General features: G+C 39.8%; 5 protein-coding genes across 5 annotated transcripts; 2 read left to right on the top strand and 3 right to left on the bottom strand.

Annotated features, from left to right (window-relative positions):
* Window positions 1-21,627: 21,627 nt before the first annotated feature.
* On the top strand, window positions 21,628-22,740 carry LOC137255885 (uncharacterized). The gene is made up of 3 exons (XM_067793506.1): window positions 21,628-21,702; window positions 21,854-22,183; window positions 22,385-22,740. The coding sequence occupies exons 1-3, from the start codon at window positions 21,687-21,689 to the stop codon at window positions 22,738-22,740; spliced, it is 702 nt and encodes a 233-aa protein (XP_067649607.1). The 5' UTR covers window positions 21,628-21,686.
* Window positions 22,741-22,902: 162 nt separating this feature from the next.
* LOC137288109 (uncharacterized) lies at window positions 22,903-31,597 on the top strand. The gene is made up of 6 exons (XM_067820508.1): window positions 22,903-23,283; window positions 27,133-27,414; window positions 27,657-27,968; window positions 28,128-28,238; window positions 28,602-28,617; window positions 28,731-31,597. The coding sequence occupies exons 1-6, from the start codon at window positions 22,971-22,973 to the stop codon at window positions 29,383-29,385; spliced, it is 1,689 nt and encodes a 562-aa protein (XP_067676609.1). The 5' UTR covers window positions 22,903-22,970; the 3' UTR covers window positions 29,386-31,597.
* A 6,808-nt stretch (window positions 31,598-38,405) lies between these two features.
* Window positions 38,406-46,852, bottom strand: LOC137269504 (uncharacterized). Its single transcript, XM_067803596.1, has 12 exons — window positions 46,641-46,852; window positions 45,849-46,163; window positions 45,295-45,627; window positions 44,802-45,131; window positions 44,092-44,418; window positions 43,726-43,776; window positions 42,667-42,765; window positions 42,188-42,292; window positions 41,804-41,908; window positions 41,065-41,175; window positions 40,340-40,355; window positions 38,406-39,439 (listed from the first exon to the last, which is right to left on the bottom strand). The coding sequence occupies exons 1-12, from the start codon at window positions 46,711-46,713 to the stop codon at window positions 39,157-39,159; spliced, it is 2,148 nt and encodes a 715-aa protein (XP_067659697.1). The 5' UTR covers window positions 46,714-46,852; the 3' UTR covers window positions 38,406-39,156.
* Window positions 46,853-49,102: 2,250 nt separating this feature from the next.
* LOC137288103 (uncharacterized) lies at window positions 49,103-57,103 on the bottom strand. The gene is made up of 9 exons (XM_067820496.1): window positions 57,022-57,103; window positions 55,714-56,046; window positions 55,219-55,548; window positions 54,509-54,835; window positions 54,143-54,193; window positions 51,982-52,089; window positions 51,614-51,724; window positions 51,113-51,128; window positions 49,103-50,968 (listed from the first exon to the last, which is right to left on the bottom strand). Exons 1-9 carry the CDS (start codon window positions 57,092-57,094, stop codon window positions 50,899-50,901), a joined length of 1,419 nt encoding a protein of 472 aa, XP_067676597.1. The 5' UTR covers window positions 57,095-57,103; the 3' UTR covers window positions 49,103-50,898.
* A 7,910-nt stretch (window positions 57,104-65,013) lies between these two features.
* On the bottom strand, window positions 65,014-71,161 carry LOC137255803 (uncharacterized). The gene is made up of 6 exons (XM_067793387.1): window positions 71,089-71,161; window positions 68,533-68,847; window positions 68,121-68,297; window positions 67,701-68,030; window positions 66,873-67,199; window positions 65,014-65,129 (listed from the first exon to the last, which is right to left on the bottom strand). Exons 1-6 carry the CDS (start codon window positions 71,159-71,161, stop codon window positions 65,014-65,016), a joined length of 1,338 nt encoding a protein of 445 aa, XP_067649488.1.
* Window positions 71,162-72,089: the final 928 nt, after the last annotated feature.

Genomic DNA, 72,089 nt, shown 5'->3' with positions numbered 1-72,089 from the left:
TTGAGGTGTCTATCATTATATTTAAGAGCCGTTAATATTGCTTTTGCTTCTGCAGTAAAAAATAGAGCTATTATCCGGTAATCGGGAAGGTATTGTTGTGGATCCAATGACAGTGGCATAGGCTACTGCGCCACCATCCTTGGATCCATCTGTAAATAAGGATTTATATGTATTATATTTACTTTTTAGCTGATTAAATTCTTTTATTGCAATTCATTAGTTTCTGATTTTTATTGCTGTCAATGTCAGGTCAACTTGTGGCCTCACAAATTGCCTTGGAGGAGAAGACAGCAGGCGGAAAGGGGCTATATTATCTAGTCCAATGCCTGCAGCAGAAAGGAACTGTTTGACTCTTATGCCAAGAGATGGAACAGGGGAAGGTTTCAGAGGTACAAATCCTCGTGGAGAGTAGTAAAAACACATTTATAGTATTCCCAGAAATTATTGAGAATCATGTTGCGTCATGTAACTCATTACGTTTATTAACTACTGCCGTTTTACTTACATAAACATGTTAAAACATCATCCTTTTACAGTCTCAGTCTTGTTTTAGTACTTTGTTAGACCTCCTCGCTCAGCAATGCATGCCAGAATACGCCTAGGCACACTACCCATGAAATTTTGTAGGTAATCGTGTGACAGGGTATCCCAATATTGGACCACCTCGGCCTTCATATCTTCAATATTTCTCACTCCCTTTTGGTTTATTCTGTCCTTCATAACTCCCCACACATTCTCAATTGGATTTAGGTCTGGGCTGTAACTGGGCCAGTCTAAAACTTGAACATTTTCGCCCGACAACCACTGTTTTGTGTAGCGCACAGTGTGTTTTGGGTCATTATCATGCTGGAAAATCCAATCATCTTCATACAATGTTTGTGCTGTCGGAAGAAGGTGACCATTTAAAATGTCAACGTATCTTTCTTTTGTCAAGTTTCCCGTGAAAACACACAATGGCGTCACTCCGCGAGCCGATATGCCACCCCACATGTGAAACTTCGGGCTATGTTTTGGTCGCTGGTAGATAGGTTTGACAGTATCTTTGGTCCAAATGTTCACACAATTAGGGAAAAGCCAAACAGAACTTTCATCCGAAAAGAAAACATTATCCCAATCTTGATTTTCATGAGCCCGACAACAGTTTGAACGTTTTTCCTTTTGTGCATCTTTCATCAAAGGCGAGGGAATTCCACGTTTTTTCACCCAATTAAGTCTCTGTAATTCCTGCCTAACTGTTTCATTGCATACCTGAGGACTTCCTCTGCTAATCATTTCATTTCTGATGTTCTCAACACTTTTCAATTTGCCCCTACTCACAATCTGCCAAGTCTTCGGCGATCCACAACACTGAATTTCCTAGGCCGACCTGCCCCTGCTTTGTGCTCTATCCCGGTTCCTGTTTGAATATTCTTCAAAGTTCTGTATACTGTAGACAGAGGAATACCATGTCTACAAGCTAACACTTTAGCATCAGCCTCACCCCTTTCAAAATCATCTAGAATGAGCTTTCTTTTCTCTCTTGCTGTAAATTCTGCCATGTCAACACAGGAAGCCGTCTGCTCAGACAAGGGAGATAACTCTTGACGTAATAAGCTGCCTTCTAAGCCTTCGAGAGTTGTCTCCCTTATTTAGTATGCTTAGTGCATAGTGAAAGCCCTTTTTCCAATCTTAGCATCATTAGAAAAAAAACAAAGATTTTCTCAATAATTTCTGGGAACACTGTAAATGCAGGATTTGATACGTTAGCATAGAGTATTGTACATATTGTAAAGCTAATTTTACACGGCTGATCGGCTTCAACATAGAGACTGTCAACAGGAGAAGTTCTGAAAGACCCAAGAACACTTTACAGAGTCAGCTACATCAGCGAAAAGTTCAGGTGTAAGTTTCTCAGCACAGAGGGTTTCAAATACAGACCAGTTAGCTTTCTTGAAACAAAACTTGGAGGAACATCTGAAGGGGTTACAGATGTTAGAATTGTTGGAAAGTGATCACTTCCACAGAGGTCGTCATGGACGCACCAGTCAAATTCATTCAGGAGGTTTGAGTCAGTGCGTGATAAATCGAGATTAGAATATGTACCAGTACCAGGATGTAAATACGTGTGTGAACCATCGTTATAAATGCATAAGTCATTATTTGAAATAAATTCTTCAAGTAACTTTCCTTTCTTGTTTGTGTGGACACTGCCCCATTTAAATAGCCCATTATGATGCACGGTTTGGGAAGCTGATCGTAAAGTGCTTGAAGATCAGCTAGTTGAAGCATCAGTGTTGGAGGAATGTAGAGTGAGCACCAGGTAAAAACAATGTGCATAGTTATCCAAACTGCAATAGCCTGAAGACTGATATGAATTGAAACAGGGCTGTGGATCACACCCTGCTTTACTAAAACAGAAGAGTGTCTTTTAAAAATGACCCTAGTGGAGAGAATGAATGGTAAGTATTGTACTGGCGTAAAGCAAAGTTGTCAGTTTCTTTTAAATATGTCTCCTGGAGACATATTGCTGACGGCTTATAATCTTGTATTAGTAAGTGTAAATCATTAAAATTGGTCCTGAGACCTCTGCAATTACACTGAATTAATGAATTGGAAACGCTCATGTTACAGGTGGTTGCACAGGAGATCTATTTTTCCCTTTTCTAGGCGACTTACTTCTGTTGCACCGAGGGGGAAGATGAGAGACATCCATGCCCTCCAAAGCTTGAAACCTATTATGTATCCGTATAGGATCACGCTGACCCTTCGGTACACGATCTGATTTATCTAGTTTTATGTTAGTCGTCTTCACAACAGGAGATTGTTGTGATACCGATTTAGGAGCCAATGGCGATGTTGGTACCAGTGTAGATTGATCTTCAGTTTGTGATGAAGAAGAACATGATGATTTTTGGAGACGTTTATTCTGTATTGGAGTCGAGGACTCAAGCCACGTGTATTCGGTCTGGCAAGCAACCGAATGACATGAAACAGGTCTGGAAACATTTTGGACTGAGGCAGAAGCAGTGGCCGGATAAGATGGGCCTGGTTTTCCATGAGCCAGAACATATGTCTTCGCTTCTGAAAAAGTGATATTGTTGTCATGTCTCAGTTTTGAAATTTTGAATTGAAATGCCCACGTAGGACAGTCTCTGGAAGATGAGGGTTGATTCCCTGAGCAGTTGACACATGACGGAGTTTACTGTATTCACATTTGAAACCACATCGATGACAGGCAGCTGGGATATGGCATGATTTTGAGCCATGACCATACTTTTAACACCCGTAACACCTAAGGGGATTTGGGATGTAACAATACACCCTTAAATGACAGTATCCAGCTCAAGTGACTCTGGGCGTTTGGGAAGACCGAATGTAAATAAATACGTGTCTTAATAATTTCTTTGTTTCTTTTTGATGAAAAACGTTTAACAGCTGTAACTCCTTGAGAGCTTAATTCCGAAAGAATGTCATCTTCATCCATGTCTGAAAGACAACGGCTTACATTCGCTAGTGACCTTGTTGATAGTAGGATTTGTGATTGAATCTGCTTTTTGCATTCTATAAATAGACAGCCAGAACGCAGCTTTTTAATTTCTTTCACTTTGCCTGCCAGACCTTTAATGCATTTTGCAATAAGAAAAGGATTCAGTTTCAGCGGACCATCATTTGGTGAAGACATGACTAAAAACGAGACGAGATCATAATTAACAACAGTTGTAGAAGTCTCATCCTTAGACGATAATGAGTGCCATGGTTGTATTGAATATAGTTCACCCTCCTAGCTCCTCACCAACCATGGAGTGTCAACAAGGACGATGACTTATGTCTGTGGACCTCCAACAGACGGAACCAGGGATACCAGTGTATACTCAAGCAGGAGAATATCTTGAAAAGATATGTCCTACCAGATAGGCCCATGAGCCGTCGCAACCTGGGCATAAAACTCTCGGCATGTTCAGAACATCATATTCCGAAATCAAAAAAGTTTGAGATGAGCAATTTAGGCAAGACTCTAAATAACACAGTTCCAAATTAAATTTGTGCAATGACATATATAAATATAATCAATGCACAGGGCTTGGCATGACCAGCCGATTGGTTGAACTGAGCCCATTCAACCCATTCTAGGTGAAGTCAGTGCCGAAGTGGTGTATTAAGCAACAGGAACACGGTTGTAGGGCCCTATTGCCCTCAACCACCAGGATCCCTTCCTCCACCGACACAGGGCAGCAACCCACGGGTTGGTGGATCAATATCCCCCCGGGTCCATGACGGGGGTGAACGGCTCTTGGCGTTACCGCCAAGACCCACAACGAGGAGGTGGCTGTTCACGGGTGCCCCGTTATTGCTGTATTAAATTGAAATAATAAGAACTGTTAAAATACGTTTCCACTGTAGCTCAGTTTATATCAGCGTATGTCAGCTTATACCAGTGTACATCATCACTTATAGTACTGTATGTCAGCTAATACACTATGTCAACTTATATAACTGTGTGTCAACTTGTATAATTGTGAGTCAACTTGTATAACTGTGTGTCAACTTATGTCACTTGTTCCGAGAGTGGATTTTCTGAAATTTGTATTGTTATTGATTAAATGATAGTTACTGTTGGATCACAATGTTTAGAATTTCGAGTGATAGTTATAATGGGTCACATTTCGTATCATAGGTAATAGTGTTTTAGCAGCACACCTTTAAGGTAGCGCTTTAGAGTTGCCTTCCTTTAACCAACTTTCCGTTGGGTGCGTGTTTTGACTGTTGGTAAACAAGAGGTCGATGACCAAGGTTCCATACTTCGCTGGAATGCTCAAGAATCAGTGACTGTGTATATATAAGGTTGCTGGTTCTGCTGATGGCAAACACGGACCTACACAGGAGGTGTCATCATTCGGCCTATCTACATCTGTCTGCCTCTTTGTCAAGCTTGACCTACATTCAAGACGGCTCCCTGTGAAAGATTAAGTTTATCGATTTCTCACTGAAAATTAAGACTTTGGTGAGTTGATATAATATGCTCTCCCCCGTAAGTAACGCATGTAGGAATTTCAATAAAATTGTACTTTTAAGTTTATTTTGAAACATCTTGTAGGCTTTATGACTCAGTGAAATATACATTGCACACTGGGAATGCATACTCGTAAGGATGGGAAGGCCACATTAACTCGGTGCGCCTGGTAAGACTGCAAGAGTTGTATGATCCCCAGGGAGTTGAGATTGAAAATACGATGTGCCGTTGTTATGGACATCCAATGATCAAAGGGAAAAAAGGCGCCCTTGAGATGTTGAACTAACTGGATATAGGCGCTATACAAATATTTAGTTGTATCTAAATATCTAGTTGATCCGTCTTCGGCACCAACTTGAGGAAGTAAGTTTGAGTGTTACATGGAGACGTGTGGCGGCGCTGAAGTCAATACCTAGTGTGACCACCGGGGCCAGCCACAACTCCACGACATCACCTCGGCATCGAACGAATACGTCTCAGAATCTCGTGTTGCCCAATCGCAGGCCACTCTACCTGTTGTGCTTGTGAGAGTTGCTGAAGTGTACGGGGCTGAGGGTCACGGCGTCGCACCCGTCTGTCCAGAGCATCCCACAGATGTTCGATCAGGTTCAAGTCCGGTGATCTTGATAGCCAGGTGAGCACATTAAGGTTGTGGTTCCGGAGAAAGTCGCTAGTGTGACGTGTTGTGTGGGGCCTGGCATTGTCGTTTCAAAATAACCCCATCTGACGATCAGTGACTGGAAGGAGGTGTTGGGGTAGGATGGCCTCACAGTTCCGTTGAGCTGTCCGGTTGCCCTGGATCATCACAAAATCTCTTCTCCTACGGCATGTAATCGCTCCAAATCATAAGACTGCCTTAGCCGAAACTGTCCACCTGGGGAACGCAAGCGTCTGTAAAACGTTCACGTCGACGTCTGTACACCCGCATTCTTTCATCGCGTCGTTTCAGTAGAAACATTGATTCATCACTGAACCCAGATTCTGCACCAGTTCGTTAGGTTCCAGTCCTGAACGTTGGTGCACCATTGACCTGGATGTCGACGACGCTGTTGTTGAAGAACAGGACCAAAATAAATTCTTTTGGCATGTAAACTAACCTCTCTCAACCTGTTCCTGACGGTCTCTGCAGAAAGCCACCTCAATTCGGGTATTTGGTAAGCGGTACTGGATGCCGTGGCTGTTCGATGACGCAGGTGATGTACCCGGATGTAGCGATCCTGCGCCGCAGTGGTCACTACGAGGGGCATCTGCTTCCGACTTCTGCCTGTGAGATCTCTCCAAGATCCATGAAATGATCCTTTGGTGAACATTCATACTTTGGGCAACTACACGCTGAGGCTGGCCAGCTTCAAGGAGACCAATGGAGATATGAAGGTTGGCTTCACTTAAACGTGGCATATTGCGTTCGCCAGTAATATTCCAAATACACCGAATAATCGACAAACAGCGATCAACATTATATACCCATCATTGAGACTATCGGATCCCCAACTTTTTTGTGCATTGCATGTGAATTGTGTATTCTGTGATATTACAAGCCGAAATTAGAAATCATGCTGTGAAATACAGGTATTTTACGGATGGTGCGGTTTGTTGTGGTGTTTCAAGACATACACGCCATAGGACTCATAAACAGAGCAAAACATGTCTTAAAGTGAATCACGTTTTATTTCATTGTTACCATGAAATGACAATTTTCATTATGCGTTTCTTTTTGAACAATATGGTATGGTGATCTGCCTTTAGTTGTTGGCGATCTACAGCCTATGTTTTATAATGTATTGTCTTCTTTAATTACAATGTTTTAGTTTTTCATGCTAGTTTTATATTTAAATCCGTGATATTGTAGTATTTTTCCTGTCCATCATCGAGAGGTTTTTTTGGTGCTTCGTAACCACAGTTGCTTTAGTAGTATAGCCGAAATTGTCGATCGGGAGGGACGTTTTATGACAGTGGAAAGGGTTTCTCCCGCATTAATTCACAAATATTAATTACTCCACGTCACAGGAGAGCATTTAAAAAAAAACACCCGGAATGAAAAAGAAGCTAGCGTTTCATCAGTGACGTTGTAGGGTCTTGGTAGTGAAAAAATCAAAGTGGCGCATTTAGCAATCCTCGTCCCAGACATTGACCAGAGTTCCTTCGTTCTGGGTTCGAGTCTGGACCGGTCCTGATTATTGTCATATTTTGTGAGAACCATTCCCAGGTTTTATTTCCACGAAACGATGGTCCACTAGTTTCATATTCAGTAATTACTGTTATGTTGTGAGCCTAAACTTGAAAAAGACATTTCCCGTCACAAATTTTTAAACGTGTGAGTGCTGAATACTGTTGCGTTATTATTATTTCAATAACACGGTCTATATTTCCTGTTCAAAATTGTGTTCAAATGTGCTAATATGCTTCACTCACAGCCATCTTTGTACGATACCGAATTACATCCTTTTGATAATATGAGTTTCAGTTGTCAGTTGTGTTTAATAATAGGACAATCATAATTCTGGAATTCTGTCTCAAATCTACATGTCAGACGCACTGACTCCTCGTCACGCTTTTGTAAGTATTTTGACGTCAAACATTGCAATGCATTTCATTATACTAATTTGCTATTCTTACAGTTTAATAACGACCTGTCCATTCGTTTCACACACACATAGGAATTAATTTCGTACTTTGTCTAAAACTTATAAAAATATATTTTGCAAATCTACTGATTGACATCTTAAGCATCGATCTTCGTATTTGGGATACTTTGACATGTGTCTCCCGGGTAAGCAAGCTTGACTACGCGATCTTGTTCAACTCCACTTTTTACAAGCATGAGTTCTTGAAAACCAATTCTAATTCGGATCTTCACACTCCTGCAGTACATTGTACGGTGGACATTGTCCTTTTCCAGTAGTCATACAAAATGTATTTGGACTGTATGTTTAACATTGAGGGACATGAAACGCAAATGAAGAAAACAGATATACATATCTGCATTGCCTCTCTTCACACGAATGTATCATGAGTGTTCAGGGTCAAATGTTGTGTGTATGACTGAGATTTGAAAACGGTACAATGTGTATAGGTATTTGGAAGCATTAGCGTTTATATGCAGACTATGTGAGCGGTAGGTGCTCCGGATTGAGCAGGACGTGTGATCCCTTCACATGAACACTCGGTGTTCACTCGGTGAATCAAAGTATAATAATTATTTGTTTTGTAATGTAAACAATTTCTTTTCCAATCCCGTAGGCTAGCTGGTCCATTTGACCCATATGTACTTTGCAACCTCTACCATGTATCACACATGATTTGAAATAGTCGCCACTATTATAATAATCGCCTTTTGCTATCTTTGCAAATGATAATCGACAATGAATTGATTAAAGTATTTATATCTGGACTTATTCCCGAAAGAAAGGCTGTGTGTGTGTGTGTGTGCGCGCGCGCGTGTGTGCTGTGTTGTGTGCGCAGTGTGTTCGTGATGTGTAGACTGCCGATGTCTCCTCAAACAGGATAATATTTTTCATACCAGGAAACAAAAACAAGGTTAGTTTTATCGCACTGGTTCAGAGAGCGTTTCTGGTCCTTGTTTGTTGAATATCAAGTCATTTCCCGTTACACCACGACCGCCTGCACATGCAGATCTTGGATTTTGAAACGATGTTTACACAGATGATACTGAGTGGAGAATAATTAAAAAACACGATAAAACATTGATGCACATAGGGTTGAATTCATAAATTTAACACGAAACACGAAGTCATTGTGAAGATATTGCCGACATGGAACATATATAACGCATGTATAACGTATAGTCCCTATACCGGGTTTCAGTACTATACAAAAGAATCTCAATATAACAATAGACAACAGCATCAGCCGCTGCACGAATGCATCTATGTATGTGCGTGTGTATGTGTGTGTGTGTGTGTGTGAGAGAGAGAGAGAGAGAGAGAGAGAGAGTGAACATGAGTTTGTACGTGCGAGTTCACATACGTGTGTTAGTTCATATGCTGTAAAATCTGTATTTGTGCTGAGGAGAATGTATATGTGTGAATGGGAGTGGTTATGTGTGTTTATGTGTGTCCAGGCCGGTGGATGGTAATGCTGGTAGGTGGGCAAGGTGCACGTGTGAAATTGACACTTGTGTGAGTTGCTCGGCAAACCAGACATTCGTGATTGCAATACCTGAAACAATGAGATTATCACACGACGCTTGGTCAATTATTTGCAAAGTATTTAACTTTTTTTAAAAATTTAATCCCTCATGGCGTGAGGCTATAGTAGTACCAATACCTAAACCTGGACGTGATAATACGGATCCGTCAGTTTATCAACCTATTTCACTAACTAACTGTTGGTACAGTTGTTGGCGATCCATGATCAGTTTTTACTTGTACTGTCCAAATAGTGCAATTATTTTGAACTTTTTGTTGTAACTGTGATATTCTAGTTCCTTTACTGTCTTTTGACGATAGGTTTTCATATTATACACATACTTCATTTCAATGTCAAATATATTCTCGTCATGACAAGGCTGAAATATTGCCGATGTGACGTTAAATTTGAACTCACTCACTCGGTTGGGATATGATGACCTGGGTCAGCCAAGTCTGCGAGTCTGACCACCCTATCCCGGAATTCTCTTCTTGTGAAGAGCATCTGTGCATTTTATGCATTATGGAGTCTACATTGAGAGCAAATTCCGAAGTCTCATCTCAACAATTCTATTTATCAGCAACTGCAGATTGCTAGCAGCTCTTATGTTTCGATCCAAGCTTCAATATCCGCTTTGCTTTCTGCTTGAAAATGTATCATGATAATGATGATTATTGCATGCCAGTGATGAGTTTGATGATCCATTTAAGTTATGCTTTTTTGTGTTCACGAAAAGGAATAACCACCTTGACACTGTAATGATTTTCTATCTGAGGTGGTGATAACATACATGAACATGTCATGGAGACACAATATTGATGATCACAATCGGTGCCAAGGACAACGCCTACGTGTTGAACTGACGTCGTCACTGAGTGAACGGTTATTGACTTGGCTATTTACGTAAGCTCTCAATTGGCTTATTACGTAACATATGGATTACATGTTCACGGTAACGTACAGATCATTTCTGTTGGACTTCCTCGGGGATTTCAACCAACACACTCGGCACCCCATTGCCAGCACAAAGTCAGCGATCTAACCCACTCAGTCACCGTATCCTCTACTACAAAGGACGTCAGACGACTGGTAGTCCATATTGCGTGCAGTATATCCAAGTGTTAATTGGCACGCCTTGTCCGTCCGAAATCTACCATTACACAGTGCCATTTAGAAAGTGGTTCACTTCTGACAAAAGCAAATTCGAATCCTGGATGTGACTCAACCCAAAGAGTACTAGAATTCTGCACTTCAATTCGCGGCTTTGGAACATTTCTCCATCCTTTCGGTTTCATATACTGGGTAGAGGACGACTATTCAAAATACTGAAACTGTTTACAAAATAATTGTACAGGGATGTGTTTCTGACAGTTTGGCTTTTAAAAGGCCCATGCCCACAATTCATTTCACAGAGATGCTGAGATGGAGTTCGGAAGATGGTGGCTCAGTACTTGGATTGGGTGCATACATCTGCTGATAGTCTTTGGAGATACACAAGGCAAGTTTCAATGAGATGAACACTTACGTTCAATAGAAGTAATGTGAGGTGATATAGAGTTGAGTGTTGCTTTGAATAATTTACTCTATAAGGAAACGTGCCACACATCATGTTAATGCATTCAAAATAACTGGTTTCAACAATGACTCATTGTGTCAGTGTGCATACATGTATATCAAGATCTGTACTTACTGTAATGTAATGTAAGGTTCGGTGGTCAATCATATCGCAGTTCATGGTTTCGAACCCAAGATTTACCTCTGTTATGCAAGACTTTAGTGAGGATATACATGATAAAAAGCTGGTATGAGAGATGCTCTCAGATCGTCAAAGAAGGGACAATCAAGGCAAAAATGGTATTCAGATTTCATCGTAGGAATAACACATACGGGACACAAACGTTCCTTACGTGCAAGACTATGTTAGTAGTACACAGAATGGTGGTCCGGACCGCATCCCATATACTACTCGACAAAGCTATATTTTGCTACATGAACCCAACAGAACTTAACCTCTTCCATTTTACCCTACCACATTTGGAAAGCAATAACCATTCCAGACAGACGGCTGGCCAGATGGTTCAATAAATCATTTCTTTGAAGATTGTTCTATAAACTTTTCCCCCCTTCGCTAAAGAGGCTTTTACTAGACTTTGTTCAAATCTCTTCTTTGATTCTGCTGTATGTAGTGATTTCCGAGAGAACCAAACAAAACTCTTCATGAGATAAATATTTGTTATCAGTTAGTGTTGAGCTTTGATTTGGCTAGACTTGTGATTCCATTGTGTTTCAGTGCTTTACATTGTCTGCTAGCCACATAAACAAAGAGCATTGTCAAAATAGTATCTCATTTGATAATTACGATAACAATGTCTAAGTCACGAGAATTTCAAATGAAAAGTCAATCACAATCATGTCACGAGTCCACAAGCAGGACAGGGGTCAAAACGACCATGCCACAAGCTCAATAATGGGTATGTGCACCGTCAGCATTGAGAACAGCAGTGCATCAACAACGCATAGAGCCTGTCAAACGTGCAAGGAAGACTTGTGGGATGTTACGCCAGATTCTTCCAAGGTCTGGTAAATTTGCAGGGCAAGGCAGGAAGCCAACTTTGTGGTGTTGCAAGAAATCCACAACAGCCTTTGCCATAGGAGCGTGGTGGAGCGTGACTGTTGACAGCTGTTTTGAAGAAACAGCAAAAAGTTTTTGAACCCCGAAATCACGAAAGTGGAAGTGACAATTGAAAATGTGCCTAACCAATTGTTCATTGTGGACATGCAAGCACACCAACAGTGGAACAAAATGAAATAACTGCAAAAAGACCTGCATCCATATGTGGAGATTGGCGATTACTTGGCCACCAAGTACATGTTGTGTTTGGACACCATGGACAACAATACATTGCATGACAGCAGGGGCTGAATCATCAACAACAACAACAACAGTGAAGGGATAACCACCCAAATCACCAAGAAGACCCCAACAGAAGGCATATTAAATCATTTCTCAGCTTGTTCATCTGGTCTGTCAATGTGCGTTTATTGAGCACATGTTTGAAGAGGGTGTGTTTGATTTGACGTTTCACCACTTGTTTCTTGACACCTTCCTGATTTCGTCATTGGCTTTCTTGATGAACTACATTGTAGGCCTCTCATCCCTTATCTTGGGGAGTACTTTTAAACTGATTTGGCAGTGAATGAGCTGATCTTTGGGGTAGTCACTGGTACACATGCATACAGCTCCCCATATCCGAGTAAACTCCCTAAGTGTGGATTTGCATCAACAGGGAATCCCTGTCCGTGTACATCACTTTGCCCCGATCACCATACTGTTGCTTCAGCTGGTTGTAGTAAAGTCATATATCAAGTGTTTCGATAAGTCGAGAATGCTCATCTCCACATAAACTGGCCGGTTTAATTTGATGCAGGTGTTTTTCATGCGGAGCGTTGCCAAGTAGTTGTTGAATATCATGCTTCGAATGTATGCAGGGCTGGCTATCAGTTTCCTGAGTTTGTATTCCTCCATGGACCTGACCAGCTTGACGGTGAGGCATTTACTCATCATCTTGCTGAACACCGAGGTGTTCATGAGGCTTTTCTGAAAGTTGTTGGTGGCCAACTTTTACACCATTCTGATGTAGCGCGTGTTCATTCGAGTTGGTATTCAGACATCCAGTCCAGGTTAACCATCAACTGTTTGGGTGCCAGTAGATAACTGTTGTGGGTGGCATGCAATTCTCTTGAGCATGCCAAATTTGGAGGATGTAACCGGTGCCATGTGTTACAAGTATGTATATTCTGTGTATTTTTGTTATTAATTAAGTAGTGATTGTTATTGGGTCACAAAATTTAGTGTTTTGAATGTTAAATATGATGGGTCACATTTCGTTTTGATAGCTGGTCCACACTTTTGGCATTCTGGTTGTCCAGAATTTGTCTGCTCCTGATTTTCGATGTTTACTTCCGTGAGACTTATTCTATGGCATTCTACAGTGTTGGCGATGTTCGTTTGTGCCCGAACTTTCGGGAAATGACTTGGTATATATATATAAGGGCTCTTTGCCATGTTGAGGGCGACACTCACACTCATTCATATTTGCTGGAGTTACTGCCACGCTTCATCAACAATAACTCAACGTCTGGCCTACGTTATCTGCTGTCACACCAATTGCTGTGTTGACATTCTGCATAGTTGATTACCTCTCGTACCAAGACTTTGGTGAGTTTGCTAAATTGTATTTTGTGGCCCATTGACTTAGATTTTGTCTCTCTTGAATTGTACCTGAAATCTGCATTGTTATATTGAATATACATCGACATCAGAGACCATTGGAATCCCCCTTTTAGGGAGGTAGCGTCTCTTAGAACTTAACTCAATCGTCCATGTACGCATATCATCCGGCTGGTTGGCTTTGGCGAGGCTGTCTAGAGACAGCAAGAACTGCACGCTGTCTATGAATTTCAAACCATTTAATGAGAATTCTTTCACGTTGTTGGGGAGGCATGATATTTTGCCATTGACCTTCAAGATCCTGCACGATCAAGTGAGAGTCATAACCGTGAAGGTGGTGAAACACAACGGGGATTCAAATTAGTTTGGGGCTCATTTTAAGTTTTAAGTTGCCTTTACCATGAGCGGTGCCTTTGTAAAAGCCGGTGATGTGGCAGTGGTCTCAAATATTATCCCCATTCAGAGGGTCACCACACACATGACACTTCTTGGCCATCTTGTGGTCGGCCTGGGTCAAGCGCATTGGGATGACTATGAGCAGCTGCCTCCTGATCATTTTCTTGTCATGTTGCAAACACATGAGATATTTTTCAGCTGGATCGGGGCCTTGATAGACGATGTGGACGTTCGTTTGTCCATTTACACCATGATTTGAAGTTTGATGGTCCCAGGTCGTTCACTTCTTCTTTGATTTCAGTGGCGATCAGAAGTGTGAGGTCGCTGATGTCCATATTCACGTCTATAGCCATCCGCCAGCCGCTCAAATTATTTCCTACCGCGTGTTCAGTTAGCACGAACCCCAAACCTCCCACAGGCAACAACTCGATGAGCTCGGCTTTACGTAGGCGGGAATAAGCCCCTGCTCTTTCACTTGGAGTTTGAGTTGTTTCAAAGTGCTGGCAGTTTGTACATTGAGTGATCTCAGCAGCTGAGGCTTCCTCAGTCGGGAGAAACCAAATACACCAAGTTCTCCTGCAATCTGTTTCAGCTCTTGCTATACCAAAGTGCAATGGTTTTCAAAATAGTAACATTCAGATGTGCTGACAATCTCTAATTGGTTGTTATACGAAGATGCCTAAAAATATCGAATCTTTTCACAATGGCAAGACTACGTTCTTTATATGTTTAGTTATGTCTAGATAGACCTTATCAATTACGTCCTGACCCACCCAGAAAATGCACAGTTTATTAGGGTTTCTTGCGACGAGGCATCATCATTCATATTTATCTGCCCATGTTGATCCATATGTAATCGTCCACCACCGAAGGAATGTCAAGTGTATTCAAAGGTATTTTCCGGCCACAGTCCATCAAACCCTTCATTTGCTAATTGCAAATGAGAAGCATCCCTGGTCTTCAACTGTCTCAGGGAGTTTGTCAACAATCAGAGGTTTCAGAACCTTCATGTTTATACTTTTCCTACGTCCATCTGCGAGGTTCTCAAATAACTGAGTCCCTGGGGTTCAACGCACGAACTGTAGATTATTCATTGTTATTATACCTAGGTGAGTTATCTCTAAACAGATAATCTTTTTTCCCAGGCTATGTCTATGTTCTTGGTGAATACACCATTTCTGATATTGTTCTTGGTATATACACCACCAAGAGATGGGCACCATTCTATGTATTCTCAAACTTTTTGCAACGAGAAGATTGATGGCTGCATCTGCCATCCCGGGTTTAGTCCCAACTACTTGGCCCCCTCTGAATTAGAGCAATTACATGCACAAGGTCCCCATTCGCCTGCTTTGTAACAAGTGACATTTCCACCGTGTTTTGAAATTCGAGGCATCCCCCCAGGTCTTCCAGTTCCTCTTTGAGTTTTTTTAGTGACCAGGGACTTGGTGTTGCAGGTGCTGAAGAAGACTTCTGCAATTCTGTCAAAATTCCACTGCCAGCTTCTCAGATAATTATCTGTTGGGGGTGGACTTTGTTCGAATCGTAAACGGGGGCAGTATGCTCTACCTTGGCACAACAGGTCAATGAGATCATTTTCCATGTGGCGGTCTTCTGCTCAATAAGCAAAAATTGTTAGTATAGGTAAGTGCATTTTTGGTTGGGGAATAGGCTCCGTCCGTCCCAAAAAATGAAAAACGGGTCTTTTTAAACTTTCTTTTAACCCAGTCATAGCGGGTGGGGGTGCACTCAAGTGTAACGACGGCTTCTGATTGGCCGGTTCATTTGCTGATACGCTGAGGGCTCATTGTGTGCACAGAAAAATGACCAGTTTGATGAGCATTTTAGAAGTATGGTGAGTCACAAGAAAGTAACATTCTTTATGGATAACAACTTCTTTTATTGTACTTCCTGCGTCGTTTCAGTATGGATTCATACAGTGTTGTCAAACAAAACCATATGCACTAGAAGAAGTTGTATATAAAGAATGTATATAGAGATGTTGGGTTTTGTAGATACATGTTCTCTGAATTTGTGTTCGATTCAATACAAAATCATTTCAGTAGAGATGGTGAACTACTGCGTGGTTGAAAACTGTCATTCGTCCAAGTACAAAGCAGGACTTGAAACTGACAAGAGTTTCCGTCAGATCCAGTCACGTAGTTTGTTTGCAACACACAGACATAAAAACATGTCATGTGTACAAGCATCACACCTGTCTAATGACATAAAGTGGCACAGACAGGACTCGGGTGCACGAGTCATAAATCAATTTATTTTGTTGATGGCGTATGGCCTGATAGGTGTTGCATATTGTCGTTAGCAGACAGGCAGGCAGGCATACAGGTGTCAATAATCCAGACATTGAGCTTACTTTGTGACAGAGGCTGCTTACCACAATCAACACGTTTTTTTATGTAACGAGCAGATTATTTACTTGTTTGTGTACACAACCAAGACTAGACTACTGCTCACGGCCTCATACTCCGGGCAGGCATACTGTTTCAAACTCCGCGAACCTATTCACTGTGCATGCTTTATGGGCGCAGCGCAGCACAGCTGTTGAAACCACTTTTACCCCCAGCGCTGGGGGAAATTTAATGAATCGTTTGAAAACCGATTTCGAGGACTTTTTTTTCATCGGTTTTTTTTTCAACTTTATAGGTTGAATTGGCATTTTTTATGATTTGTTTCGGTAAGTGCACACCGAAAGGTACCAGAATCTGCAAAGTTGTGTTTTACGTTGCATGTGACCTTACCTTTAACTGAGCATAACGTGTATACTATTATTAATTTATATTTTTCTCTCTCTCTTTTAAACTGACAATTCTTTGCAGTGATGATAACGTGGGTTGAAAACATATCATATTTGTCGTACATACAGAGAACAGCTGACAGCGTTCAAAACGTGTTTGATAGATGGATCTCTCTTGAGGTCTTCCCACGGGTAAAGCCAACGTTCCGGTGGAATAGGAGTAGAGGAGTATGTGGAATGTGGTCCCGCACCACCATTGTGTATGTTTGTGATCATGCATGTGACCAGAAGATTATACTTACTAATGTGTGTCACAGTTTCTTCCCTGACATAAATAGCAGATACATTGTAAAGCGAAATCCATCCCTCAGACTATTTCATGTCAACCATTTGTTAAAATAATGTGACTTCAACTTTCATAGACTGATACAATAATACTACAGTAATGCAATAGTTCAACAATGAATACAAGCAGATTGTTTACCAGAGATGTAATCTTGCCGAGAGAAATCGCTTGGTGAATGTGTTGTCATCTTCAATCGTTTTGTTACTGTATTCGTATAATCTAAATTTATTTCGCATATATGAGCGTTATTTTAATTCTTTTAAATCATCCTGAGTGTTTACCTGTTGTAGGGGCCTCCACTGTATATGCTCGCATTGGAGACACTGCCACGTTGTCATGGGAGCTGCCCACACCTGGACTTAAGACGTTTACAGTGAAATTAATAACAAGTAGGCATGTATATTTGGATACAAACATAGAGATGTTTCGTGTCACCAACTATAACACCGTAATCATGACGAACAATCCACCAGGATGGAAAGTGGAATTCGTAGGCAGCATAACACCATGGGGAACAGGAGAGTTTAGCTTCATACTGCACGATGTGAATTTTCCAAATAGCGGACACTACCGATGTTACAAACCCTCGTCTTACACAACAGCTGCTGAGGTTCCTGGATGTGGTCAGACGCTTGTCGTAGTTGGTGAGTTGAAGGAATCAGAACGTTAATAGTGATACTGGCAATACATAGATGAATTTTGATATGTACATCTATTGTACAGCTGTCAATGCAGTAGCACGCTATATCTAACACGCCATATACTCGTAGTATCCATTCTGGTCGACCAGCGATAATTTAAACCAAGTGTCACGGGTTGGCAAAATATACAGGAACAAGAAACAAATGTCTCTTGGCATTCTTTGTTACCGACATGAGATGTGTTTTTCATGTACCTCTTTGCCAACATGTGAACTTGTTTTAAGATACCACTCATGTAGCTACGAGATAACTCGTAGTGGTAAACTGGGTCAGGCATCACTACCAGTATACTTGTGGTGGCAGTGAACGTGCTAAATAAGATCTGAACTACTATATGTCTGACCCACATACACCGTTTCCAGAGTTAAACACATAATACGTTAAACCTTTGGCTTCTACTTTCAAATAATCCATCTATCTATGGATAGTCAACTTCTTTGGATAGTCAACTTCGCACCCATTGCAATAAAGAAGTTGACTATCCATAGAGCTTGGTTTTCCTTCATTTATACAACTTCTAAAATCCCTTTCAAATAAGGAATCCACCAGGAAGTACAAAGGTCTTATCACAACTAAACAAGCTACTGTTAGACGATTTTCGTTATTTAGTGGTTCTCTCACGATGTCCAGTAATACGTCGTGGGCCAACAAAGCACAAACCTGGGTTAGACGAAGACTAAAGGACATTTAACCCACGTATACTGGTATTCTTTCCACCATATGACCCCTATCAATGAAATCGACGGTCAAAGTCTCAGTCAGTGGCGTCATTGATATCCTGTGAACCGTTCCACGAAAGGAATACCCTCATGAAAATTAATGATGTCACGACCACGTGTGACGCGGTACATGTCGTTTGCTATTGTTTTACTATGTAGCACTATTTTATCATTTTATATCAATAAGCGACAGTTAGATTAATGTGTGTTATTTCGTCAGTTATCTGTGATTTCTTGTCGACAAGGTTTCAAATGTTTTAATTTCGAAAGTGGGCCCACATTTACATGTCCGATGTAGTGACAGAGAGTAACCTCTCTTGAACTACGGACAATGCGATTTCGCATTAAAAAGGGGACAATGCTAAAGTACGTACGGTTGAAAGGTGCCACTGATTTCATATGTTTTGTATTATCTCTAGTTATGTAGCGGACTCAATGAACAATCTGGTACCTGGGTTATCATCCTTAGCTTATTATCTATATACATTTTCTCAGAGAAAGTCTATATCCCTAGTGATTATTCTGTCAAACGAGCTGAGAGATACAGAACTGAGGGCATTCCTTAATTTCCAAACATAATAGAAGTTATCTGTCCCTTTCGACAGTTCTATCACATGATATTTGAGAATGTGTATCTGACGAATTACCCAAACGGAGCATGTTATAGTGTGGCAGTGGTGTGTAACACTGTGGCTAAATCGGTCGTTTGTCACCCCGAGGGCATGCAGGAAGCATTTGTGGTATTCCACGCCGTGATACTTTGGGATTACTGCTAAAGCTGCTAAACTCACTCACTCATTCTCACATAGATTGCTCCATTTACCAAAATAAACTACACAGCTTGATATCGTCTTGTGTCATCCTGAAATGCAATTGCATTTATTTGAGCGGTAGCTCCTTTCACTGAATCAGTATACACCAACACTCACCGAGAGATCACATTCATGTTAATCCATTTTCACCATCACTTTTTTGTGAAATGTTTGGGACAGATGACGTCAGTGTATGTAAACTGAATGGAATGTTTGGTTGTGATTTATGTACCTGAAGCTATATTAGCTACCGTCAATCATCTGAAGACGACAGTGCCACAAACGTTTCCATGAAAGTTTGCTAACACGAGTCACTGTCTTAGTGGGATGATTAAAGTCCACAAATATAACTACAATCTTAAGACGAACGAAAAGGTCGATGCGCACAGCATGTTTACGTTTATATTTCAGTACAAAAAGAGAACAATGAAACCTTAAACACACCAATGCAAGGACGCAATGATGAGTTATTGATTCTGTAAGGATTCTCGATACTGAGACACTGAATCTGAATCTGTTAGTTCACTAGTACCTACATTTCCTACGCAAGCTATGTGAATGTTGGATGCTAAAGATTGGGTGAGACATGATTGTCCTTTTACTCAAAACCTTGTGTCATCAAAGACTTTCAGTCCCTCAGTTCATTCATATGGACTCAAACCTACTTCCCCTTCACAACAAACGAACTCTGTTTCTGCGGACAGTCTAAAACTGGGTGTTCTCATGTAAAGATATTATTGTATTCACACGTACCTGCGTTTGTTGACATAAATGTTTTCTCCAATTCAGAGTATTTTACTGCCTTTGGGCTTGTGGTGGAGATTGTACGTAAACTTCCAACAGTTTTTCGGAAAAGTAATGTAATAATTGTTTCAAAGCAATGATGAGTGAGTGAGTTTAGTTTTAGAAATATCTCAACAATATCACGGCGAGACACCAGTCATCGGCTTCACACATTTTACCCATATGGGAAATCGAACCAGGGTCTTCAGTGTGACGAGCGAACTTTTTAACCACTTTGCTTTCCCACCGCTCCTCAAAAACAATAATATGATATCTGTATGTAAGAAATTAACTTTAGTTTTTAACAATGGTCATATGTTTCACATCTCTGTTAATACTTCCGTTCGACAATTTTGGTTATCCATATATTTTTCTTCGAATTCGTTTAAAATTCCACGTGGGTTATGATGGAAGGGTTGCACGAATGTTCAGAGCTTTGGCGATATTAAGTAACATGGGATTGAAACAGTAATGGTTATGCTTCCTGTTTAAAGGTGTTCTGATGTTCATGCGCCATTATGAAATACTTCCAGAGACGCACGAGTCTCTATTCGGAATAACACGAGTTGGTCACAGATATCCGAATTAGTAGCAAAATCTAGATAAGCTCAAAGGTATTTCTCCATAATGCGTGGCAAGTCAGTGGTTTAAGCATAATAAGTTCAAAATGTGCCCAAGACTGACAATTCTTACAATTCATTCAGGATGCATGTTGATTAATGCCCATCTCGACAATATCCTGATGCAAAATAATAAATCAAGGAAGGTTCAGAAGTGTCAAGCTCGTATTTAACAACAGAATCACCTATGTATCATATACATTAACCCTTTGGGGGATGCCAAACTTTGTACGTCCATGACACCAATTAAGCCACAGTTGAACAAATATTTTATGTTGTAACAGATTTACAACGGCCGTACATCGTTGCACCAGACACAGCTTACAGGGACAGGCGTGTAACACTGTCCTGCTACAGCATCACCATTGTGCCTCCTGAACATGATCTTAATGTGTTCATTAACTGGCGGAGAAACGGCTTGCTAGTAGACACTTCTAAATGCAACATAACACATGCTGCGGATTGGTTCCATGATTTTGGGTTTTTGATGAGCTATGAAAACACAATATACCACGCTTGTCTCAGTACCCTCACACTGAGCGATATTAGCACAGCCAAGGGAGATAACTTCCAGTGTCAGGCATTACCAGGACCGGGGCTGATTTCACGATGGAGTGAAGTGTTTGAACTTGTTAAACAATGTGAGTGAAACTTGTCTACGATATTGAAATTCGGATGTAAGATAGTGTTAGGATATGCAATTACACATTTATGGCTAATCAAAGAAGTGACAGAGACCTCAAATCTTCAGTATTGTACTGTCACTACATTTATTGGTAACTGAAATGAATTAAGACTATGTAAGACTGTACTTATGTGCAGAATGCAGACATGTCCATCTTTCACTGGGTCAAAGTAATGTAGGTATGCTACAACTTATTTCAGCTGGGTCTATTGAAAACTACACAGTAGTTCGTGAAGGACACTCTGCCTTGATTAGTTTGACGATACCGGTTCTCGAGCATTTCATTATAGAGGCCCCAAGAAATGGAATACTCTTTGAGGTATACTCTCTTTGGGTCATCATCGTATCTCTCTACCGGACGAGTGTCAATATACGGAGCGTAACAAGATCAGCTGATGCCGCCATCATCCAGTTCTGGTTACACGATGCAATATCAGAGGATGCGGGGAAATACTACTGTTTCCTATTGCATGGATACCCAATTCCTAGTTGTTCTCACATGTTGTATGTACAAGGTAAGTAAACTAGTTCAAAAGCATCACCAGAGACATATGTTTCTGTGACATAACAATTTGAAACTATTTAATAGTCTTAACACTGATATAGTCATTCGTGTTCAGTCACTATCGGAATTCTTGTTGACATTCTCTGCATTTGTTGTTACAGATTTCCAACAGCCGTACATCGTTGCATCAGAAACACCTCACGTGGACAGGAGTGTAACGTTGTCTTGCTTCAGTGTCTTCGAACTTCACAGTGGAGGTGATGTAAGGTTGACGGTGTCCACGAAATGGAGAAGGAACGGATTACTTGTAAGTGACAGAATAAGAAACAACGTAACTGAGGAGAACCATACGTGGAACGGGCACAGAAGATACCACAGGAGTACACTCACTGTCAGTGACACAGCCAAGGGAGATAACTTCCAGTGTCAGGCTGTAGTAGGTCTGGCTGTGGTGTCAGGATGGAGTGAAGTATATCAACAGGTCAAACAACGTGAGTTGAAACCTCAATTGTTCTATGCTGTACTGTCACCACTAATTGGAAAAGTGTTGTGTTGCCCAGTAACAGTTTGCTTTTGATTGTTAATTGAAATGAATTTCCAATGTTGACACTGTACTTATGTGCGACAGACCTGTACTTCGTTCACTGGTTTAACGTCATGTAGATATTCACGCTCTACTAGTGCTATTTCAGCTGGGTCTTTTCAAGACTACACAGTAGTTCATGAGGGACAAGGCGCATTTGTTACGTGGAAGATGCCCATGGCTGATGAGGATTTCTTTATAGAGGCCCCAAGATATGGAAGGCTTTGTGAGGTAAAATTTCCTAGAGTCTACATCAATAATCCCTACCGAGTGAGAGTCAACCTAACGAAGGTAACAACATCAGCTGATTCTGCCATCGTCCAGTTCTGGCTACATAATGCAACATCAGAGGATGCGGGAAAGTACTCATGTTTCACCATGCGTCATGACCCCATTCCCAGCTGCCATCACATGTTGTATGTACAAGGTAAGCACAACATGCCACAACATGACATAACATCCTGAAACTATTAAAGAATCTTCTCAGTGATATAATTCTTCGTGTTCAGTCACCATCTCGGCATTCGCTGAAAATCTCTGTGTTTCAGAACAGCAGCCATGATTCGAGGTTGTCCGACTGGACTTGACAATTGATTATCTGGTTTGTTTACAGGTCAGCGTAGCATTGTTACAGTATTGATAGATCCATTCTTGACATATGTTATGAAAGGTGTCTGCTGCCGATAGGGCAGGACATGATTACTCTCCTTTGCGAACACCTGGTGTCATCACTGTTTTTGATCAGCATCGTTGTCAACAACAGCTACGTGGTTTTGACATGCCAAGCCAGCTCTTCCCTTGTACCTGTGGAACATGATCTTAGAATGATATACAGGTGGCAGAGAAACGGACAAGAGGCTGAAACTTGTGGGAGGTTCCACGCTTCAGGACAATCCCTGGCTGTGACTGATGTAAAGAAAGAAGACCTGGGTAACTACTCATGTCAAACTACAGAGGAAGGTCTTGCATCCAACTGGAGTGATACAGTCGATCTCCAGATACTAGCAAGTAAGTGCTGATTGCAACAACCAGGCATGTCGTCGTACTTACATTTAGCTGATGTTACAAATATTCCATCATCTTCACCGATCAATATTATGTTCATTTATGTTATGATTATTTGAAGTTCACGCATGGTGCAATATGCAATCAAAAGAGTTCAGGATAAATGCAGTACAAATTGAAATGGAATAAGATATGTTGACGTGAGGCAACCCTATGCAATAAGACTTGTAAACATCGCCGTTATCAAGCTTTTGCATTAAAGTGCACAGACTAACATACGACTAAACTGACTATGCTTCCTATAAGGTCTACTGAAAACGGGGTATTTCTGAAGTGGAAAAAAATGCATCCCTCAATAATATATACGATTCATGAGATGTCGTTATTTCCAATTCACACGTGCACTTTCATGCAAATAGCACATACTAATTTAGCCTAGCCCATGCTCAGAACAGCACTTTAAACATAATGTCAAATCGTCAAGATTACTTGTCGTGGACGTGTTCCCCGTTCTGAAGAGGATTTACAATGAGGGTTTTTAATATGATGCATGAAGAATTCACAATTCTCTATTTCCATATGGACAATTATTCGCCGTGTTTATTGACGACATGCCTCAGTATGTGTTTGTGTTGAGTGATAGGATACGCTCCCCTGTTTGAAAACATGCCGTGGTCATAAATACATGCTTAGGGCATTGTGAAAACGGCACAATCCACTCTGCCATTAGCAATGTTGCAAGTTCTATTTGGTATCGAAAATTGGTAATGAGTAACTAAATATATGTATTTCTAGTTTAGTTTAGCAAGTTTACATATTGTCACAAAGGGGCCATTTTCAAAATTCGTGCGAATTTCTGTCCCTCATGTTGTACCTGACATCATCATATAATTTTAAGAAAATGTTTTGCTATTATAGATTTTCCTGAAAGGCTTTGTATGCTATTTTTAAACAATAACAATAAGATTGATAAACACATTTATATGTTTTTTAAATATCGACAATTTATCACGTTGGGTATGTCCACAAATGCCTGAAAATTGTAACATTGACGATGATTCTAACAATGATAATATTATCGCATTTCTAAAAATACTATATATTAATATTCTACATAATTGTGTCTTTCTCCTCAACAAATATGCAAAATTATCATTGCATGCTTTTATTGAAAAAAGGTGAAGAAAATGTGTGTCACAAGGCTTGATTCCATCCTGTCATACTTTTTTTTATTGTGGTTAATGGTAAAAAGTAACTTCCCCTTGATTAGAAAGTGAGGTTTGTATCATATGCAGGGCACTTCTTGTTCTTCAACTTGGTAGAAACGTGCTGGACCTCACCTGTTTTTATGATTTGATATGATTTATGACTTTTCGGTCTACGTTGAGCAGACTGTGAGTAGTACTTTGTCTCTCCTCTCACCGGTCATAAAATGACTTTGGGTGCCAATGACAAATGTGTAATTTTGCAGATATGAAGGTACTCTATGGTACCTCTCATTCAGACCCTTTCCAAAGAAATTGGGGATCATTAATTGTATCAAAAACAATTATTGTGAATAAACTTCTCTGTTTTTACATTCTTTCCTGTTACCATATATTTCGTAACAGGTAAGAGGGATTTGGTATCAGGAGTGAAAATAAACCATACAGTATATGATTTAAGAAGTATTTATCAAAGCAGTACTCATAGCAACACAAGTGATGAATATCTCACTACTACTGTTTACATATTATTTGATTTATTTTTAAATTGATAAATCTGTCAATGTTTCTTCCCTTATCTTTTTCTGAAAATGGGGACCCGTGAAGGTCCCGGGGTAGAATAGGCCTTCAGCAACCCATGCTTGCCATAAAAGGCGACTATGCTTGTCGGAAGAGGCGACTAACGGGATCGGGTGGTCAGGATCGCTGACTTGGTTGACACATGTCATCGGTTCCCATTTGCGCAGATCGATGCTCATGTTGTTGATCACTGGATTGTCTGGTCCAGACTCGATTATTTACAGACCGTCGCCATATAGCTGGAATATTGCTAAGTGCGGCGTAAAACTAAACTCACTTCACTCCACTGAAAATGGGTAACAGGACAGAAACTTATTTATATATCATTAAACTACCACTTGTCACACACATATATTTGGTGACACAGATGATACTGAATATTCCTGTACTCAACTATCGCATTTTACCCAAGGTATTTTCAAATAAACATATATGAGTCATTCTCAAAATTTGCAGCCATTTAGTGTACAAAAGATAATTCAAACACAAAATATTGAATCTCTATTTTCACAAATGGCAAGCTACATTGTTAAGGTTCACATATCAATAATATTTGAGGCTTAATTATGTTCAATATTGTTGTGAAGATTAAAACTAATTAGGACGAAAAGCCATAATGTCTTTCCTGTAACAACAGTAATATTCATATGTTTCTTAAAAATACATTGATACTCAAATACATTGCATTGTAAATTCTACCTTACCTGGTATTTTGTAACACACACTTGATAATTCAGTTCTATGATTGTATGTTTATGAACAGACTGTGTCAGACGGAAAAGTGACGTCTGTTAGTACCTTTCAATACTCTTGGTATCCTGAAGTAAAAGAAAAGATAGACATTGTGTTTTAAATAAAATTTGAAGTTTATATTGAAGTTTTAATCCTGATACGTGAGAATGGTGAGTTTGATCTAGACAACAAAAGAAGTGATCTATATGGTTTGGTCAAGAATCTGAGGACTGACATAAACAAGTAAGATCTACTGAAACGCTACTTGACCAATATGTTGTGGTAATGTATGAAGGGATGACATATGCAGGCGTCGTTATCGATACTGACCTCAATGATCTAAGCGTTGAATGCATGGACCAAGTTGGGCGAAAAAGCAATTATAGTTATTGATGGCCAGAGGTTTGTATTTGTTTGAAAACATCATTGCTGTAATTCCACCTCTTGTTCCCGACCCGTGAAGGTCCCGGGGTAGAATAGGCCTTCAGCAACCCATGCTTGCCATAAAAGGCGACTCAGCTTGTCGTAAGAGGCGACTAACGGGATCGGGTGGTCAGACTAGCTGACTTGGTTGACACATGTCATCGGTTCCCCATTGCGCAGATCGATGCTCATGTTGTTGATCACTGGATTGTCTGGTCCAGACTCGATTATTTACAGACCGTCGCCATATAGCTGGAATATTGCTAAGTGCGGCGTAAAACTAAACTCACTCACTCACTCACCCTCTTGTTCCCACCAACGGCTTTCATTGTGTCATTGATACATCTCTCATAGGGGAGATACTGGCCCGCTGCTGTTAATAACTCCTCTTCGAAACATCCAGTATTGTGATTGTGCCAGCTTTCCTTTAAAATTGCATTCATTTTCAAAACGATGAAAATGTTTGACTTTGCATGAGTCAAACAGTGATACAAATCATGCCCAATTTGTTACCAGTGTTCCATTCTGTTACCTTGTTTATTGTTTACCATTTTTCACTATGTTTTAAGTGTTTTTATGGATTGTTTTTCCGTTTAATGGGTGCTACATTTTATTTAATGTGCAGTTTGCAACTGAAATAAAGAAAAGTGAGTCAATTATAGCATCTTCAAAGAAATTCCTTCCCGTTACTGCCATGATATTTTCCATACCGTTACATCGGCGTTTAATGTTTACATAGGGTACTAGTGTAACCCACGTTATTGCAGCTTTGGATTTGTTTGCATCGGTAAGTGAAATCAAACCTTACACTAGTTCAGAATGGATATCAAGCCTGTCATCAAGTCTTACCCATCAGAATGTTCTAAATGTTCTGTGAGTATCATTTCCCTAATAACAATGTATTTTCTACCAGGACCTGAAGTTGGAGAACTAACAGTGAATGGAACAGAAAGTACAACTGCGAAAGAAAATCAAGTTGTCGTCTTCAGGTGCATGGTTGTGGATTACCTATCTCCCGCTGCGTCTCTTATTCAGGAAAACAGCTTGGCAGCAGTGAATATGTCCAGGAAACAACAGAATGTGTATGAACATGTTATGGTTGTAAGGAAGTGCTCTCAGCTCGGGGTGTATTTTTGTAGAGCCTCGAATGTTGCTGGTTCATCCGAAGATGGGCAACACAAAGTGGTCTTGAAAGGTGTGTCTGGATCTTATTATTGGGTATTCAGTTCATCAAACTGTTAACAACCCAAATGCTCACTCACACGAGTGTGTATTTGTCGACTCTCTGTCATTCGTAGTTAGATACCCAGTGGTCTGATATAATACACCTGATTGTCACGCTGAAGCCTAGTGTTCGATCTGGCACATGGGTATATATATATATTGTGTGTGGAGTATATTACTAGATGATAATGTAACTTACACAATTTCTTTCAGGAATGCCACATGAACAAGCATCGCATGTTTTTGTGACCAATGGGGAGACTCTTTCAATCGTCATCAATATGACGCTGTGCTCATACCCAGGGCTATCAAATCCAAAATGGCGTTTTACTCAGTCAGGAAAGTTACAAGACATTACAGACATGAAGAAATATCAGCCGGCAACCAAGAATATGAGGCACAATGTTTTTGAATATTCACTCGTCATAAATAATGCCACCGATGCAGACTTTGGAGTATACATATTCAGCGTGGAATATAATCACTCTTCAGCTGATTTCATTATTGCTGCCTCCAGAATGACAGGTTCGAACAGTTGACAACATATAAAACACATATAAAGTATACCGAATGTAAGTTGATATGTAAAGCATGCACTCTGAAACATTTGATGTTGCATATTCAAGTACAGTGATTACAGTGATAGTTTTATGCTTCTAACAAGCTATGCTGGTGCACTTTCAGCTACTCCAGAAACGAGTCTTCCTCTGGTTGCTGGTTCTTCAGTCTCCGTTGTAATTGTAACCCTGGCTATAATTGCTGGTGTGATACTTTCACGGCTCAACCAGCTCAGAGGTCAGATAAGTGACTTTAACTTCTTTTTCAAGTTATTTATTCTTCCGCGTTTCCTTAAATCTTATATTGCCATTACTCATACATGTTCCATCATTTTATTTCCTGATATAATCTTCTCCGAGCTGTAAGGTACGGTTATAGGTTCACAGTTACATTCTACAACTGAAATATGTCTTTGTGATATTTCAAAATGGAAATCTGAACATGTTAATTACTTTTAAAGAACATGCTAACTAACTTATCAAGTGAGGAATATGGATATTTTCACTATCACGTACATACCCTAAACCTGGATTCCGTGTTTTAAGTATTTTCAAGGACCTTTCATCAAACACTGAGACTACTATCACCCCCATTTTTCAGACTACTGGAACCTAAGGCAAGTAGTATCTCTTTATTAGTCATTCGTCTGAACATGTAATTTTTAACACTGTGTCGTCATATTTATGCACACGTTACAGGGCGTTCTGTTAATCCCACTATGATCCACAGGTTTCGATCATACATCACACCAATGCAGAACATGCCAGAAAACGTCGATGATCGAGAGTATGCTGAAATCGACGATGCTTGTATTCCTGAACGTGGCGAGGGCAACATCGTGCAGCCTGTTGTTAATGTCCCGCCTGCATGCGCAGACAGGCAGCAGCTGGAAGGTGAAGATGATGAATATGAAGAGGTGGGACCACTCCACGCTACCAACAGAGAGGAACGCCCAACACAGCCAGAAAGGAGAGCTACAATGCAGCAACCTGACAAGGAAATTCAGGAAGCCATCAATGAAGAGATAACCGTGACATTACCTGACTCCCAACCTCATTTAGAACGTAGGATTGTTGCTGCTGATTGGTCGGCTGAAGGAGGAGTATGTGGAAAGTATACAGCAGCGCTTATAAATCAGTCAGGAGAAACAAGCTTCATGACGCAAGAACCTAATGAAATAGTCACAGACAAGGTATCTGTTGCCAGTGGAAAGTATTCTGGAGCAAATGGGATGACAGAAGCAAATCATCGCTTGGTGGACGGCAGAGAGGATTTTGCTGAAACGCTTGAATTGTCGTGCAACAGATATGAGAGTCTGATGTCGCCACAACCCCAACCTACTTACACAGCATTGAACAATGATGACGATATTACCCATGATTAGTACGCAAACATGTGGCCCAAGTACCGTGTAAGCCCGTAAAAGAGGTAAAATGACCGAAACACATTTCAAATATGACTCCATGAGTAAGTCATCAGAAACGCGGAATGTAAAGACACTTTCGTCATTACAGGTCCTGCGTATGGCTGACTCACTGCGACACCAGCGGTACACAGTTGATTCCTGATGGACTTTGTTGACACTCTATTGTTGTGGAGTTTGCTCGTACATATTTGTTGCACAGACTGTCCTGATTTGCACACAATCTTAGTGTGACGCCACCCGTGGCGACTCAGGCCTTGGCCGCTTCGCAACGGTGAACACTTGTTGTTTAGGGGTCTTCAGAGAGTATATATAGCGTGACGAGTACAGCCCAGAGCACGTGCAGCTGCTGCAACGGTTTGTCCAGCATTAGCCCGGATATGGGAAATTTCACTTATGTGATTTGTGTCTCGAGGTATATTTTGAATTTATTTTTTCAGTAAACATTTAATACTTGATCCAATTTCCTGTTTGGAAATGTCTGTGCGCTTGCATTGACAGTAGCATTGACAGTAGCAACGGCCAAATGACGCGCTTCAAATAATTATTTTGCATCAAGCTTCTTCATGCAATCATGGAAAGATTATATACGCCAGTCACCGAGAACCATGTTCAAAGAGTCTGCATTTCATTATCCTCTTTAGATCACTATGTGACTGTAAATTATCACACACAATTAATACCTATATTTGGGTGTAAAGTTTCTAATTTTGTTGCGTGAAATTTGCTCTGAAATTCACATCAACCCGAAGTGTTTAATCCTGTTGATGTACGTGTTTAGGTATCGATACTTCAATTTATAAACATAATGTTTGTGCATTTTTACATGGAGAAAACGTGTGTATTTGCGTTAATGGAACATATTTTGCGTAGCATAAACCAATCATCACTTGTATGAAAGAATTATCTACGTTTTCATTGAATGACAACGCTCTCACGTCGTTTACAACAGCTGAAGAAATCCATTGTATCTGTATTTCGATAAACCTGCGTCATGTTTGTGGATTTAAGATATGACTCCGCCATCCTTATGAATATGGACCAAAAGGGTACACACACGTGAATCGCTCCGTGTTTCTGTAATGAGTGCTTAGCGATAAGGGTTTATCATTGACTTTGGATATTTACCTATAACGCTGTCAGTATACATTTTATATGTGTTTGTGCTGAGATATTATAAAGTGTAATCAATGTGTACATATAATGTGCCAAATACTGATTGTATTGTAATATTCTGGTATGACCAGCAATTAGCTGTTTTTTACAAGCACGTACAAAGATCAGGAGAAGAGAATGCATGCATTTATCTTTCGGTCTTCTTTTTGTACGTCGAGTACTTTGTGCTATCTTTAAATATATTGCAGATACGTTACTATATCAAATATTAGATAGTTTAGCATTAATTACGATTCATCTCTGTGTCTTAACATACTGAACATCTGCTTCCAAACCCTTGAAAGCCGTTATAAGTGAACTGTACATACGTCTATGTTTGAGCCAATTTTTTTTACTGCGAATTGTCACCTGCCTTTTTATAGTCTATCACTGGTAGCAAATACACTGTATATATTTCTTGAGATGCTTTATTGTCAATTTTTGACAGGTTTTTGTAGCCTTTACGTATGCAATTTTATTGTACAAATAGTTCGCAATTACATGAAACATGGTAGTCGGCATCCATGATCCGGAGCATGAACTTTCAAATTACAAGCTGTTCAGCATGATACTCTGGTTCAAGCTGTCGGTAATCCGCGTTTGAGAATGAAGTATAAGTTTAATTCGGAAAAAAACAAAGCAATGTTGCAAAACCATCGTTTATTCTTTATACGCCATAAACACGCCAACGATTGAGATTAGTGTAGAATATCGTTTTACGAATTCTAACAGATATTTGTACATATACCTGTTACGCATTATAACATATGTTTGACAAGGTTTTAATTATATTTTCGTGATAGTTGTCACTGTTTCTAGAAGTACCACAAAGCCTCATCAATAGTCACTCGGAAGTTATGTTTGTCTCAAGTTAGAAATGTTTTTTCCGCTTTCAACAGGAAACACTTATAATGCTGCATGAACTGTTTCATTCTGGGATGATTTCCTGTTTATAGTTACGTTTCAATTAGTTTTTATATCAGCTTGTCTTCAACTGCTTAGTCTAATAAATAACTTCAACGGCTTTTTGTTTGTTTGTGAGTAAACGACATTTGATGTTGGACCTTACTTGTTACCAGTAATACAGACAGTGCATTGTTGTCAACTAAAAGGATTCCAACGGCAGTGCAAAAATATCAAATACGATTCCATTAAATGCTTAAGGGAGAGATACGAAATCTCACGACCAATCGAAAGGACTAAAACTGGTATCATTCGGAACATTAATATTTCTGATTTGATTGGCACATTTAATTTGGTAGAGTCGTATGCAAACAACGTGATTCACATACTTTCACATGCACTACAGGCTACTCAAATGTACACTCAGGCTACTCATGTGTACTCTCAGACTACACATGTGTACACTCAGGCTACTCAAGTGTGCACTCAGGTTACTTATGTGTACACTTAAGCTAGCCATGTGTACACTCAGGCTACACAAATGTACACTCAGGATACTCAAATGTACACTCAGGATACTCATGCGTGCACTCAGCCAATCATATGTACACTCAGTCTACTCAAATGTACACTCAGGATACTCATGTGTACATTCAAGCTACTCATGTGTATACTCAGGCTACCCATGTGTACATCCAGGATACTCATGTGTACACTCAGTCTACTCAAATGTACACTCCGGGTACTCACGTGTACACTCAGGCTACTCATGTATGCACTCAAGCTACTCATATGCACCCTCCTGATACCCATGTGTACACTCAGACTACTCATATGCACACATATGCACATTCAAACTACTCAGGCTGCTTATGTGTACACTCATGCTACTCAAGTGTACACTCAGGCTACTTATGTGTACACTCATGCTACTCAAGTGTACAGTCAGGGTACTCATATGTACGCTCCGGATACCCATGTGTACACTCAGACTACTCGAGTGTGGACACAGGCTCCTCATATGTACACTCAGGCTACTCATGTGCACACTTAAGGTACTCATGTGTACACTCAGGCTACTCATGTGTACACACAGGCTACTTAATTGTACATTCAGGCTACTCATGTGCACACTGAGGCTACTCATGTACACACTCAAGCTACTTTTACACGCAAACTATTCACACGTACACTTTAGCTGTTTGTGTACACCTTAGCTGGACACCAAGCTGTTCACTTGCACACTCAAGCTACTCACGTGTATACTCAGACAGCAGACTTTTATACTCAAACTTAAAATGTTTTCATTTCATTCATTGTTAGGAATTGTTTTCAGTCAGAAGCGACATGTTACTGTACCTCGTGACGTATAGTAGGGTCTCAGTCATTACCGTACATGGTTTCAATATCTAAATAATATCACAGAATCTTCCTTAGAAGACACAGTATCTCGTAGAAACACTCTGACTGAAGGAATATCAGGCCTTAGGTCAACGGGTTCGAATCCCTACATGGGGACAACGTGCCAGCCCCATTCCTGGTGTCCCCTGCCGTGATATTGGTGGACATTTGACAAAAAAGACGTGAAGCTAAATTCACCCACTCTCTCACTCCGCACTGTGCCTATGCGGATAGAGTCATGGTTTCAAAAACAGAGGCACATTTGTGGTGATGAGATATGTTTCCAAAAGGAAACCGGAATGTATTCCCACTACACAAACTGTATTCTGAAGTTTCACACAGATCAAAAGGAAAACTAGTGTGTGTTTGTGTGTGTGCGACCGGATCCTCTGTGAGCAACCCAAATTCTTGAGAGTGTGAAGAAATGTTGACGTGCAAATATGTACCAGTGTCTGTGCTAACACCCTGCATCTACGAATTGTTGGTGTATGCGTAAGCACATGTTTGTGTGTGCAAATGTGTGTGTGTGTGTGAGAGAGAGAGAGAGAGAGGGGGGGGGGGGGGAGAGAGATAAAGAGCTTAACAAACGATTGCACTAAGAATTAATTGAAGTAAAACTTACAACATTTTCGTTTTACCCACCCCCATATATGTTATTAAGCCCTTCGGAGTAATCAGAAATTGTGGCTGTACTGCCGAGGTGTGAGCAACGTCCTGATCACGAATCAATACCGAATGTAATGCAAGAAAACCGAAACCAGGTTTTAACAGCATTCAACCCTGGACCGGACACGATCCTATTTTAAGAAGAGAACAGAAACTTTTCGATTCAAGGAGTCCTGTGACAAGATGATTGCAATCGTCCATGATTAAAATACTTTCTGAAAGGTCAAAGGTAAAAATGATAATACAGACCTAGATGCCCCAGTTTCAGTGTTGCCTTACATTGACAGCAGCACCATACATTTCAGTATTTCACATGGTCATTTGGGTTCCTGTTCTGACTGGCGTGGTACAGGTTTCATGTCAGCACTGCTAACCTCAATGTGTTTATATGTTTATTTATTTGATTTTCTTTATATTTTTGACAATGTTCGTTCCCTTCATATGAGCGATGTGTCAGTTCCGCATGGCTCATTCTAAATTTGAACACGACTGAGTGATGTGAAGTAGCTGCAGCGACTGGCTTTGTTTGATTCCAGGATTCCTTATTACAATCACAGGTGCATCACTACAATATCTTAGCTTGTAGTTGGTTGGTTGTCTTATAAGCAATGCTGCAGTTATATGACAACGGTATATGAAAATCGAGTTTGGACCAGACAATCCTGTGATCATTTGCATGAGCACCAATTTACGCAGTTGTGCCACGGTAACGTGTATCAACCAAGTTAGCCTGATCCCTTTAGTCACCTCTTATGACAAGCAAGGGTTACTGAAGATAAATACCAACCCATATCTTCACGGGTCTCTTGGTATGCTTCACTTAAGGCGAATCCATTTCACATACAGTGAAACTACGGTGGAACGTAGCATGGTGCACGTTGAGCTTGGTTATAAAAAACAACCCATACATTTTCCTACATTAAAACGGAAAATATAACCTTCAATCTTCAGCCTCTCTCTGAAAAATATGTCCATGTTGAAATGCGTCAAGTATTTGTCAACAGTTTGTTTTCCTTTTCCTTTTCTCCGAAATTGTGTTTCAATTAATAATATATTTATGTTTATAAAATAGTATAATTTATGGAAGCGTATTCGCGCAATAATCGATACTTTTTCTCATCTTCGTAGATCATATGCATACATCTACGATACTTTCATCTATGTTAAAGATGCTTTCACCAGTAATATGAATACTTTACTTCTCGGCAGATGAAGCTTACATTCGACTTCGCACCCATATTTTCTCAAGTACCTGACAACTGCGCCAAGCCTGTATTCTGTAACCGCTGTTGTAATTAATATTGCTCTATGTGTTTGACATCATACTTTGATAAACATTTGTTTAAAGTTTATCTAAGAAAAACGATTATGATGTAATATTTGGAAGAAGAATGTTTGTAGATGAAAATATCCTCTCGGCACATGAAAGCATGACCTATGAAAATGAAAGATGAAACCAGCCTGTCCGTCGATGAAGTATCAACTACATCTGTGCGAAGAAGAATGTGTCTTCTGTGTAGATGGACGTATATCCTCACTAGATGAAAGTATCGCTTTTTGAGATGAAAACTTTTACTCTGCAAAGGAAATTATTGTCAATGTAAAGGACAGTATCAACTACATATGTAGAATAGAATGTCTTCCTTGTAGATGAAAATATCCCTCAAAAGATGAAACGTAAGACCTATGAGATGTAAGTAACTGTTCTCTTCGTAGATATAAGTGTCGCAGGTTCGGGTCTCTTATTGTCCGAGACAGATATTAGGCGACGGAGTTGTTTTAAACACTGTTAAAGAGCTGTTTATTTATCAGTATCTAGAAACAACGACACCATGAAATGCGATATATTCTCCCGTCGTCTGTGGTTGACAGATGGCAAAAGAGGGTGAGTTCAAATAAGTAAGATAGACAGCATATTTCTAACCACACGTGCTGCGCACGGTAGTTGCACGTTATCATGAGATGAACGGTCACTTATATGTCAGTGGTCAGAGGTCAATGATCCGTGAAATAAAGCGTTCCTTCATGTTAAGAAATATATAGAATTTATGCCCTTCACACACCCTCTTACTTGCTATAATACTTCAATGTTTAAGTTAGTAATAGTGATAAACGGGATAGTTACATTACGCGCGATCAGTCCGCAGTCCACATATTAGGTATAATTATTATATTTGCAACTGAAGGTATATGAAACACGGCTGTCGGCGACATACGTATTAGCGATAGAAATGAAACTGTTGTCTACGTCGATGAAATATCACCTAGGACGAAGAATGTGTGATCTGTGTAGATGAAACCAACTTCTCAATAGATGAAAGTATGAACTGTGAAGATACAAACAGCACCCATGTAAATGAACCTTTCCTCACCATAGATGAATGTATCAACTTCGTAGAAGAATGTATGATCTGTGTAGATGAAAGCATTCTGTCAATAAATGAAAGTATCGCTTACAAAGGTGAACGTATCAACTAAGTAAATGAAAGTATCACTTACAAAGGTGAAAGTATCAACTAAATAAATGAAAGTATCAATGACGAAGGAGAATGAATCTTCTATGTAGACGAAAACAAGATTAGTTTGTGACACCAAAACGCTTCCATAATATTGTTTTGGTGAACACAGAATTGTTTCATTAACGCGAGTTTCGAATTCACAATCCTTGAGAGTGTTTCCGTATCATAATGAATAGGGAGACTGGTCCGAGATGGTAGATTGCTGTCTAACATACGTGTGAAAAACGAAAAACTAGTCGGTTCAATTACACCAGCATCCACACGTACGGTCGGTCTTCAACGCGATTTTATCTCACCTTCCGTGGACGGTGAGGTAGCCTAGAGGTTAAAGTGTCCGCTTGTTAGGGCGACAACATGGGTTCCATTCCCCATATTGGTGAGGTGAAGTGAAATGAAGTTTAACGCTTGCTCACTGAGATTCTGCAGTTAAACGTCTACATCCCACACAGACACATTATACTGGCTCCGAACCGACCTTGATCCATTAGTGCCCAGCGCCAGGCATGAACCAACAAGTACCAGTTTTGGTTTGATGTGGGCGGGAACCGAACCCCGACCTTCCATTCGCCAGGCGCAAGCTGAAGCCATTACACCACGGAGCCATAAAACTAAAATAACACACTCACCTTACGTTTATTAAATCTTATGTGTAAACTGAGGTAGAGAAAGAATACCATGTCTTAAAGTGTTCACATCATACAGGACGAAGACACCAAAACTTTACGTGCTGATTTCTTTCCCACTCAAACCCACTCAAACGTTATCCCAAAATAACAAATTCACAGCTTCCCTTTCAACCAAGGTGGAAGTTAAGGTTTCGATATTTCTGCAAATAATTTGTAAATATTTTTCTGTGCGTTCGAGAGTAATTAATAGTGCCACACTCAACTCAACCGGAAACTAAACAACAGTTAATATTAAAATACACGACCGTTCCCATATCTAAATATCTTATGTGAAGGTAAAACGAGAACAGGATCTCCGATGACATTATTCGTTTGTTTATGTTTCGTTGTTCAGCGTCATTTTATTGAGCAAAGAATACACAGTGCATTCCGTTCCCTTCTTTATGGGTATCCCACCGAATGATACAAGGTCATCCACGAGAAGCAAATTGTTCAAAAGCAACCTCGGTCATTAAAGTAAAACCAATGGCACTGACTAACCAGTGATCAACACTTTGTCGAGTTCGAAGATATTACAACGTGAATGATAAAAATTATACGCCATGCATGTCAATGACAAACTGTTTGATGCGAAGCGCAAACACAAGCGAGGTGTATTGTGAACCAGGAAACAAACAAATATCGAAGATGCCTCAACCCATGACACACACACCCGCCCCCTCCTCCCGGTGACCAGTGAGGTGAGCAACGTATAATACCAATGTGACACCAGTCTGTATGCGATCGAGTTCGGACCAGACGATCCAGGGGTCAAAAGCATGAACATCAATAGCGGTACGGTGGTTTGTGTCAACCAAATAAGCGAGCCTGGCCACGCAATATCGCGAGGCGCCTCTTACCACATGTATGGGTTACTGAAGACCAATGATCTTCACGGCTGATCAACAGCATGATCAACGATCTACACATCAATCGTGAAAACGCAACCCAGTAAGAAATTCTCGTCTTTGTCAAACGTAGGCAAACCTGACATAGGCTAGTATTGACAAGGTAACAACACTATATCGACTAATTAGTTCAGTCAAGCAGTTGACGACATAAAATGAAGAGAGAGTATTGAATCAAAAACATTAAATTGTTGCCAGTCTAACCATCTTTCACGGACATCGGTTCAAACAACCTGTTGTGGTATTAGCTTTTGTCGTGGTGGTATGGGCACCCTGAAACAAGTGACGACTGTCACCTAATTGTCAAAGGTTCGGTTTTCTACATGACCAATAGTAATAAGGGCATTTGTAATATGCCGAATTTTGCACTGCTGGTGGATGCACAGAGTGCTCCAATCTGATTACTGGTATTACTACCCCGAATAACCCTAGCTGCCCGTGAGTCGTAGAAGGTTAAGAGTCACATGGCTTATCCTACTAGGCACCCATTTCTGCTAGGTGAACAGAAACAATGTGTGAACCTCAGTTCTGCCTTGTCGTGATATTGCTGGAAAATTTGCTAAAAGCAGCGTAAAACGTAACTCACTCACTCACCATCCGAGACAAAATGGCACATTTATGGGTGAAACTAACTCCCCAAGGTGCGGACATCGGGACAGACAGATGTTGCTCGGAATCATTCACCCACAGCAGCTAGCCAAAGCTGTCAGTTTGACATGTCTACCTTGCGTCAAGGATTTGAAAAATAACAAAAAGAGCCAGCGCAATTAGTTGCAACTGTATTATGAACATGCTACATATACAAAAGTGGTCATATTGTTATTGGTTATTTCGCTGTCACCTGAAAGGCAAGAAAATGTCTATGATATGAAAAGTTAAAATGCATAAGCCATAAAAATACATGTAGATGCTGACCTTGACCATCACTGTACAGTTGCAGGTTTAAACCAAATTATGACGATGGACTTGAGATACCAGCGTTGTACATAACAGATCAATATTTCATTTTAGAAACATAATGGGAAAACCCATCAAGGTCAGTGAATACCCACTCTCATAATAATGGTACCTCCTGATCTTGGCACAGATCGGGAGAGTGCCCGGGTTCTCCACCGGGAACACAGCCCTTCAGACACTCCGAGTAATGCAGAAGGTTGCAATCTAAGGGAGTCTCCTGAAAGTTCTTGGCGGGTTCGACTAGGCTGCGTTTCCTGGGGGAAGTTCCATTCGCTGCCTGGGCTGCTTGTAGAGGGGTGAGGGCCCTGAGCTGATGATGAGCCTTACCAGCATGACTGTGCCAGGATCACCCGAACACTCGCTGCATGCTATCTTTAATGTGTGAAACAAAATAAGTTACTGTAGAAATTCACATATATGTTGAAACAAATTCCAATCTACTAAGAGCAGAGTTAAACAAAATGTCAATGGATCACTGAAAATCAGTAAGGACACCAGGTGTCACGAAAAGAGCAAGCTTATCTTTCCACACCGGAAGTGCTGCAGATAGCCGAATACTTAGATCCATGGTTCATCATACTGATTCAAGGTGGACATTGATTTCACACTGGAATAGTCGTCCATGTCTATTCCAGTCATGTGCAACACACTGTCTTTCTTTAGTCGTAAATGGCGGAGTTCATGATAACCGCAGCTATTCGTGTAATCACGTCGCAGATTGGTTGCCTCTTCTCGTCCCTCAATAGTTCCTGCCTGCGATTCCCGAATGTCATCAATTTCAAAATATATCCGGTTGTCGGCTATGGCGGGCGCCGGTTCTGGGGCAGGGGATGATGTCGACCTGTAAACAAATTGTAGCTTTGTTGGCATAATTTATAATTCGTTAATAATTATGTTGAGATCCACATCAATTGCACGTACATAAAATACAGCCGTACTACTTCTCCACATACGCGCAAAACGGTCGTATCTACATGTCCTCGCAACAAGGTGAAGGACACGTCCCTAAACGACAACTTGCATATCTACATGTCCTCCCAACAAGGTGAAGGACACGCCCCTAAACAATAACTTGCGTATCTATATGGTTTCGCAACAAGGTGAAAGACACGTCCCATAACGACAAGTTGTGAATGAAAATGTTGTCGCAACAAAGGTGACGGACTCGTTCCCAAACATTTAAGAGGCCAATGAACCTACTCGTCTTCTAAACATAGGTTGCTGAAGACCAGTTCTAACCCAGATCTTCACGAGGGGGACGGGCATGGGTTGCTAAGATCAGTTCTAACCCGGATCTTCAAGTAATCTCAGCAAATGCGTGAGTGTTATGGCAACCCGTGTAAAGCCCCGCTTAGTAACATGTCTCAAACGACACAACCAGTTAAAACGGCACCTTAACCTTCACCTTGCGACTACCTGGTTGTGTCAACACGTGTGTGAAAAAACGTATATTGTCTAACACTGCACTGCTCTGTGCACTTGTATTCATAAAACTAAGCTCACTCACGTACTAACCCACACACCCTGTACTCGCCATGAAATGGAGAATTGTACTCACTGTTTTACTTCCGGAGTAACTGTTTCTCGTGTCATGTTAAACATCATTTCAGTATGGAAACACACCGTCAATAAACATTCGTGTAACACAAATCATACGAGTGTTTTATTCAATCCACGTATGGCGGGAATTACTTTCCTTCTGTTTCCCAAATCCAGCAGTAATTAACACGGCAAAACCTACCTTGTTGTCCAGTCTCCTGAAAAATAAGGAAGTTAAAGACTAAAGGAAAAACAACGGCAGACGATAGACTAAATGGCACGTTATCACGACTCATCTCATTTAAACAGATGAATAAATTCAACATATGATATACATTTCCCATGGTCCCTAGTATGGTGATCTACCTTCAATTGTTGGCGATCTACAACCCGTATTTTATATTGTATTGTCCAAATAGTGGTATTTATTTTAACTCTCCACACTAGTTTTAATTGTAAATGTGATATTCTAGTGGTTTTACTATCCTTTGACGACAGGTTTTTATAATGTATACATATTTCATTTCAGTATCAAAATGTTCTCGTCACGATATGGCTGAAATATTGCCAGTGTGACGTTAAATATTAACTCACTCACTCACCATGATATACATTTACACACAAACGTGTATGAGGTATGGTTCATGGTTCAAAGTATTTTCGGAAAACTGCAAACATGGTAACCAAAGTACGACATATCTGTCGCCAGAAATTGGCTCCACATAGAGTATCCAGTTGGACAGTTATCTATATGCATTCTTTCAGTGCTTGGATATCACCATACTTTGAACATATGTGCACAAGTGATCAAACAGTTCACCTATGTCTATGTAATGATACTATCGGCGTTTTTAATTTTTCGCTGATTCAGCTAATTATAAATGCAGAAGGAGTCTTCCCGCGTGTCTGAAATTAAGGAAATCCTACCTCGCCGTCGTTTGAATGTTCTGCGACAAAATACAACAGCGATCACGGAGATGATGAATGTTGTAGCGACAGAGAATCCAATACTGACTACAATGAGGTCCTCCAGTCCTCCTGGAAGAGACAGGTTCATGTTCAATATTTGGAAAACACTGATGATCGTTTTGAAATCTGTTTTGCTTTAAGATGTCAGTTACCCGTGGAGATCAGGGGTGGTCTTCAGCACAACCCATGCTTGCCATAAAGGGCGACTATGCTTGTCATAAGAGGCGACTAACGGGATCGTGTGGTCAGGCTCGCTTGGTTGACACATGTCATCGGTTCCGAATTCCGAATCGATGGTCATGCTGTTGATCACATGATTGTCTGGTCCAACCTCGATCAATTTACAGCCAGCCGCCATATAGCTGGATTATTGCTGTGTATTCACTCACTCACTCACTTAAAATGTCAGTGCAAACATATACTGAGTGTTGAGAACCATAAGAAACAAATTCCGAAAGTCTTTGTGTGTTAACTTCGTTTAACGCAACACTCAGCAATAATATATCAATGTGGCAGTGTTCCGTAGAGTTCGGACCAGACAATCCAGTGATCAACAGAATGAGCATCGATTGACTTGGAGTGAAGGGAAATAGCTGTCAGTATAAGACTGTATCACTGAAAACTAGTGATGACACCAGGTCTTCTTGTTTTACGAAATACGTTACACATAACTGTTATGATGACACATGTTCCACACCTTTTTCAGACGACACTGTGCTTGTGGCCAGCTTTGAAGTAGTCGACGGTGTCGGTCCATCAGGAGTTGATGTGAACTGTCCGGAGGACGTGCTGTTATCCCCAGCTGTCAGAAAAGAATTTTATGCTTTTACAATTCTAATTAATTGTCTTGTCACTAGACCTGAAATAGCTGTCAGTGTAAGACTGTATCACTGAAAATCAGTGATGACACCAGGTCATCTTGTTTTACGAAATACGTTACAATCAACACGTAGCATGCACAAGTAGAGACATTATAGTGAGAAAGTAAAGTTCACTGAAATTCCTGTATGTATGTATGTATGTATGTGTGTGTGTGTGCGTGCGTGCGTGCGTGCGTGCGTGCGTGCGTGTTGTTCCACACCTTTTTCAGACGACACTGTGCTTGTGGCCAGCTTTGAAGTAGTCGACGGTGTCAGTCCATCAGGAGTTGATGTGAACTGTCCGGAGGACGTGCTGTTATCCCCAGCTGTCAGAAAAGAATTTTATGCTTTTACAATCCCAATTAATTGTCTTGTCACTAGACGTGAGTTGAATGATGTAACCATACAGTCCTCATGATCCTCATGAACTGCACTTACTACACGACGTTCCTTGGCTCCATAACCCGATGAAGGGGCAAGAAGTAGCACACGGACGTTTTCCGAATAATATACAAGTACGTTGTTATGTTACCTCACAACTACGAAATGCTAATCAGTCACCTGATGTTTGAGCTGAATCTCCAATTTCTAATGGTTGAATATACTGATCCTTATCCTTATCTACTCTTGGGTTAAGACAACATGTACTCGAATGTAACGAAATCATCGTTAATGAGGAAGTGTTTATAAAACAACATACCAGATGTGGCATTAGCATCATCATCAGCTGGTACAGAGGAGGCCTTGAGTGTGGTGGGCACCACATCACTTCTTACAGTTGACGTGGACGTCATATACCCTGTGTGAACATGCACGTTGAATGTGAATATAGGCAGTGGGGCTGTCCATGATACCGGTAATCGGAAATATGGTTGATATTAATATTGAACATTATCGATATTGAAATTGCATTATCTATAGTGTCGTATATTAACTTTTGTGATAGAACAATTTTGTCACACAGTATACAATTTAAGGTCTTAAGTGATGGGTTGCATCATGATTAATTCAGTAAGCTATGGTGTTAACAATCCGTTGACAAACATGTCACCTCTCACAGATGATGTAAAATATATTTCTCAGTCAGTTTTGGCATTTTTGCTCTTGGTTTGGTCTTCGACATTTGTCGGTATTCGACCGATATTTAGTTACCCATTACCGATCTCTATGATCTATATTAATGACCGGTCCTAATGGGCAATAGATTAATTTCCCATGACGTACACCATGAAATTAAGACAATAGTTCTACATTTGCTTCCTGTCACCCCTGATCAAATGTCTGTTTTCAGCTGGTGGCAGATGAAACATCATTAGCATAACATTTTTCGAGAATTGAAGAAACCTTTTTCTTCAAGCAGCATAGACAACACCTTCTCATAAGGTGTATGTATTAACTTTGATGGTGTCATGTAAGTCACAAGTTCCTGTAAAGCGCTATCCTTTACCGTTAGTTGTTTGCTGTTTTCCTCACACTGTGAAGCTGGTACAGTTACAGTACCCTCTACAATATTATAAAAAGTTAAGCACAAATTATGCACAAGGAAGGCATAAATCTGTGTACGTCCTGCTATTCGCTCAAGATCGATAGCAAGGCATACTGTAATGAATACTTAATTAGGATTTGAATCTGGGAGTATTTTCTATCGTCCATCTCACATGGACATCGAATAATTACTCCCTAATCTTTGATCTGAGGTTCAACACAAGCTTTTAGAAATCATTTTCACGGATTAAATGATATTATTCATATACCTTACCTGTGGTTGATGTTACGACTGAAGATGAAGCTGGTACGGTCACAGTAGCATCTAAAATACGAACATCATAAACGAAACATAACAATTATCAATTTTCTGAACAAGAAGAAATAAATGGTTAAACATTGATGCATATGCATTCATCCTTACTGTTGAAGTTAATGAGTGAGTTAATATTTAACGTCACATCGGCAATATTGCAGCCATATCGTGATCTTACTGTTGAAAAAACATAGACTAATATATTTTTAAGAATGAAAAATACACAATGATTCAAGCTTAATGGTACTCCAGTAACAGAGTACAGTTAATTTTAGAAAGATACTATTTTCCTTCAGCCCAAATCACAAAAGCAGTTTGACCTACTGGAAACGGCCAAGAAGTGTTTCCAGTCACAGCCTATCTGTCCACGAGGATCCAGGCTACAGTAGTACGTCCCACCATCAGATGATGTGATGTCGGAGAGTTGGAACTGTACAGAGACTGTAGTCAGAGAAATGATGACCTTCATAATCTTGATCTTGGTCCAGTAAGCTTCTCGTACGTAGATTGCAGTGGCGTTCATCTCGAACAAAGGTGTATCAGTGGGACCGATCACGTACATCTTTGACTGGCGTAAGGGTGTCTTCATGGAAAGCAATGCATTGTCTCCCACTTCTACTTCTGCGTTTTTACTAGGAGTGTCAGGTATATCTGTAACATAGTGAAAGTTCTTTTGATGGGATTTTTGTCAACAGGGGAAATGATTGAGGTATCTGTTTCATACGACAGTACCAGAGAGCGTCCTTCAAACGACATCAAGCGAGTTCAATTAATGTGGGATGGATGTAAGAATGCATGCCCACATTTGAACGGCATGGATTTAGTGGTGGTAAACACAAGAATCCCAAAGAATGTGGATCTCAAAAAAATACATAAAGGAGTTTTTTAACGATTCCACATGAATTTATTATATAATTTAACTTTAGACGTCAGGTCCACACACCATCCTGTCTTTGTAGAACTAAAATGACACACATTTTATCGATTTCTTTTGACTTGATAGCAGCCAATAACAATATGAAAGGAATACTAACACGATACACCAAGGGCATTATCGACACTCTGATCTATGAGAAGATTCTCCCCAACAACCGTCTGACAAGTATATCTCCCTGCTCTGTCCTTCTTTGTCACGCCACTGATGATCAGGGTGCTCGTCATGAGTCGCCCGCCAATCCCGACCCTGTTATCAGAAACCACCCTATGCTTGCCGTCATGCTCCACTCTCGTTCCGTTCCTACTCCATATGAAGGACATGGTCAGGTTCGTGAAGGGGTAGCTTTTCAGAAAGGAGTAGCATACAAGGTTTTCAGAATCGCCGACTGTTACTTTTTCTGGGCTCGCAATGTAGGGTTCTTGAACACCTGTTGCGAACACAATAACATATGGAGAGTAAGTGTTTTCTCAATCATGAAAGCTGTGAACGGGATGATCAACGACTAATGAGCATCGATATGGTCATTTAATACAAATGGTGAGTGAAGAAACTAAAACAGTAACACAAGCTCCAGTTAATGATTCACTTACGTATCACAGCCAGATTTTGCCCACAGTTGGGGACCTTTGTTTCTGGACGTTGTATTGAACCCTTGTAGCAGCTGTACTGACCAAAGTGATGATCGTCAGCGCCATTGATTCTGAACCTGAACAAACCAGTTCCTGTCGAGGTTATATTTCCGGTGAATACTATTCTTGACCTCAGTTTCTTAGCAGGAATGTCAACTAGGTTATAGTTGGTAATATGGAAAAATGTCTCCTTCCAAAAGTCGTTCCTGACTAAAAACTCTTCCATCCCGGACCCATGCAAATTCCAAGCCAGAGTTGTTGTTTCTCCAAAATGGGTGTACACAGTTGACGAAGCTGAAAGGTAAATAATGAAATATATTTAAATTTACACAAAGATGATATAACACGACACTACCCCTCCGATATTTCTGGCATAGCCATTCATTTTAAGCGTATATATTCATTAATTTTACGTATTTAAAGCATACCATTCATTTTAAGCATATGCTTCATTTATGAGCCCCATATGTGCGTATAGGAAGAGGGAATTAGATCTGATTTTGCGTAATACATACCCATCACGAAAAGTGTCTGTCCACAGTTATCTATTGTAAAACGTCTGTTTTCTGGCGGTCCTACATAACACCCATACCGGCCTTCATCTAGGAACCTGACATCACTGATGACAAATCTAAATAACCCTGCTCCCGAAGGTGATATTATCCCTGTAAATGTGATTCTAGATTCTAGAGTCATGTCAGTGACATTATTGTAGTTGGTTACAGAGAGTATTGGTCTCCCGGAGCGTGTATTCCACACGGTGAACTCCTTGTTTGTTGGTTTCGGTAGACACCAGGACAGTGTAGCATTGTCCCCGACAGTCACATTAGCTGAAAGATAACAAGTACTTGTTAAATACACGTGGGAAACTACAAGAATACAGGTATATTTTGACACAATTAATTGATTGAACAATTAGTCACAGTATGGCATTTGACATTTAGGTTTTCAGCTTATGTTAATAACATTTTTTACTTTTATTGAGGTAGGAGTACATGGTAAAGCAAAAACTGACCTCACCCCCTCTTCCTTTGTTTAAATATTTTACGCGTGCGCACACACACACACACACACACATACACACACATGCACCCACAAACACACATGCACAAACACACACTTAGGAACACAAGTCACATCACATCACACACATCCTCTCTCTCTCTCTCTCTCTCTCTCTCTCTCTCTCAATCTCTCACACACACACACACAGTACGTATAGCACTACACACAAACGACGGCGCGCCTGCAAGATCTGTTTCATTTCATTCTCAGGAATATGAACGGTATCAGTGTATCTGTGTCACCTGTCCAAGCTGCTCCTATAAATCCATGAGAAAACAAAACACAAATGACGCTCGTCCAACTCCAGCAGTACATCTCGTTCTGATTCTTAATACTTTATATCAGTAACTGACAGGGAGATGTTCCCCTCTCACAACAAATACTTCCTCCATATTCTATTATATACATATACGTATAACGAAGTACACGGTCCGGCAATTCTGGACACGTTAGCAATATTATACAGTTTGTGACTAGTTAACTACTTACAATTCTTTTCGTTTCAACGCATTTATTTCTTTTTAGCGACATACAGGAGGAAATATTTACTTAATTCACTTCTGTTGTTACAATGCTATAAAGTTATACACAATATCTTCCTTCAGACATGTACACAGATTCTTTGTGCGGACTGAAACATTGAGAATGTGACCTTAAATCAAACTGACGCACTCACTCCTTCGCTCATGTTTGCTTTCGTTTTGGTGATTTAATTAGCGTTATAATTCTCACTGTAATCACGTGTGAAGAATGATGACAATTGTTATGGAAATACAACTTCCATTAGTCTGTGAAGTCGCCTTGACATAATACAACTCTACATAAAAATTGTCATCCTTCTTCATGGACTCAACGTTTAATTAAAGAAACTTCGTGATTCTTTACAATAAAGAAGTTGTCATCCATAAAAACTCTTTATGTGTATCAACTCTAAATGCCCTTCAAAGACTCAACGTTTAATTGTATCAAAGACGCAATCATCTTTCTTTTCACGGTACTCGCCCCACACAGAACACTAATTACATTGGACCACGGGAAGTACTTATTGCGGGATACTATATCTTACAGTTTCACTTAACAGATCCTGGCCTAACAGGAAACAGCTGTTATTGATCCGTTTCGTGTATAAAGGTTATGTTGGGTGGCTAACACTAATTTTGCTCTACACACAAAGAAACAGATAGGTTGTTTATATAATCAGGAAACAGAAACCAAATGTGAGGAGACTATGTGACATAGCTGCCATACATCAACAGAAACAAACTGTAAGCAGCCGGGACAACTAGCTGTAGACCCTAATCTACTTAGCAGCTATCAACAACTATCACATATACGTGCCTAATGTCTTCTACATTAAAACCAAATGTGAAGACAATATTTGACGTAGCTGTCTGTCGCCATACGTTAAAGGATAAAGACCGCAAAGAATCGGACAGTCAACTGCAGCCTCTGGAACCGGGAAAAATAAGACTGGTGAATATCAACGTTAGAACTAGTCCCAGTAACCCATGCTTGTCGTAAGAGGCGGGTAACAGGATAGAGGTCGATGCATGCTCAAACTGTTGATCACTGGATTTTCTTCAAAGGTGCACTGATCCATACTACGTATTCGGACAGAATGCTGCACACGCACAAATGATTATTTGTAAAAACTCACAGTTCTACATTCCTACATGGATATGTTATAACCTTATTCCATATCCTGTTTAATTTAATTAACGATACCTCTTAAAAGTGTAGTAACATATTTCAGCTCTGTGTACTCCGTCATTTTCAAAGATGATTAATTTTGTTTCACAAATTCTGTCAGGAATGCTCTCACTGAAATGTAAATTTCTGTTGTGTTATAACTTGGAATGTCTTTCGTGTATGACGCATTTGAGAAATTAAGAGGAAACGATATTCTTAATACAGAAAGAAAAACTGATGATGAGACTGCAAAAAGAAGATTGCCAGACAGTAACATCTTTCTGCAAATTCGGGCAGGTGCCCGCCAGAGGACTGAGGTAACCACCTCTACTTCACTGTTAAACGTACCACATACGTGACCACTAAGTGAGTGAGTTCAGTTTTACGCCGCGTTTAGCAAAATCCCAGCACTATCACTATAGGGAACACCAGAAATGAACTTTACACATTACAGCCGAGTGAAATCGAACTTGGGTCATCCGCACGACGAGCGAACATTGTATCCACCATGCTATCCCAAACCCCACCACATGTACAAGTTTCTAATGATTTATTCATTATTATTTCTCATATTTAATATAATGAGCAGTTTCTGTGGAAAATAAACTTTTGAGGAACTAGAATGATTTTTGCATGGTTTTTGTTTCCGTGAAAAGGTATCAGATTAGAGATAGAAACGTAGTTCTGCAAGTGTGTCCTCTTCTACAATCGGGTAAATGTTTCCGTTAAAACATTTGCAGGGTCACAGAATATATTTACATATATCCAGGGTCACAGAATATATATATAGTTTTAAGCCGCTCCCAACAACATTACAACAAAATTAGCGTTGGGGAAAGCAGAAATAGTTTTTACATTGTACCAATGTGGAGAATCGAATTCGGATCCTCCCCGTGACATGCCAAGGCTTTTAACCACTAGACTACACAGCCAACTCCCCAGTTTCTGAGAATAATGATGATGATGATGATGATGTTCACAGGCAGGGAACACCGAAAATAATCAGAAAATGGCATTTATGTGTAATCTAAGAAAAAGTATATTGTTTTATTCTTGAAAGTTTCATGCTTGGGTATTCACAACAAATTAAATCACTGATGTCAAATCAATAACGACAACTGTAAACATCAAACGAGTGGAACACCCCATATCTGAGAGTAGATCGATGCTGATGCTGTTGATCACTGGATCGTCTAGTCCAGATTCAATTATTTACAGAACTCCTCCATATAGCTGGAATGCTGCTAAGTGCGGCATTAAACAACTACAAACAAATAACCTTCCCCGGGAAAGGAGAAGACTATCAATCATTTCGACATCATTACATTTCTCATTTACATTTTATAAGCTATTCCCCTACTTTATTCTTCCTCTATTAATATTCCGTCGAAAGTAATTCTTATCTTTAGCATCCAGATGTACGGGAAACTGAAGTGTTGAGCACTCCATGAACTGTATTGACCAAGTCTTCAAGCAGGAGGTACAATGTACTTTCCGAAACTGGTAACATTTCCTTACGTTCAGCCAGTCGTTATAACGAGGAGATGGTGTGTACAGGAAACATTCAAATATAGTCCTTATCACTCAACAAGCACACTTTCTAAGCTAGAAGGGTGTGGTCCTTTTTATGCACCAATGTTTCTATTTCTAGTTGTTACAGTCTCTCAAAAATGTCTCGAAGAGAAAATACACCATAGGTTTGTCATCATCTACTTACGTCTAGGCGACGCAGCATCATACAACATCATATACAGGTATTAGTCTTGTCCAGTTGGTGCTGCCTGTGAGCGAAGTATTCTATATGAGCCTCCTTCCCAAACGATAATGAACTCAACAGTCAAAGAACTGAGTTTAGTTTTAAGCCGCTATTAGCAATATTGTGGCTATACAACGGTGGCTGACACCAGAAATGGGCTTCATATATTGTACCCATGTGGGGCCATTACACTGAAGACCCAGGCTAGAAATGATCTTCAGGAACCCAGGCATGCCATCTGGGGCGACTAATGGGAATGGCACACTGTTGTGCAGATCGGTGCTCATGATGTTGATCACTGGACTATTTACAGGGCTCCCTAAGTAATTGAAGGACTTACAGTAAATGTGAAGGAATTGCATCTCAAATGTAAACACACGCAGCCCACTCGCGAAACAATTGCAGCCATACCGGCAGTTTAGCGATAATAACTGAAACACATCGGCCATATCGGAAGCAATGTCGGTAATACTTGAAACACACTCGGCCGTCTTCGGAGATTTTTCGGCTCACTTACGTGATTTGTCGGTCGCGAACGGAAACTCACGCAGCAAAACATGGCGTCGTTCGAAGAAGCACCCGTCTCGGTGAGTTTTGTTTTTAGTTCCTACTATTACATTTTTATACTTATCCATCTTTGACCACCCTTGCACCCTTGTTGAATGCGTTTAGGTATGAGGTGTTGTTGGAGCTATAGCTTATTTTTTTAGGAACAGACTGTCACTGCAGAAGAGTGTCACAAGTCATGCCCCTGGAGGTTCAGATGTAAACAGTTCCTCCAAATTTGCTGTAATTCCTTCAATTACGTGGGCGGGTGGGGGACTGTATTTACAGACCGAGCAGCCATACAGCTGGGATATTGCTGCGAAACGCTTTAACCAGTGAGCAACCTCACTCCTTAATCCAGAGAAAGCTGGAACGTTGTCATAGGTCAAAGGGAAGTAGTTCAGCTAATTAGGACGATGTCCCAAATATATCTGAACAGACGTGTTTCAGGTCACACATTGTTCATCTGGCGTCTGAACTGACGTCATGATTCCAATAGGGCTTGATTTCTAAATGTGGTTAATAAGTTCGTATCCTTCATTGTCGTCATACTTCGGAGTGATATACAATGCTGGAATCCTGTGGAAAAGAACAGATATCATTAAAATAAACTATTTATTAGCATTCAGGGATTATGTATTAAACAGTTTCACTGCATTACGCTGACATTTATCTTCTTATCAAGGGATGTGTTTCTTATCAAAGTGTTATTATAGTGCTTACCTTTGATTGTTTGACTCTGAAAGGGAAAACTGAATTTTTTGTTGATGTAAAATATTTGTTCAGACATACTTCCACAGCTATATTGAATACGACTAACACCGAACTCAGGTGTGCTTAAAGATTCATGACCCTGAATTCTGCTAAAATGTGTGATCTCATAAAATTTTAAAGGATGTGAATATAGCTCAAATAGTTTCAAAACACAAAAATGAAAATCAGATTGATGATACAGTCAGAAGGTACATTTGATGTTGAAGAGCATACCAGTAACCGGATTCTTGGACTAACGCTTCTTTACCTTCTGGTAACTACCAGCCGCCTATGTGTGAATGCACCACAGAAACTAAATGTACTCGTACCTTGACTCTAGACAGCACATGTTCACTGGGGTGATGCAACATGTACAGACACCTTTCTAATAGAGTAGTCTATAATCTTAGTTTGGGTTCATTTCTCATCTTTCTCATCTTTTCAGAAGTATTTCAAAATTGTGACTCCTACCTTCCCGTCGCTTGAACCTTCTATGGCAAAGTGACACACCGATAACGACCATGACCAACGCTGTTGCTGTGGACAATCCAATACTGATCATAGAGAGTGTTTCCGTTCCTCCTGTAAGAGAGGTTTTACTGAGTTACCGCGTAAAGCATAGTCTGAAAAGTCGGTTTATCCCGACAAGCATGTATTACCATGAGGACAGTAATGTATTTCTATGTTGAGTATGTTTGAGTATGCACTTATGTATTGATGTACTTGAGTATGCTAGGTATTCAAATGCTTCATCAATATCCAGATCGTACTCTTTTTAAAATTGACATAATTTACTGCCTTTAGAGACACGGTTTTACATATGTATAAACTCAACACACCTTCCGCATTAGATGATTTATCCGTTGTGGTCACAATAGTATCATGCGACTGTGGCAATACATCAGCAGGGGATGTGGACATTGTAGAAAACAAAGCGTATTCCCCTGCTGAAATAAACCATGTTCTGGTAAAACTATCAGTTGCAAAGGAGTAAATTAGTTTCGATGAAAGTACTGTTGACGTGTATGTCGCTAGGGACATAGGAAAAACAAGGAAACGTTACTTTCTATATTCCAGAACTCTTAATGGCAAAACTAGTGAGACAGTGAGCCAGTTAATATTTAACGTCACATCGGCAACGTTTCAGCCGTATCGTTACGGGAAAAGGACTTGACGTTTATAGTTTGTTAGAAATATGAGTACAGTGAAAGGATACAAGCGCTGAAATCACATGGACGAAGTTAAAGGTTCAAACAAAATTTACTTGATAGGAGTTATTCCCTGCTACAAGAAAAGCATTTGTTTGAACGTTTGAATCTACACAAAGTGTTTGTTCTTGTGACCTGACGTGAGATAATTAAGATGAATCTCAAATTTCTGAAGGTTGAATATATTGATGTATGTCCTTCTCTATTCTTGGATTAAGACTAACGCAATGTGTATGCGAATGAAAGGAAGGTATCATTTATCAGGAAGCGTTCATACTGAATGACAGATGTTGCATTAGCCTCATCATTAGCTGGTACAGGAGAGACCTGGACTGTGCTGGGTTTCACAGTAACTGTTGTCAGATACATCTGTTACAGTCGAAGTGGACTTTTTAGAGTATGCACGTTCAACTTAAATGTGGGCAGTGGGACTGGCTCCAATAATTGATACTCGGAAATATCGTTGACAACTTATTAATGATTGAAAATTATTTTCGACATGGAAATTGAGTTATCGAAAATATTGTACAGTTTCTCACACATTATATTTAATTTTAGGACTTTATTCATTGACTGCTTCTGAAGTGGTTCAAGACGCTGTTTTCTTAAAAAGCCATGCAAGAATATGTCAGCTATTCATATATGTGAGACATATGACATATTTCAGATATTTTGGTTATATTTCCTCAAAGTCACGTCTTTGATATTTACTGATAATCGATCGCTAATTAGAGAACCATTATCCCTCTCTATGATCTACCTTGTGTATCTATCACCAGCAATAATGGGCAGTGGACTAACTTCGCATGATCTACGCCCTAAAACTATGCAACTGTACATTAAACACATGACATATGCATTTTCTTCCTCTCACCTCTGAATATATTTCACATTTACGAGAAATAATTACGAGAAAAATAATTTGCACAACAAAGGAGAATTTTCGAAATGTCATATTATTTTGACGGGGTCCTTCAAGTATTTCTGGGTGTACTGCTAGTGAGTCACAAGTTTTTATAAAAAGCATCATTCTTCACCTTTAACAGAACTTTGTTCATACTGTGAAGCTGTTACAGCCACAGTGTCGTCTGCAGTATTCACTGAAATTTAAATACGAAGCTATGCATGCTAATTGCATCAATTCAAGGCCGGGAGCCTTTAAGACCACACATGGTCATCAAGTAATTATTCTCAGGCTCTGATTTAAGGTTACCTATGAGCATTTAGGGAAATGTTGACGGATGAAATGATAGGATGTATATACCCTACCTGCAGAGGATATTACGACAGACCATGAAACTGGTACCGTCACAGTCGCATCTAAGATGCAAATATTTTCAACATATTTGAAAAGTATCAATTTATGTTGATTACAAGGTAAGAACGATTACCCATAGGCACGTACGTAATCAAGTTTACTGTTAAACGAGCACTTAGTAGTATACTTTTACAAATCCAGTAATTAAACATTTAAAAAACACAATGCTTCGAGCTTAAAGATGGGTTAGTACTTTAGTGTAACTGGTTTTAAACATATGTTAAAGTCTTTTACAGTACCATCTACAATATTATAAAAAGTTAAGCACAAATTATGCACAATGAAGGCATTGGTCTGTGTACGTCCTGTTGTTTGACTGTTCGCTCAAGATCGATAGCAAGGCATACTGTAATGAATAGGAATTGAATCTGGGAGTATTTTCTATCGTGCATCTCACCCATGGACATCTGAGGTTTAACACAAGCTTTTAGAAATCATTTTCACGGATTAAATGATATTATTCATATACCTTACCTGTGGTTGATGTTACGACTGAAGATGAAGCTGGTACGGTCACAGTAGCATCTAAAATACGAACATCATAAACGAAACATAACAATTATCAATTTTCTGAACAAGAAGAAATAAATGGTTAAACATTGATGCATATGCATTCATCCTTACTGTTGAAGTTAATGAGTGAGTTAATATTTAACGTCACATCGGCAATATTGCAGCCATATCGTGATCTTACTGTTGAAAAAACATAGACTAATATATTTTTAAGAATGAAAAATACACAATGATTCAAGCTTAATGGTACTCCAGTAACAGAGTACAGTTAATTTTAGAAAGATACTATTTTCCTTCAGCCCAAATCACAAAAGCAGTTTGACCTACTGGAAACGGCCAAGAAGTGTTTCCAGTCACAGCCTATCTGTCCACGAGGATCCAGGCTACAGTAGTACGTCCCACCATCAGATGATGTGATGTCGGAGAGTTGGAACTGTACAGAGACTGTAGTCAGAGAAATGATGACCTTCATAATCTTGATCTTGGTCCAGTAATCTTCTCGTACGTAGATTGCAGTGGCGTTCATCTCGAACAAAGGTGTATCAGTGGGACCGATCACGTACATCTTTGACTGGCGTAAGGGTGTCTTCATGGAAAGCAATGCATTGTCTCCCACTTCTACTTCTGCGTTTTTACTAGGAGTGTCAGGTATATCTGTAACATAGTGAAAGTTCTTTTGATGGGATTTTTGTCAACAGGGGAAATGATTGAGGTATCTGTTTCATACGACAGTACCAGAGAGCGTCCTTCAAACGACATCAAGCGAGTTCAATTAATGTGGGATGGATGTAAGAATGCATGCCCACATTTGAACGGCATGGATTTAGTGGTGGTAAACACAAGAATCCCAAAGAATGTGGATCTCAAAAAAATACATAAAGGAGTTTTTTAACGATTCCACATGAATTTATTATATAATTTAACTTTAGACGTCAGGTCCACACACCATCCTGTCTTTGTAGAACTAAAATGACACACATTTTATCGATTTCTTTTGACTTGATAGCAGCCAATAACAATATGAAAGGAATACTAACACGATACACCAAGGGCATTATCGACACTCTGATCTATGAGAAGATTCTCCCCAACAACCGTCTGACAAGTATATCTCCCTGCTCTGTCCTTCTTTGTCACGCCACTGATGATCAGGGTGCTCGTCATGAGTCGCCCGCCAATCCCGACCCTGTTATCAGAAACCACCCTATGCTTGCCGTCATGCTCCACTCTCGTTCCGTTCCTACTCCATATGAAGGACATGGTCAGGTTCGTGAAGGGGTAGCTTTTCAGAAAGGAGTAGCATACAAGGTTTTCAGAATCGCCGACTGTTACTTTTTCTGGGCTCGCAATGTAGGGTTCTTGGACACCTGTTGCGAACATAACATGTATGGAGAGTCAGTATTTTCTCAATCATAAAAGCTGTGAATGGGATGATCAACGACTAATGAACATCGATATGGTCATTTACAAATACAAATGGTGAGTTAAGAAACTAAAACAGTAACACAATCTCCAGTTAATGATTCACTTACGTATCACAACCAGATTTTGCCCACAGTTGGGGACCTTTGTTTCTGGACGTTTTATTGAACCCTTGTAGCAGCTGTACTGACCAAAGTGATGATCGTCAGCGCCATTGATTCTGAACCTGAACAAACCAGTTCCTGTCGAGGTTATATTTCCGGTGAATACTATTTTTGACCTCAGTTTCACAGCAGGAATGTTAACGAGGTTATAGTTGGTAATATGGAAAAATGTCTTCTTCCAAAAGTCGTTCCTGACTAAAAACTCTTCCATTCCGGACCCATGCAAATTCCAAGCCAGAGTTATTTTTTCTCCAAAACGGGTGTACACAGTTGACGAAGCTGAAAGGTAAATAAAGAAATATATTTAAATTTACACAAAGATGATATAACACGACACTACCCCTCCGATATGTCTGGCATAGACATTCATTTTAAGCGTATATATTCATTAATTGTAAGCATTTAAAGCATACCATTCATTTTAAGCATTTTCTGGCGGTCCTACATAACACTCATACCGGCCTTCATCTAGGAACCTGACATCACTGATGACAAATCTAAATAACCCTGGTCCCGACGGTGAAATTATCCCTGTAAATGTGATTCTAGATTCTAGAGTCATGTCAGTGACATTATTGTAGCTAGTTACAGGGAGTATTGGTTTCCCCGAGCGTGTATTCCACACGGTGAATTCCTTGTTTGTTGGTTTCGGTAGATACCCGGACAGTGTAGCATTGTCCCCGACAGTTACATTACCTGAAAAGTAGCAAGTACTTTAAATCTTTGAAGGGCATTTAGAAGTGGACAGCTTAAGAAAAAACAGATTTAAGGATGTCAACGTCTTTATTGTGGATAACACAACGTGTTGGAGCGCATGCTTGCTCCTTCATCAACAAGTGTAGTTAGTGTAGGCACATTTCAGTTTTAAAGATCTATTAATTACCTCTTCAGGGCTACCATACAAGCGGGGAACAAATCACCAAAACTGAACTCATATTCAACAAATCAAAACAAAAATCCCTCCAAAACGACATTAAACTTCCAAAGTTGCCTCAATATTCTCTAAAACCAGAACACACACCATTTAATGGAACCAAAACACGCCTATCAGCAATAAAAGCGCTCAAGAATGTGTGTGTATGTACATGAATATACAGAACTATGTCAATACCAGTTGCAAAAATATCACACTTCCTTTTCAGCAGAATGAAAACTACTACACGGCTACACATGCAGTATTTGTAATGAAATTCACCATAACTCCATCTAAATTCACACTCGGGGATATGAAAGTTATCAGTGTATCTGCCTCACCTGTCCAAGCTCCTCCTGTGCATCCATGAGAAAACAAAACACAAATGACGCCCGTCCAACTCCTACCGTACATGTCTCTGTGCCAATTGATATACAGCAACTGACAGAGATGTGCACTACTTCCTGGGTAGTCTAGATTAATTGCAGATATAGCACAGGACGTGATCCGACATTACATAACACGTCTACAAAATTATTGCGTGAGACCAGATAAAAAAATTATAATTATTTTCAGTTTAATGATATCATTATCGAGGCATGTATTTCTTCCTACGACATGCAACAAGAACCATTTACCTTAGTTTTGGTATATGCGATATTCTAAGCTTTGCAGATAATATGGAGCACAAAGGACAAAGTGATTGAAATACAAAATCAGCAACCATTGTTCACAAATGGCAAGCTACAGTGTAAAGGTTAGTAGTTATGGTTTAATTATCTCTAAATAATTGTGACTAATTAAACTAATAAAATTGTATATTATGAAGTAAACGCATTGATTTGTTTTTATTTCTGTTATAGCAAAGACATCATCGGTTATCGCAAGGAGGAAAGAGACCCTATGTTATTGGAACGAAAATATGTCAAGTAAACTACAACTATTCAATAATAATAAATATATTTGATCTATCTAAAACGAAAAGAGGAATGTTGCGCCTGTTACCCTCATACGTATAGTAAGTGTTGCATGTTATGCATATGTCACCAGATCGAGAGAAATGTTTGTTACAGCAAAGACCCAAAAGGACAAATCACTATAGCTAGTATGTAGGTTTATATAAATTGATTTATAAGAGTATCAGTCTGTAGTCTATATTTTAGAACTTGGTCTGTTTGTTACCCCAAAGATATTTCAGTATTACTGGAAAGACATTTTTATCTTTCACACCTTTAAGGCAACAGAGAAAACCATGCACGGGTTGCTTCAATCGGGTTGTGATTTTTGACAAATGACAGGGTTAATCTTGACGTGTGATGCGTTCTCTATAAGAGCAGGAGCTGAAATTATTGTGAGAACTCTCCAGCTCATACCAACATTTATCCTGAACCTTTTAGCTAAGAAAATTTATTGCTTTCACCTCCTGATGTTTTGCATACAAGAGACAAAAACTGCATTTTATGTGCATCCTCTACACAACCAGATTACGGATGTTCGTACGCATCTAGCCATTTCTGAAAATACATACAGAAATGAATGTCTCATTGATATTTTGTTAAAGGTATTGACACAGGCACTATATATAAGAAAGTAAATGCTAACACTTTGATGGTTGTGCGGGCTGATCATTGCGCTGGCGTGGTTATTATATGTTATTACAGCTACAGTCACACACCCTGTGTTAGAAAATACATAGAACATTCAAAATTTCTTTGTGAACGTAGGGTAGTCTTATCCCACGTATTTAATGTACATCTGAATGAATCGGGAATGAATGACAAAAAAGATCATTGTCATTAAATTTTCTTTACAATAGTAACTTATGTTTTTTAAGTTACAACTATTTTTGAAAAATTGTTACCCAGAATTTAACCTCAAATTAAAAGGAGCACATAGCAAATCTAGATGAACGAGACCTGCCAAAGATAATGCTTATTTTCAAATTTGCATTGAATTGGCTTTGTAGTTACAGAATTTGTCTTTCCAATAACGACCTTTGACGACTGCTGTCCGAATAGAAAATGTAAAACGTATTGGATCTATAGCCTATAGAAACCTTTAATCATTACCACATAACAACAGAAAGAATATGTGGCTAATAAACATTGATGTTTCTTTAAAGAAACAATGTTAGCCTTTTCAAAAACAAAGCTGTTACATTAGGTTGAGAGGAAAATAACGCAGAGATGACATGACTTTTGGAAAATTGAGTAGATTTTTCATTTTATTTATTTATTTATTTATTTATTTATTTATTTATTTATTTATTTATTTATTTATTTATTTATTTATTTATTTATTTATTTATTTATTTATTTATTTATTTATTTATTTTTTTAAATGGTGTTACCTAAGAGACACCGACTACAATACCCGCAAATACATTTCCTTGAAAATATTTTCTTGGTCTCATCTCCACATGCTTATCACTCTTAAGCATAAGCTGTTAATGAGCATGACACTTTCCCAGGTTGAGGAATCATTGATTATTTCCTAATTTTATGGAACTGTTACAGGAAACACATTTATTTTGCATACAAGGTTGTTTTTGTCTATACAAAAATACAGCTTGAAAATGATGACCATCAATCAGGAATAGACTAAACGTCCATTCCATTCAACCACTTATTACAAAACATCTTATTAAATGAACTCTAATGAACAGTACAATCATGATGTTAACCTTTTGCACCCTGATACATGAAACATACATGTTCCTTGTTACAAAGAGTAAAAACTAAACATTATTTGATCCTGAAATTTGTAAAAGAAATCTCCAAAGTATGATTATGGCAATGAGGGAGAAATTAGATTTTAACACTTAATAATTGTTGACGGTTTTAATGAGGTTTTAATCCTGAGGTTTTAATCCTGCATATTTTGCATAATATATATGTCTATTCTGTAGCTTCTACAGAACTGTACACAACTTCTTTGTGTGGTAACGCCATACCCTTCCAAGCATCTAGTCAGGACAGGACACTGAGAATGTGACTCACCCACTCACTCATTCACTCACTCACTCACCCACTCACTCACTCGACGTTTCCTTTTTATGACCGAGGAAATCTAAATGAAATCGTATTCACAACATGCACACTACAAAAGTGACCATAGAATTATTGCGGTTCATATTTTGACTTGACAAAGTCCGGCCCAACAGGAAACAGATTTGTTTTGTTTTCAAAGATTATGTTGGGTGACTCAAATAATTATATTCCACAAATAAAGGAGGGAAGGGAAGGTTGTATGTATGGGCAGGAAAATGAAACCATATGTGATGAAGGTATATGACCTAGCAAGCTGTTGATTCCAGCTAGATGGCGGCGGGCTGCAAAAAGTCGCGAGTGAACCAGGCAACTAAGTGACCAATAGCATGAGCATCAATCTATGGAATTGGGATACGATGACATGTGTCAGGTCCACCCGATCCCATTAATTCGTCGCCACTTACGACACATGTTGACTGAACATCAGTTCTAACCCTGATCTTCACGGTTGCTCTGAATTCATTAAATATTCTGGCAGTATATTGCACACTGTGGGAATATGAATCTTTGTACAACTTTCCTCAGAGCACCGTATTCCTTCGTGAGTGTATTCTTAACATAGATGTACGATTAATTTAATTAATTAATCAAATGCATTTGAGAACGTGAAGAGAAAGTACACAGGCATATTTGTTCATGCGATCCAAAGTTTGCGTTCTAACTAGTACAATGTATGCAACGCAACCGCAACTGTTTAACCGTTTCCATATGACATGTGATGTGATCGGCCTACAACTGAATGTCCCAGAGTCACAACAATCGCTATCTGAAAGTAGTTACCAATTCAACCTCATGTTGGCGGTGACGTCATCGTTGAGTCACCGACTTCCTGCTGCTCACATACGGCCCTCCGGACCGCTGGCGTGGCGGTAGAACACACAGAAATGTATTTCACATACTCTACCCATTAGGGAATCGAACCCAGGTCTTCGGCTTGACCACCGAACACTTTAGCCACCTGGCAAGTCCTCCCTATTGACCAATAAGCAGTCCCTGGGCCAATGCACAAGACTCTTCATCGTTTCAGAAAGAATGATCTGAGCATAGTGACAGCAATGTCCTAAACGACTGCCAGGTCCTGTGCGTCACCATTCACATCACTGACTTTGGAAACATTGTCTGATTGAGGTTAAAACATTCCGGGTCTCAATAGATAAGGGAGGGAGGGTATCGAACCCAGGCCTACTTCACGACCAGGGAATGATTTAACCACTGTCCCCATACAGAAACGTTATTTCCATGTTTCTAGCTGTTAAATATTTCCGTTTTTATTTCACAAATTCCATATATTGAGCAGTTTCTCTGGTATATTGAGGATATTGTTTTATGCATGATTTCTGTTTCCGTAGAAAGACTTCTACTAAGAAACATCAAAGCATTCTTCAAGTGCATCCTCTCCTTTCGCATTTATGGAAATTTAAACACGTTCAGGGTTACGGGAAACATATTTGTTCCATGTGGCTTGGTCCTTACTCAAACACCTGGACACTTTTAGTTCGAGTTTCACTAGCACACAATGTTGACGGCCATAAATTAATTAAGACACTCAGATATTGGCTTCCATTTGAACTGATGTTAATTTTACTCATGGCCAAGAGAAAAATATTCACGGACAAGGCCGGGTCCGGGTCATTTATACTATTTTAAAACGTGTGGAGTAGACAAAATTTGTCATTTGTCCGTCAACGTGGTCATGGCCACGATGAGTTACCTCCCTTTGTTAAGGACGCCCAAGAATTTGAATCATTCTGTTTTTCTTTTTCTTTTTCTGTTGTTGTTTATGTATACTCAGCACATTAACATACGTAAATGTCCACGTAATACAATGTTCTCAGTCATTAACCATTGTGAATAGATGTAACAGAGTAACGGTGAACGGTGATATTTATTCAACGGATTGTCATTTTTGTCAACACGTTGTAATGATTAATCACGAACAATTTTGCCGGGACTCAGAGGGTAGTCTGGATTATGGAGAAACCGAATTTGACAGATTCTATAGTATCCAAGCAATATTATGGCGGGTTACATGAGAAATGATCTTCACACATTGTACCAATGAGGGGAGATGATCATCCGCGTCATGAATCAACGCTTTAACCTCTAAGCTAACCCTCCGACCCTTAGGGTTCAAAGAATGATCAAGATAAGTATATAAGCAGTAAACCAAATTTATTTGAGCACTTCACTGACAGAACATATATTCTCCCCAAAAGAAACGCATAATAAATATTGCAATGTCATGTAGCGAAGAATTAAAACGTGATTCATTTTGCAAAAGGGTTTGCCCTGTCTTGAAACAACAAAACGCACCATCCGTAAAATACGTTTAATATCATGATTTTAAATTTCGGCGTGTAGAGTCACAGAATACACAATTCACACGCGATGCACGTAAAAGGTGGGGATCAGATAGGCTACATGATGTGTATCAAAGGTTGATCGCTGTCGACTATTCACCGCATTTGGAATAGTGTTGACGAACGCAACATGCCACGTCTGAAGCCAAGCGAAGCTAACGGTCATATCGCCTTTGGTCTCCTTGAAGCCGGTCAGTCTAAGCGTGCATTTGCCAGACGCATGAATGTTCACCAAAGCACCTTTTCACGGCTCTGGCGAAGATATCGCTGGAAGAATTCGGAGTGGGTGATCTCGAACGACCACTGCGGAGCAGGATCGCTACATCACCTGCGTCATCGAACAGCTACGGCGACCAGTACCGCCCGGATTAATGAGTCTTCACAGATCGTCAGGAACAGGTTGAGAGAGGCTGATTTACGAGCCAGAAGACCTCAATGTGCTCCCCTGGCTCTCAAGATCACAGGACTTAAACCCGATCCAGCATCTGTGGGATGCCCTGGACAGACGGGTGCGATTCCGTAACCCTTCACCAACTCTCACGGCTACTATTGGCAGAGTGGACTGCAGTGGGGCAACACCAGATTCTGAGACTTATTCGTTCGATGTCGAGGCGATGTCGTGCAGTTCTGGATGCCCACGGTGGTTACACTACTAGGTACTGACTTCAGAGCAGCCACGTCTCCATGTGACACCCAAACTGACTTTCCTCGGGGTGGTGTCCAAGACGGATAAGTCTGCATTCTCAGTGTGCAATTTCGTTATATTTCATTGACTCATAAAGCCTACAAGATGTTTCAAAATAAACATAAAAATACAGTTGAAATTCCTATATGCGTTTTGTATTATTGTTTTTGTTTTGTTTTGTATGTGCATTGTTATATATTATATGTTTCCACGCTTTCACGTTTCATTTGTAAGTATTTTTAGCAAAACACAGGTGTCAAAACAGTTACTACAACAAAGAGTCAAACTGTACAAAGTCAAACTATTGGGGCATCCTCTTTTCCGGTATTAGAGTATAAAGTAAATCGATGCTCGTGCTGTTGATCACTTGTTTGTCTGGCCCAGACTCAATTATGTGCAGACAACAGTTATATAGCTGACATATTGCTGAGCATTGCGTTCACCATCAAACAAAAGTCAACCTTCCCCAGGAAGAGTCAAATATAGGAGAGATTATCAAACAGATTGAAATCATCACATCTATCGCTTTCATGTACTTTTTAAAACTATTCCCCTTCTTTATTCTTCCTGTCATTTCGAAAGTAATTGTTATCCCAAGCATCCAGATGTACGGGTGACTGAAGTGTTGTGCGCACCATGAGCTTCAATATTACAGCTATATCACAGCTGGGGACACCAGAAATGGGTAATAGTGGACCCATGTGGGGAATCGAACTCAGTCCTTCGGTGTGACGAGAGAATGCTTTAACAAGTGAGAAACCCAACCCCTCAGTCCAGTAAAAGCTATAAAGTTATAGGTCAAAGGGAAGTAGTTCAGCTGATAATGGCGATGTCCCAAATATATCTGAACAGACGTGTTTCAGTTCATACACTGGTCCTCTGGCGCCTGACGTCACGATTCAAATGGGACTTGATTCTCAAATATGTTTAATAATTTCGTATCCTTCATTTTCGTCATACTTCGGAGTGATATACAATACTGGAAACCTGTGGAAAGAACAAATGTCTTTAAAACTGCTTATTAGCGTTCATGGATGATGTATCAAACATTTTCGTGGCTTTGCGTTGACACATTCTTACCACAGTAACAACATTATGTCTCTTGTCCAAGTTTTATTATAATGCTTACCTTTGATTCCTTGACCCTGAAAGGGAGAGATTGATTTTTTGTTGATGCAAAATATGTGTTCAGTTCAACAGCCATGTTGAATACGACTACTACGTCATCCAACTAAAGTGTGTTTTAAAAACATTATCCCGAATTCAGTGTTGCAAATAAGTCCTGATGTTAAAAGATGTGAATTTAGCTCGAATAGTTTCAAAAGATAAAAATTGGACGGATGGTCATAGTTTTTGTCACAATCAGAGATATAAGAAGACGTTTAATGAAATGTGTGAATACTCTGGTAATGAGGCGATATATTCAATGTTGCAGAGCACCACACATTACACGGTGCTAATAAGCACGGATTTTTTCGACTAAAGCTTGTTTACATTTTGGTAAATAAATCCACCAGTGTGTGAATGCACCGCAGAAACTAAATGTATTCGTGTCGTACTTTGACTCTAGACAGCACATGTTCACTGGTGAGATGCAGCATGTACAAACACCTCTATAATAGAATAGTGAATAGTCTTAGCTTCGGTTCATTTCTCCCTGGCATACCACTGAATGCATCATTTCAGAAGTGTTATTGGTAATGCATCATTTCAGAAGTATTTCAAAATTGTGATTTCTACCTTTCCGTTGTTTGATCCTTCTGTGGCAAAGTGACACACAGATTGCGGTCATAACCAAGGCTGTTGCTGCGGACAATCCAATGCTGACAACAGAAAGTGTCTCCGTACGTCCTGGAAGAGAATTTTACTGACTTAAAGGGTAAAGGATCGTCTAAAACGACGTTTTATCTCGCGAGGTACGTATTACCATGAGGACAAGAATGAAATTATCCATTGACGTATTTACGGTACGCAGCACTTCAGATGTTTCTGTCCAAAGAGTGGAAAACCCTTTCTTCAGTATTCATTCCGGCTGAATGATGTATGGGAAGGATTTCAAAGTCAAATACTGACATCACTAACTGAAAAGAGATTGTTGTACTACTCACGTGGTAATCTTTAAAATCATTTGATTGTTTAAGTGTGTATTCATATGCGCCAGATGTTCCAATGTTTGGCCAATAATCAGAACGAAATGATCAAATGGACCTCCAGAAATACCTTTTGAAGATCTAGGCTCTACACACCTTTCGTAATAGATGCATCCTTCTTTGTGGTCACAGTAGCAACAGGTGACTGTGACAATTCATCAGAAGGTGCTATGGACATAGTAGAAAATGAGGCGTACTCCCTTGCTGAAATAGGCCAAGCTTTAGTAAAGCTATCAGTTGCATAGGAGTAAATTAGTTTTGACAAATGTTCTTTCGATGGGTATGTCGCTGGGGACTTGTGGGAAGCTCTTTTTGTTCTAGAAAGAATGTAAGCTCTGATGTGACAAGAGCTGAGTTCAAGGTTCAGACAAGAATATGATGATCGGAGTTATTCCCTGTTGCCAAAGTGAAGTACGCTATAATGTATTAATCCTACACAAAGTCCATATTCTTGTCACTAGACCTGACAAAATCAGTTGAATCTTTAATTTCTGATGGTTGAATACATTGATACACTTTTTGCTCCATCCTTGGATTACAATTAGGCAGTATATATTCGAATGAAAGAAAACCGTCATTCGTGAGGAAGTGTTTATATGGAAACAGACACGTACCAGATGCTGTATTAGTATCATCATCAACTGGTACGGAGGAGGCCTTGATTGTGGTGGGCTCCACAGTAGCTAGATCATCTCTTACAGTCGAAGTGGACGTCAAATATCCCGTGTTAACAAGCGCTTTGCATGTAAATATGTGCCATGATATTGACTGCAGTAATCGATAATCGAAAATGTCATTGATATGAAAAATAATGAATGATTACCAATATGACGATTGTGTTAGCGATGATATTGTATATTAATTTTTGTGATAGTGCAAGTTTCAATTTTCTTACACAATATGCAATTTTAGAAATTAAGTCAAGAGTTTCTCCTAAACGAAGTTTAACCTCAAAGTTACCTCTCTGATATTGATAATCGATTCATAATTAGTTAACGATTATCGATGTCTAATGTGTCTAATCGCGGGCCCTATTTAATAGCGGATGTCCTACACTATATAAGTATGCATCGTGACATTAAATACGACACTTCTGCATTTTCTTCATTGTCAAATTTGAATAAATTTCTGTTTTCAACTTCTACCTGATGAAACATAATTTGCATAACAAACGAACATTTCTGAATTAAAACTCCAACCCAATTCACATACACTTGAAAATACTAGCAGGTTTAAAAGTTTGACGGTGGCTCGTAAGCATTTCTGGTTGTAGTACCAGTGAATCACAACTTCCCGGAAAGTTTTATGCTTTACCTTTAGTAGAGGTTTCCGAAGATTGTGAAGCTGGTTCAGTCACGGTGTCATCTAAAATATTTATTGAAATTCAAATACGAAATAGACACAAATAAAGACAAAGTTCGGCATATGTTCCTGTCATTTAATTTTTACATAAACGAAGTTATGCATGCTAATTGCAGTGATTTGGACTTGGAGTATTTCCTGTCTTGCTGGCCACATGAGGACTTCAAGTAATTATTCTCAGACGGTATTTGAGGTTTCCAACAAGCATGCAAAAAACATGTTCATGGATTAAATGATAGCATTTTTGTACCTTACCTGTGGAGGAGGTTAGGACAGACTGTGAAGCTGGTTCGGTCACTGTAGAATCTAAAAGCCGAATATTTTAACCATACATAACAAGTATCAATTTAGTTTAATAAGAGGAAATGAATGATTAACCGTAGGAATGTACGTTATCAAGTTTACTTTGAAACAAACACTGAGTAATATATTTTTTTACAAATCCAAATGCCAATAAGCATTTTGATTGAACATTGAAAAATACACAATGTCTCAAGCGTGACGCTGGTCTGGTAATGTAACACAACTGACTTTAGAAAGATACTATTTTCTTTTAGCTGAAATCACAAAGGTAGTTTGACCTACTGGAAACGGCCAAGACGTGTTCCCAGTCACAGTCTATCTGCCCACGAGGCTCCAAGCTACAGTAATACCTCCCAGCGTCAGATGATGTGATGTCGGAGAGTTGGAACTGTACAGCGACTGTATCTAATGATGTGATGACCTTCATAATCTTGAGTCTGGTCCAGTAAGCTTCCCGTACGTAGATTGCAGTGGGGTTCATCTCGAATAAAGGTGTATCAGTTGGACCGATCACGTAGATCTTTGTCTGGTGTACTGATGTCTTCATGGAAAACAACGTATTGTCTCCCATTTCTACTTTCCTATTTTCACTTTGAGAGTCAGGTATATCTGTAACATAGTGAAAGTTCTCTTGAAGGGATTTCTATCTACAGGAGAAATGATTTAAGGGATGCGATGTGTTTTATACCACAGTAAAACAGCATTTCCTTCAAAAGACGTCATACGAGTTCAATGTGGAATGAAAGCATGAATAAATGCCTTTCCAAAAGATATATCAAATGATGAGCCTTAAAAACAGAAGCAGTGAGCTAAACAAACTGCATTCCATATTTGAAAAGCTTGGATCTGGGGATGATAAACAAAGATTCACGGTCAGAATGACTGTTGATGTCAATAAACACCAGTATTCTGTGAAGAGTGTAGGATGCGGCTCCGCACAGATAACCTTCATGCTTCAGTTAACATGCCCACACACCTGTCTTTGTAGAACAAGTAATACTTTATATTGAAACTGTGCTGCAAAATCACTTTTGTTAATTTCAGTTTGACTTATGTCAGTCAAGAACATAATACTATCATGGATGTGTCACACATGCAAGGACTACTTACACGATACACCAAGGACATTGTCTATACTCAGATCTGTGAGAAGATTCTTCCCAACCACTGTCTGGCAAGTATAGCTCTCTGCTCTGTCCTTCTTTGTCACGCCACTGATGGTCAGGGTGCTCGTCATGAGTTGACCACCAATCGAGTTCCTGCTATCAGAAACCACCTTATGCTTGCCGTCGTGCTCCACTCTCGTTCCGTTCCTACTCCAGATGAAGGACATGGTCAGGTTCGTAAAGGGGTAGCTTTTCAGGAAGGAGTGGCATGTCAGATTTACAGAATCACCAACAGTTACTTTTTCTGGGCTGTCAATGTAGGGTTCTTGAACACCTGTTGCGAACACATTGACATATAGAGAGTAGGTGTGTTCTCAGCCATAAAAGCGGAACGGGTTGATCAACGACATCACCTAAACATGACAATATCCTGGTAACATGAATGCAAAGAGAAATATGTTAACTAGGTTATAGTTCGTAATATGGAAAACTGTCTTCTTCCAAAAGTCGTTCCTGACTAAAAACTCTTCCATTCCGGACCCATGCAAATTCCAAGCCAGAGTTGTTGTTTCTCCAAAACGGGTGTACACAGTTGACGCAGCTGAATGGAAATAATGGAAATATGATATTTGCATCACAAATGTTATAGAGTGCGTTGTAAACTAAATTCACTCATTTAATGTATATAAAACTGATACAATGCGACATGACTTCTCATTCACGTATATATCCATTCATTTGTAAAATATCAATACACATATGCATGTTCTTCATCTAATTAGCAGCAAATGATCATGTAGTGAGAGAGAATTGTATATCATTTAAGTAATACATACCCATCACGAAAAGTGTCTGTCCACAGTTACCTACTGTAAACCCTCTGTTTTCTGGCGGTCCTACGTAACACGCATACAGGCCTTCATCAGGGAACTTGACATCACTGATGACAAATCTAAACAAACCTTTTCCCGAAGGAGATATGCCGCCTGTAAATGCGATTCTATAGTCTAGAGTCATGTCGGTGACATTGTTGTAGCTGGTTACTGAGAGTATTGGTTTCCCCGAGCGTGTATTCCACACGGTGAACTCCTTGTTTGTTGGTTTCGGTAGATACCAGGACAGTGTCGCATTGTCCCCGACAGATACATTAGCTGAAAGGTAACGACTAGTTCAGGTGTAATGCATGTCACAACTAGAAGTACGTTATTGCAGATTTACTTTGACTGGAATACCAAAATCAAACCAACTGAAACGAATCATCAAAGTCAGAACCTGAGCGATACATTTGTCGCTAGTGAGATCTGACGTTCAATTTCTTTCAAGTTATTTATGTCATAGACTAAATCATTTCAATAAGTTTCCTTAAAACTTCATGTATTCAAACGATCTATTTGTTCCAATATAAGTCCAAAGTGCACCGAAATTCCATCCCCTTTGTCTATGTAATGTTCAGCAAACATTCGGTGTATCCCCTCTTATCATAAAAAACCCCTCCGGGCAGGACCCTTAATTCTCATACGCTATCAGTACATATCAATTAACACCTCCCTACGTCGGCGAATCTTACGTATGTACATGTGCATGGGCCAGTGACCTTGCACAATGTGGCGTAATGGCCCTGTGTATAAAAAAACCTGACTGATATGGTCAGTCGCTGAGACCATTCAGCAAGACCATCCAGCAAGACCAACCAGACCAAACACGGAAACCAGATCATCGACAGAAATGGACGGACTGTGCGGGTAGTCGGGGTGTCGGCCAAGGCCGTCGCCCCATCTACGACTACGTCGATGATGAAGAATCGCCGTCGGAGTTCTAATATGTAAGTGACACACGGGTCTCCACCTCGGGTCATTGGCCACTCAGACCCGATGTGCGTTCTGTCACGTTTACCACTGTGTATACCATTTCGACCATCATTCAACCAAACAATAATAAACCATGGCTGCTGCTGTCTTCATCGCTACCATCGACTCATGTCTTCCCTGTCTCTTGTCCACCATCCTAAACTACCACCCGAGAGCAAACCTCGAAGCACGTTCTTGGACATTTACATAGCTGAAGAGACATAAGGATAACTTTCACGTGACTGGAAACCTCATTTCCTAACTACCTCATCCCCTTTTCTTCAATATGTCTCTCTTACACACATCCGCAAGAGCACAGACACAGTACAATTCAGCTAGCACTCACATCACACGCATCACACACACATACAAGGGCGCACCTGCAGGCAACATTCAAGAGCAAAAGTTATTGTAATTGTTGACTTTCGATGAGAATTATTAACCACTGACATTTTTAAGATGGCAGTTGTACGACAATATTGCGGAAAATCATTCCACAAGATTCCACATGGCACATTTTAAACTTTTCTGGCGACAACATGCTAGTGAGGTCACAATGGGAGAACGATCAAAATAAAAATTACACAGTCAATAACATCTGTATCCACCATGAACACTGATACATATTTGACACCTGCGCCTCACAGAACCAGTCAAAAGTCGCAAGAAGTCTTGCGGAATGGCATTGCATATTTGCGGAATGGTTCCTTTCATTATGAACGAAATTATCAAGCACACAAGCAAACAATGAAACTGCCTCATTTCTGCTTAATTATATACAGTATATTTACAAGAGAATTCACGGTCATTCATTTCCATGGTTGATAAATGTGACAGTTGATGTTTTAAAAAGGGTAGAGGGATTAGTTTAGCTTGGTTTGTACTTGGTTTAAAGAGTAGACAACCTGGGTGTAATCAGCTGTTCAGGTACAGTGAATTATTAAGTGTTCTTAATGTTCATGAGTAGTCATACTGGGAGTAGTCATAATGGGAAGATGCCTAAAGTGTGATTTGGAGATTTAGTTCATGTCTCAATGTCCTCTCCATTTCGTCGCCACGGTTCGTCATCTTTAGTCTGTTAGTCCATGCACAGAGAAATGCAAGAAGATTTTTCTTAATTAGTGTATTTAGGGCCTGTCGAGGTCTAAACAATGATTTGTGTGACAATGATTCGAGGTTTAGAGCCCTATTATTCAAAGGGCACGCCGTATGCCTATTTTCCGTGGGGTTCTTGAAAGCACGAAAACGCATGCAAAAAAAACTAACGACTATCCTGTTTGGGTCATGAAATAAGTGTATAATAAAGAACATTAAGAAATGTGTCGATAACAATACCATTTACCTTTGAGTTTATACATTTTGGATTGGAAATAGGGCACGTTTTCAGTTGACATCACAAACGCAATCGCACACATATGCACGTACTATCAAATACTCGCAGAAACATTTGGGAGCGTGCATATACGTGCATTATTTTTCAACGTGGAGTTATTTAATTTCATTTCTCTTTCAGGAATATTAGAGTTCTCAGTGTTTGTGGCTCACCTGTCCAAGCCCCTCCTGTAAACCCATGGGACAACAAAACACAAACGACGCTCCTCAAACTCCAACAGTACATCATTCTGTGCTTCATGGTATCTTATACAGAAGGTGACAAAGCGATCTACACCTTTCACACAAATATTTCCTGTGTAGTGTATGACATAGGGTTTTACTACCTATGTGTGCTAAAATACTTGACGACATATTTTCGATACGTTGCACACGGACGCTTACTCAAGAGGACATTTCATTGGTCGCTTGAGACAATCACGGCACGTCGGAAAGCGGGACTACTTTTTTCATTCGTAATTATTTCCCAGCGCGTGCAATGTTTACTACCGCGCTCTGGAATTTTATGGGTGGTTAAAATGAGAAAATGGAATTTCACAATTGATTTTGAAAATTATTATTTGAAAGAATGAATTATATGGTAATTGAAATCGACATCAAGTCAAATTTTAGATGGACTTGTCAGAATTTAACAGTTATGTATTGGCACTAGATGTTTTTGTCCTAAAACAGTTTTTGTCAGTTGGCAGCGGCCTTGCCATTGAAGTGTTCGTATTCACACGCCTCCACGTTTTACTTAGATCGCCATCAATAATGTTATTTGTAATCAAAACCTGAATGGGGGATAACGAAGAAATTAATACACTCGCCTAGATATCGAATTATATTTTCAACGTTAGTGCAAGAAAAATGACAGATCATTTTCAGCCACTTGTGTGGTAAATACAATATGATATCTACACTTGGGCATTAATCTCTATGTATAACACAGGATATTGTCCGACAATTGAGAACACGTCCGCAAAGTTTGTGTCAGACAAATAGTTATTTTCTGTTCAGAGCCATCATTATCGACGCATTGATTTCTTCTCAGCAATATGGGCGGTAGGGTAGCCTAGTGGTTAAAGCGTTCGCTCGACCCGCCGAAGATCCGGGATCGATTTCCCACATGGGTAGAATGTGTGAAGGCCATTTCTTGCGTCCCCCCACCGTGA

The sequence above is a fragment of the Haliotis asinina genome, chromosome 1 (genome assembly GCF_037392515.1).
Source record: "Haliotis asinina isolate JCU_RB_2024 chromosome 1, JCU_Hal_asi_v2, whole genome shotgun sequence".
NCBI lineage: Eukaryota > Metazoa > Mollusca > Gastropoda > Lepetellida > Haliotidae > Haliotis > Haliotis asinina.
The sequence above is the reverse complement of the archived record's forward strand: the minus strand, read 5'-3'. Positions and strand labels throughout refer to the sequence as shown.

Excerpts from the sequence above, each read along its gene's own strand:
- LOC137269504 (XM_067803596.1), bottom strand. The coding sequence starts at position 46,713 with ATGTACTGCTGGAGTTGGACGAGCGTCATTTGTGTTTTGTTTTCTCAT. Across the intron at positions 45,628-45,848 it reads ACAGACACTTTTCGTGATGG|CTTCGTCAACTGTGTACACC; the intron begins GTATGTATTACG and ends TTTACCTTTCAG. Across the intron at positions 43,777-44,091 it reads ACACTTCTTGGCCGTTTCCA|ATGCTACTGTGACCGTACCA; the intron begins GTAGGTCAAACT and ends TTCGTATTTTAG.
- LOC137288109 (XM_067820508.1), top strand. The coding sequence starts at position 22,971 with ATGATTACTCTCCTTTGCGAACACCTGGTGTCATCACTGTTTTTGATC. Across the intron at positions 23,284-27,132 it reads CGATCTCCAGATACTAGCAA|GACCTGAAGTTGGAGAACTA; the intron begins GTAAGTGCTGAT and ends ATTTTCTACCAG. Across the intron at positions 27,969-28,127 it reads TGCTGCCTCCAGAATGACAG|CTACTCCAGAAACGAGTCTT; the intron begins GTTCGAACAGTT and ends GTGCACTTTCAG.
- LOC137288103 (XM_067820496.1), bottom strand. The coding sequence starts at position 57,094 with ATGTACGGTAGGAGTTGGACGGGCGTCATTTGTGTTTTGTTTTCTCAT. Across the intron at positions 54,194-54,508 it reads ACACTTCTTGGCCGTTTCCA|ATGCTACTGTGACCGTACCA; the intron begins GTAGGTCAAACT and ends TTCGTATTTTAG. Across the intron at positions 52,090-54,142 it reads AGTCGTAACATCAACCACAG|CAGGGGAATACGCTTTGTTT; the intron begins GTAAGGTATATG and ends GGTTTATTTCAG.
- LOC137255803 (XM_067793387.1), bottom strand. The coding sequence starts at position 71,161 with ATGTACTGTTGGAGTTTGAGGAGCGTCGTTTGTGTTTTGTTGTCCCAT. Across the intron at positions 68,031-68,120 it reads ATTCATGTTACCAGGATATT|GTGTTCAAGAACCCTACATT; the intron begins GTCATGTTTAGG and ends TGTTCGCAACAG. Across the intron at positions 65,130-66,872 it reads ACACGTCTTGGCCGTTTCCA|CAAGGGAGTACGCCTCATTT; the intron begins GTAGGTCAAACT and ends GGCCTATTTCAG.
- LOC137255885 (XM_067793506.1), top strand. Across the intron at positions 22,184-22,384 it reads ATATCAACAGGTCAAACAAC|CTGGGTCTTTTCAAGACTAC; the intron begins GTGAGTTGAAAC and ends GTGCTATTTCAG.